Here is a 69901-nt window from a genome sequence, read left to right as displayed (position 1 = left end):
AAGTGGGGCGGCCGGTTCCCGCAGCTGGTCAGTGCTGGGCCCACCATGGGGCGCAGGCCTGCTGGGCGGCTGGTGTCGCTGCACTGACATCCCTCGAGGGCCCTGCATTGTTGGGAGGCGGGAGGTGCAGCCCTGGGTGCTCAGAGGTCCCCGCCCAGCAGGGGTGCCCCAGAGGACCGACTTTGTGGAATTGGACCAGTGTGCTCAGCCACCCCCTCCCTGAAACGGGGTGACCCCGTGAGAAAATGGCTACGTTCCTGGTGGCAAGGCGCTGTGCGATGGGCCTGGATCTTTATAAAGTACTTTGAATGAAAACCAAGGTCCATTTCTGCGGGACCGGTGTGTCCACGGCTGGCACTTCTCTTCCAGGCATCGTTTTCCCCGTGGAGGCGCCCAGCCCTGTCCCTGTGACTTGGAGGAAGGCCACCTCACAAGGCAGGATGGGCTGCCAAAGCCCTGACGCTCGGGTCCGACGTCATCCGCCAGGCCATGCGTCAGCCCCGTGAGTGGCAGCGGAGGAGGACCGGTGACGGGGGAGCATCTGCCCGGCTTATTGGTTTGATTCATCCAGTTACACAGGAGGCTCGTTCAGGAGGGGACGAGGGAATGACTCAGGTGTCACCCGGATGATGTCCGCGGGGCTGCAGCCAGCGTCTGTGTCATGTTTCTGATACCAGAGGAGACGCGTAAAGAATATTAATCGTGACCCAGGGCCGCGCGCGGGGTTGACCGGAGTGCACGGCTCCGTCACCCTTGCGCCCGGGCCAGGGGTCCGAGAGCAGAGCGGCGCTGCGCCGAGCCAGCTGGGGGTGTCACTTAATGACTCTTTCCCGTCTCCCGTCCTTCGGTCCCAGGTGATGGGAGGTCGGGCCACACCCCTCACTTAGTGCTCAGACGTGTAATGCCGGGCGCCTCCTCCGTGACGCACGCTCGATGATTCACAGGCGGGAGCTCGTTCCGTCAGATGCAGCCTCAGGACCGTCTGCGACACCAGCTGGGTGACCTACAACTTAACTTGGTGCCGGCCCCCCGACCTGGAGAGAGTGTCGGATCCCACGGGGCTCAGTCCCACGAGACTGCAGCCCCCCCCAACACTCCCCCCCCCCACTTTAGAGACCAATCGCAAGTCCAGCTTGTCACCTGCGCCACTGACCGATTGGCTATAAACCTGAGATCCCCACGACCCCCTTCTTGGGTTGAATTAATTTGCTAGAACTCAGGGAAACGCTGACTTATGCCACCGGTTTATTAGAGGATATGAAAGATGAAGATACACAGGGCGAGGCCTGGGAGGGTCCCCAGCGCAGGAGCTGCAGTCCCGTGCGTTGGGGTGAGTCACCCCCCGGTAGGTGGATGTGTTCGCCAACCTGGAAGCTCTCCAGACCCCGTACTATTGGGATTCTGTGGAGGCTTCCTCGCGATCAGTCATTAACTCCGTTTCTAGCCGCTCTCCCCTCGCTGGAGAATGGGGGGCGAGGCTGCAAATCCCAACGTTCTAATCACGGCCTGTCCAGTGACCGGCCCCCATCCGGGAGCCACCCACAGTCGCCTTGTTCGAACAGAAGGCGCTTCTCTCACCCAGGAAGTTACAGGGGTCAGGAGCTCTGTGTCTGGGACCGGGACTGAGACCAATATGTATATTTTTCTTATTATAAATCACAATGTCTCATGAAAAACAGGCACATTAACGAAATTAAAATGGTAAACGCTTCCCACCATCAACTGGAGAGACCAACACAACCGCCAGGCCTGGCTTCATTCCTTTCTTTGGTGGGTTTAACGTTCACCTTTCCCTCGTGTGTTTTTGGTCCTCGTAACCCTCTGCTCATGGGGGGGAGTTTCCAGCCCCGCGGTTCATTTTCACGTGGATGGCCCTTCCCCCTGGAATGCAGCAGCTCCAAAAGAGCACTCAGGGGCTCCAGCTGGCTCTGCCTCCATGCCCCTGACCCCTCCCCAACCCATGGGCACCAGCCTCAACCTGAGATGCGTCATCTGTGAGTCACTGCTCTCCGTTCCAGCCAGGGTTCACTCAGGAGCAAGGTCGGTGCGGCATTTCCCGAAAACCCCCTCGTTCGTTCCCTCTCCATTCCCAGTGCAGCCTCTACCCCAAGGTCCCATCATCTGCAGGAGCCAACGCAAGGGTCTGGCTGCTGAAAATCCTCTGGCCATCTCATCCAAGGTATGATGCCTAAGACGAAGGAGGTTAATGTGCTGTGCTCCTGCCTCATCAGACCACATGGAAAGTGTGAGTTGCAGGCAGAACTTTTGACAAACTAAATTTCAGTGTCCAGACCATGGCTGTGTCTGGAGACCGTCTCTTGGGCTGAGGAATCTTTGAGGTGACAGCCAGCTGGTTCTGACAGGGCAGGGATCGCTCTCTGGGGTGAGGGGAAAGTCAGCTTCAGACCTGACCGTCTTACCTCTGGTGAAGTCCTAGAAATCATTTCCATGAACATTATGTCATAAATGCCAAAAAAAAAGGCCTTGGTTGTTCGTGTTGCTTTTGCTCTGTTTTCGTTTCCTGCCTGTGGGCATTGGATCTGTAACAATCATTAGACTAAGTTACCGGGGAGGGTGTCCCTAATAAGGTACCTCCTACTTCGCTCTCTTTAATTGGGGACATGTTAGCCTTCAGGGAGAGCAGACTCTGGCAGGCAGCTACGTGGTCTCAGATGGCCCCCTCCTCCCATCCGGAGAAGGAGAGGCCGGGGCTCGGTGACCTCAGGGTCCCTTCCTGCCGGGGGCGCTCCCTGGTCCCAGCGGGTGAGCAGGACCGAGAGCTCCCTGCTGCCCTCTGGTGGTGGAGGGCGTTTGTTTTTTCCAGTTTATTGTCCGACGTACAAGTTCCTAACGCAACTGAAAGATCCAGTGTTACAATGTAACGTCAGGCCACGATTACAGCAGATTCTCTCCAGGATAGAATGTGTACAACAGTCCTACAGCCCGGCTTTGTCATTGTCAAGGCCATTTTCCCGTACGAAGGCTCTGTGCGTCCTCTGTCTCATAGAGAAGGGGGGGCGGCGAGAGTGGGGGGAAGGAGCACATTCAGCTGACAGCTTCCCTTCGCTGACTCCATTTCCCCCTTGGAGAATTTCAGTGGAGGCTGCAGGCTGTGGGGACCTGTCACCACCCTGTGCGTTCGAGTGGGTTTGGTAACCCCTCCTCAGAGAGATTGAATAGTGCATTAAAATCGCCTTTACAGTAAGTACACAACTCATGTGTCAAGTCTGAACTTTGGATCCTTTTGTTCACTCTTTTGTCAATATCTTCAATTTCCTTGTTCCCCTGACCTTCTGTCACTCCCTCCTGGAAAACCCCGGGGACAGTGCCCTGGGCCCTCGCTGGAACCTCAGCTGCATAGCAGGACCCACCCTTATGGGGTGAAGGGTTCATCTGGAGTGAACTCTCCAAGCCTCCAAAGAAACGAGTTCTTTATTCCCGCCGTCCAGCCTCCCCTCCACCTCCCAGGCACCAGAGGACCCTCGAGAACCTTCCTCTCGGCCCACCAGGCACTGGCTCCCCACGTTCCCCATGCCAGACTCCCCAGAGCCTGCATCTCACCTTGCTCAAGTCCACCCAATTAAAACAGAACCCAAAACTGCCCCTTAACTAGATTTGCCAAATTTAGCAAATAAAAATAGGGTATGCTCAGGTAAATTTGAATTACAGATTTTTTTAAAAAGATAATTGTGAATAAAAAGCACATCCCAAGTACTGCATGGGACCTATTTATATGGAGAAATTATTCATTGGGTGTCCACAGTTCAAATTTAACTGGCATCGATATTTTATCTGGTGACCCTCCACGACCCCACATGGCCCCCAGGTCCCACACCACCTCCTTTCTGCCTCTGTCTGACTTTTGAAAGGTATGAGAACACTCACTGTCACTTCCCGGGCGTTCCCAGGTTCCCGAGGTCTGGTTTCTGCAGTTAACCCTCCCCTGAAAGGGCTCCCGTTAAGGAGACCGCCTTGTTGCTAAACCCAGCGTACATTTTATGGCCATCTCTCCAGCCTCTTGGTGGCCTTTGATGGTCCTGACTCTCATCTGCTGAGTTCGGGAGACCCTGCCCTGGACCTCTTGAGAGGCCACTTTCCACCCATCCATCATCTCCCGCACCATGTGGCCCCTCCGCTGGGGCACCCCAGGGTCCCACACTGACACTGCACTGACTCTTCCTCTTCCAGAGTCTTGGCTCCATGGACGGTCCCGCTGCCCCCAGATGCCCAAGCCAGGAGCTGCCGGAGGCAAAACAGCACCAAGTGTTAGGCCGGTGGAGTCAGAACCGACCGTGGCTCGGCAACCTCGGTACTTGAGTTCTGGCTAGGAAAGAATTCAGAGGCAAGACTCAGACTCTAAGAGACATTTGTTTAGAGGGTCACAAAGATAGAACTGAACTGTAAAAGAAATTGGCTCAGGACACAAGTTACAGGAGCAAAAGAAGGGCCTTTGGAGCTTAGGAGAAAGAGAGAGGCAAGGAAAACGCACCTGGGGGAAGGGTGGGGACGGGGGCGGGTGTGCTCCATGGAGACTGCTGGGCTGGGTCCTCCATCTGGAGGTCTCAGGGCGGATCCCAGTAGAACACGCACCAGCTTCCCAGGTGTGCCCACTGAGGGCCCTGGTCCCTACTGATTGGCCGGCCCCAGGGCAGGGGGTCATTAGCGCAGCTGGTGCTGAGGTCGGCCACGGCGTCTCTGCTTTTCCAGGCCTGGAGCTGAACCTACTGAGGCCTAGCTGTATCTGCCGCAGGTCAGAGCTTCATTGTCCTGGGGGCTCGATGCTTGAGGGCTATTCTCCAGCCCCCTTGCTCGGTCCCCCACTAAGTGGGTCCAACCTGCGTAACTTGCAGCATGCCAGGGTCCAGGGAGGGTCCAAGCCGCGTGGCCAGCAGTATCCTGGGGAGGAAAGGTCACTCCTGGGGAGCAGGGCCATGTTTTCCCAGTTTTGCTCGGGGCTTTCCACCCTGGTGACCTTCTGTACCTGGCCCATGTCCTTGCTCTGCTCACCTCTAACTGCCGACCACAGAGCCAGGGCCCCACCCCATCAGCCCCTGGCCTGGAGGAGCCCAGTCTCTCTCGTCCCTTCTCCCCGTGTAGTCAGGGAGAGGGTCCTAATCCCCAGACCCAGTCAGATCCCTCCCCTGGCTCCCCCAGCAGAGTCTGTAGTTTAAAATGCGAGCTTTTTGGCAAAGCTTATAAAAGCTGGGTGCCTGGGCCCTGCCGACCCCGCAGGGTCCTTATCTCCCCTCCACCCCAGCCCCCCAGGACCTTCCCTCCGGTTTTCCTGGGCCCCTGGCTCCTGGGAAACACACAGCCCGAAACCTGTCTCCTGCGCACCCCCAGGAGGCCCTGGCTCCCCCGCGGTGCGCACCCCGCCCAGCTCGCAGGCACAGCTCTCCCCACCTGCTCGGGACCCCAGGAGGGCCGCGCAGTCGGCTCCTGGCGCCCAGTGAGTCCCACTACCCGTGTGTCTCCTCAGGCGGTGCTCCTCGGGTCCCCTGGACTCCAGGCCCTCCGAGGCTGCGGGTCCTGTGCCTCTGCGTCCTTGCCCGGTGTCCCGCGCCCCACGCCCCGCGCCCTGAAGGGCCCTTTGTGTATCAGAGTCACGCCCGCAGCGGGTCCTCAGAATGTGCCTCTTTGGTGACTTAGTAACAGACGCGTTTGAAGGTTCAGGGACAATTTGAAAAACAGCTGTTGGACTCGATGCCGATATCAAGGCGGGATTCATTTCGCCCTGGCCAGTGTGGCGCAGTGGTTGGAGTGTCCGCCTTTGCACAGAGGGTCTCGCGTTTGGTTCCCCGTCAAGGGCCGGTGCCTGGGTTGCAGGTTCGGTCCCAGCCTGGTTGGAGCACATGCAGGAGGCAACCAGCCGTGTGTCTCACATCGACGGTCCCCCCCCTTCCCTCCCTCCCTTTCACTCTAAAAATCAATGGGAAAAATATCCTTGGGTGAGAATTTAAAAAGCAGGATTCATTTTTAGGTGACTCGTAAGTCGGTTGTTGGGAGCAAAAGAAATCCCGGACTCTAAGCCTTGCCCGCGTCTCGGCGCTCGCGCTGTGTCCAGGGCTCACCAAGGACGCGCCTTAGTTCATCACTAGCCTGACGACTCGACCCCGCAATTGTGTTATAACGTTTTTTTTTAAATAAGCTTATTTTTCTTACTTTGTGTGTGTGTGTGAGAAAGGACAGGCTTGTGTTATTCTAGAGCCCTTTTTGAAAACACAGATAACATCGCTCTCCCAGCCCCGCCACACCGACCACACCAGCCCGCCGAGCGCCGGCCCGGCGCCCCCACCCACAGGTGGAAAGACCTGCCCTGCAGGGCAGGAAGTCACCCACTTTAGTAGCCAGCGCCCCTCATATCAAAAGTTTCCGCGAGAGTGACACCTTCCACCCCCAAGAAAATCACAATCGGCCTCAGACGTAGCCTGCGCTTGTTTGGAAGCCGGCGGAGGACCGTCCCCAGCGAGCCCACCCCAGGGGCGCTCCTTGAGTTCGGCCCCAGAAATGGGCATTCGTTTCGACGAAGCCCGTGACCGGGTTTCCCGGGCTAACCCCACAGAGGACCGTCGGACTCCACCCTGCGTGTCTTTCTCTGTTAACTGTCGTTCAGGGGGAAGCATGACTCAGACTCGGAATTCCTGTTTTTCACTTATGACTGTGGCGCGCTGTGCCGGCCCCGCCGGAGGAAGGGCCCGCGGCCCGTGGTGGAGCCGCGGCCAGAGGAGCAGGAGGCGGGGCCCAGGCGTTGCCTTTTGAGTGTGTGGCTGGAGCCCGGCCGAGAGTTAAACGCCTGGTGCCCCGAGCCCGAGGGGAAGCGCGTTCGCACGTGTAGTGTCGTGATTTGGAAGGGGGGGGGGTGCGCCCAGCGCTGTTCTTGAAGTGGCCCCGCCAACCCCCTAACCTCTGCCCCGCCTCCTGTGTTAAGGCGACCGTGCCCCCGACGGTGTGTCCTTGCCGGAGCCCCAGGTGCGCAGGGTAAAGTCCAGGTGAAGGCACTTTATTTCTCTGGAAACCGCCGTGTTTTCCCAGCACAGCCAACCGTGCGCCAAAGCGTAAGAAAAGACCTTCTTGAAAGAAGGGGGGGGCGCACCCGCTGTTTCTCCCCGGCGGGATTCTCTGGGAACGACGCTGAGGGTTCACCCCGAGGGGACGATGCCAGAGGGTACAGAGGAGGCCGCGGTGAGGGAGGAGGCTTGACCGGGGGCAGCGTGCAGAAGGCCCCCTGTGGGATCCTGCCCCTGAAACCTGTGCAGTTTTGTTAACCGGTGTCACCCCAATGCGTTCAATGAAAAGGGGGGGAATGACAGGCCTGTGCTGCCAGATATCAAGAGCTAGTCTAAAGCTGCCGAAACAAGGACAGTGCAAAGGCGCCAAAGGAACAGAAACCGCCCCTGGGGGATGTGGAAACTGGACGATGGACGGGGCAGGGCAGAGCCGTGGGGAAGAGGGACCACTGGGCAAATGGGCCTGGACTGTGGGTGTCCAAAATTGGATCATTTCCTCCCACCATATACAAAAATCATTCCTGATAGGTCAGACTTAAATACAAAAGACAAAACTTAACCCTTCTAGAATAAAAGGTGAAAAAATATCTTTAGGATATTGGGGCCGGGAAGGGTTTCTTTAAACAGGAAACAAAAAAAAATTGTAACCACGTAAGAAATGAGCTGTAAATTTAACCAAATTAAGAACTTTCTATCTTATTGCCAGAAAGATACAATTAAAAAGAGAAAAAACCAATTACAAACAAAGCAGGTGTTGATAACACGTATATGTGACCAATTGGTTATTAGCTAGAATATATAAAGAGCTTTTAGGAATCAATAAGAGAGAGAAACAAAGGAATTCAAAATATGAGCAAAAAACATACGAAAGCATTTCACAAAAAGAAACACAAACGGCATAACCGGACTTTAATCGTAAGATGCTCATTAGTAATCAAGGAAACGCAAAATAAGACCCCGGGGAGGCGCCTTCTTAAACCCACCAGAATTGGCAAAATTCATAAGAGCCCGATAATACCAGAGGGTGGCGAGGAGGGGGTCCCTGGGACACGTCCATGCCGACAAGAGCATAAGTTAGCGCGACGGCTTTGAAAAGCGTCTGTCACCACAGTAGCCTTTTCACGGTTCAGAGATATTTTCTGCCCCTCCCTGTGCGAAGACGACACCTCCTGCCCCATTGATGCCCAACTGGGCCGTGTGACTTCCTCCAAAAGTCAGAATCTAGCCAACCGTGCGTGAGCGAAGTGTGCCCCTTTGCCAGGAGCGCCCGCGTTCCCAGTAGGAGCCGCTCTCGGCCGAAACCGCCGAGCGCAACGGGCAGAGCCGCAGGGGCCACGGTGGGCCCGGGGGCTGCGAGACACGCGCCTCTGCCGTATAATCCGCAAGGCTTGGGGGGCCCTTTGTTATTTCTGCCTAAGGTAGCAGATCCTTACTGCCGTGGGTACCAGGTCACAAAGCTGGACATTCATATGCCCGAATATCCAGAAATATCGCTCTAAGGAAGTGTCCCTAGACACCCCCTTCCACGGGAAACACACAGAAGAACCTTCACAGCAGGATCATTCATAGTTACAAGGACCTGGAAACAACCCACATGTCCTTTGGTAGAAAGTGGATCGATAAATTATAGTTTTATTTGCAAAATTATACAGCAATCACAATGAAGGCCTAGCTGCACACCACAACATGAATGAGTCTTATAAATATAACTTTGAGCCGTTAAAACAAGTCACAGATGTCTCCACACAGCGAAATGCCACTTTCAGAAATCTCAAAAACACAAATAAAATACCTTAGAGTATATAATTATATAGTAAATGATTTTTTTTTAAGCAAGGGCGATAGGTCCAACATTCCTGAGGCAGGTTGCTTGGGGGGGGCTGGGAAGGTAGGCAGAAGGTGAGGGAGAGAAGCAGCAGATAGGTGGGTGCTCTGACCTTGACTTTGACCTAGGAAGGGTCAGATATTAAATGTTTCAGGCTTTGTGGGCCATAAAGTCCCTGTCACAACTGTCCAACTCCACGGTTGTCATGCAAAGGCTGCCTTGCACAGTAAGTAAATAGCAAGTTTGGCTGAGTATTCCAGGAAAACTGTATTTACAGACTCGGGAAGTTGAGTCTCCTGCAGCTTTACGTGTCACGAGACACTCCCCTTCTTTTGATTTTAAAAGACACATAAAAACTATTCTTAGCTTCTGAGCCGCGCAGACGCACGTGGGTCTGAGATTCGGCCCAGGGGAGCTCGGCAGCCCCGGCTCCAGCTCTCCGGCTGGGCTCGTGGGTCTTCAGTCCACAACTGTGTTTCATCTATTAGTTGATGTGTACAAAATATTATTTTTAACATTTTTAAGACTAAAATAAAATGTAAGCTGTGTCTCAGAGGGGGGTAGGACCAAGGCAGAAGTGAGGATGGAGGGACCACAGGCCATGCCGGGACATTGGAAGGCTTTCCAAAAAACTTGGGCCCTGTCATCCTTTCCCCCGACCATGGAGGCGGTCACTGTGACAAATGACAGAACCAGTGGAAAGCCTGGTTGAGGACATTTCCTGCATCTTATACTGAATGATATTAGCTGGACCGTGCATCTACATCATTAAATTTAAAATATAATTCTTCTTGAATTTAAAAAAAAAACAAAAAACAAACCTAGCCCAAACATGTCAAGGACTATCTAGAAAATGTCCCTTTGCCACCAGCTTGGTCCCATCATCTGTTCTGTCGAAAGGGGTACATTTCTAAAGGCAGACTTTGTTGGGGGTAATCCTGGGCATTATCTGGGATGGTGTTTTTCAGTATAAGAAAATATCGTGGGATCACTCGTATTCTTCCCTCGGTTCCCCTCAAAAGTGCCCCAGCAGCTTCGGGGTTCCCGTCATAGTGTACACGGCTCTCCCTCCTCCTCTTCTGGGAATCCGCAGCTGCAGCCGTCTTCCTCCTGGGCAGTTTGTACGGCCTTCATGAATGCTAAAAAGCAATTTCAAAGACACTTATCTTTGGTTGTCTGTCTGAATAACTTAACATGCATTTTCTAGCAGTCATAGTCATGGAACAAAATCTCTAAGTAGCAAATATTCTGCACTCTAATTCAAGCCAACTCATCAACAAGAGAGGTAATGATTGCAAGTATGAACTTTTTTCTCAGGATTATTTAAGATTTTTTTTCTTATTACCAAATATTTTTATCGGTCCTGAAAAACAATATTTTTTATTTTATACAATGGCTAAAAATACCCTTGAGCATGAATCTCTAGTGCCTAAAATTTGTCATGTGTGGCATCAGGATGTGAAGGATACGCCCCCTTCTTCCATCTGTAGTAAGGAAAGAACTGACTTCTACACTAGCGGCCGGGTTTTCTTTCACATATTAGTGTAAAGTGTTTGTGTTACTGCTGAGCAACTTTTAATCCTAAGCGGGTATTTCTGTGGCCAGACAAAGCAAAAGGTCTTGCCTGAAATTTACATGCTTGTTACTTACAAAAAATAACCAAAACCCAATGACTGCACTATCTCTAAGAACTTAGGGAAAACTGGCAAGACACTGAGAAATACCAGTGAGGTGTCATGTCCCAACTTATTTTGTGAAACCAGTGTTACTCTGATGCCCAAACCAGACAAAGACAATACTAGGAAAGAAAACTACACATTAATATTCCTCAGGAACATATAGCTCCAAACATTCTTAACAAGATATTAGCAAATAGAATTTGGCAACTTAGGAAATGAATTAGATACTCTGAGCAAGCGGAGTTTAGTCCAGGGATGCAAGGCTGGTTCAATAATAAAAAATGAGTCTATGTAAAACCATCATCTTGACAGGATAAAGGAGGAAGTCACACGATCGTATCAGTTGATGGCAGGAAAAGCATGTGACAAGATGCAACACTAGTTCATGATTCTTAAAATCTCAGAACTAGAAATAGAGGAGGAACTTCCTCAGCTTGATAAAGGAGATAAAGGAGATCTACTAAAAGCCTACAGCTCACATCATACTCACTGGTGAAAATTGAATGCTCTCCCCCTAAAATTACAAGCAAGGCAACGGTGTTCACGTGCCACTCTTACCCAACATGGTCCTGGAAGTCCCAGCCAGCACCGTAAGCCAAGAAAAAGAAAGAAAAAGCATACAGATAGAGAAAAAATAAAGCTTCCCTATTTCCAGATGACATTATGGTCTATACAGAAAATCTACAAACTACTCCTGCAGCTAACAGATGAGTTGAGCAAAATCACAGAATACAAAATCAGCCTACACACATCAATTTTATCCCTACATACTAGCGATGAACATGTGGAGACCAAAATTTAGGATAAATACCATTGACAGTTTAAAAAAATTAAATTCCAAGACTTCAATTGAGCAAAACCTGCAGGACTCGCATGCTGAAAACTGTAAAACGATGACGAAATTAATCAAAGGAAATAAAAATAAACAGAGAGGCATACCATGTTCATGGATGGGACCATTTAACACAGTGAAGGCGTCAGTTCTCCCCAAATCGATGTACGGGTTTATCATAATTGTTATCTGAATTCCAGCTGACTTTTTGTACGTATGTAGGAGATTATCCAAAAATTTACAAGGAGATGCAAAGGAACTAGAACAGCTAAAGTGATTTTGAAAAGGAAATATAAAGCGGGAGGGTCACTCTAACCTCTCCCCAACTTTAAGACATTTCATAGCGCCCGTCATCTAGACTGCACGGTGCTGGCTGGAGAATAAACATGCTGATCAGGGGAATGGGCGAGAAACCAGAAGCAGCCCCCACACAAGTACAGCCAGCTGGTTCTGACCCAGGCACCAGCCAAGCCATTCAGTACAGGATGGATAACGTTTTCAACAAACGGTGCTGGAGCCCCTGGACATCCAAATGGCAAAAGAACCTGCATCTAAACCTCTCACACCTTACGCAAAACTTAACCAAAAATGAACCATAGGTTTAAGTGTAAACTCAGAGGACAACGCAGGAGGAAACCGAAATCTTTGCGGCCTGGGCCTTGGTGAAGCGTTCTTAGACTGACTCCAGAAATGAGAAGGGAAACCAGACTTGATCAAGATTAAAGTATTTTTCTCTGCAAAAGACCCTGGGAAGAGAATGGAGAGGCCAAGTCCAGACAGAGAGAAAATACTTACAAACCACCTATCTGAAAGAGGGCCCGCGGCCAGGAGATGGAGAGATTGCTCGGGTGCCTGTAGTCAAATGATGAAATGTTCCAGCTGAAAAATGGGCGAGCATCCCCTAGGGAACGCGTCGCCAAAGAAGCTATGTAGGCGGCAAACAAGTTCGTGGGAAGATGTCCCACCCAGAGGGAAAAGCTAAGTAAGGCCGCAAGGAGCCGGCGCGATGTGCCTGTTAGAAAGCCGGGATCAGAACCCGGGCGATGCAAAGCATGCGAGGGAGCGGAGAGACCGCCCTGCGCGGCTGGACGGCGCGGCCCGCTGGGAAAGAGCTTGCTGGCCTCTCGGGAGACGAAACGTGCGCTCCCCCCACGACTAGCAGTAGCGTTCCTGCATTCATCTCAGAGGCATGAAGACTTACGGCCCCATGAAACCCGCACAAAACCATTCCTGGCAGCCTTGAATGCAAGAGTCAAAAATGAAACCACCTCTTGACAGGTGGATGGTGGAGCAACTGGAACCGGCCAGCGACCCAGAAAGATAGATGGCGGGAAGGGACCCGGCTGGAGCTCAGGGGCATTAGGTTGAGTGAAAAACGCCCAGCTCGAAAGGTTAAATGCTCATGATCCGCTTATATATCATAGGATCCCATTTCTGTGACATTCTTGAAAAGACAAAATTGTAAAGCTGGGACACAGACTCGTGGCTGCCAGGGGTCAGGGAGGGGGGGGGGGAGGGTGCGGGTGCGCCTGGGAAGGACCAGCAGGAGGGAGGTCTTTGCTCACGGGGTCGTTCTGTGTTACACCAATCTACACGTGTGACAAGGTGACAACTATACACACACAGCCTGGCCAGGTGGCCGGAGGGTCGCCCTGTACACCAAAAAGGTAGAGGGTTCGAAACCCAGCCGGGGCATGTACTGGAGGCAACCGATCAGTGTTTCTCTCTCACACCGATGATGTTTCTCTCTCAAAAAAAATTCAGCAACAACATATCCTCAGGTGAATTAAAAAACAAACACAGAGAAACCAACCGGTATACACACAGGTTGCACCAACGTCACTTGCCTGGTTTGGACACTGCTACAGTTACATACAATGTAACCCCGTGAATGGCACTGCAGAAAAGTCTCGTGTGCAACTTCCTGTGAATCTACAATTATTTCAAAATAGAAAGTTTCTAAAAATGACTTAATTTTGTTTAATGGAATACAGTTCCATTGCAACTCACTCGTTGCTCATAAATACTTTTGAAAATCATTTTCGAAAAAACTTTATTGCTGTTTGGGTGAAGGTGGGGAGATTCGTTCTTTATATGAGAGGTTTCAGTGAGAACTTAGAGGTTTAAGTCAGAGGGTTAGACCTCAAAAAGAGAAACAGCGAGCAAACCACAGAATGGAAAAAGGCATCCGCAGTGCATGAACAACAGGCTAAAGGATTCCTGTACATTCATAAGACAACGACAGGCGGCCCAATAGAAAAATGCTCCCAAGATTTTATCAGGCACTGGCGAAAGAGGAAATCCAAATGGCCACTATAACATGAAAAAGTCCCATCTCACCAGAAATCAGGGAAATGTAAATTAAAACCACAATGAGATCTTTATCCACCCACCAGACCGATAAAAATTAACGCCAAGTGTTAGCAAGGATTGGAGCACAAGGAACTCTCCTACGCTGCTGGGCCAGTGTAAGTGGGCTCCTACCATCCTGGAAAACAGTTTGGTATATCTACTAAGGACCCAGCAATTTTATTTCTAGGTTAAGAAACAAATAAAAATTTTAAAAAACCCACAGAAACACATGCTTCTGTGCACTGAGGTAGTAGACAGAAGTATTGGAACACCGTTGTCTGTGATGGCCCCAAACTGGGAATAACCCAAGTGCCCATCAATATTAGAGGGACCAACAGACAGTGATGCGAGTCACTCAATAGAAGAGAGTGGGACGACAGAAATCAACCAAGGTAAATGCAACACATGGACGGATCATGATACAGTGTTGCATGGTAGTGTTGCATGATACAGTGTTGCATGGTACAGTGTTGCATGATACAGTGTTGCGTGATACAGTGTTGCATGGTACAGTGTTGTGTGATACAGTGTTGCGTGGTACAGTGTTGCGTGATACAGTGTTGCGTGGTACAGTGTTGCGTGATACAGTGTTGCACAATACAGTGTTGCATGATACAGTGTTGCGTGATACAGTGTTGCGTGACACAATGTTGCACGACACAGTGTTGCATGAGGGAAGGCAGATACAGAAAGCACACAATAGGTACATGTGATTTCACTTGCGTGAAGTTCACAGACAGCCAAATTAAACTTGTTAGGTAGCAGAACTATAAATAAGAGCAAGGAAGTGACTACGCTAAATTGTAGATGTGGTTAGCGCTGGTGGAAGGCCAGGCAGGGGGGGCAGATAACCTCATTTCTCGGCCGGGCAGGTGCTCATTTTCAACAATGTGTTAAACTTGATTTAAACGGATGCATTTTTCCTGTATGTTATATTGCACGGTGTAGAGAGACTTTCTATCGTTTTCAAAAGACTCTCTGTACAAATTAGTGTGGTGCATCCTTAGGTAAGACTTGACGGAGACGGTCCCTCCTCTACTTTACCGTCTCGGGCCGCAGCGCCGTGCTCTCGGAGCCTGCCGCCCACGGACCAGGCCCTCCTGGCGAGTCCAGCCTGCGACTATGGTCCTGTCCCCCATGAAGACAAAAAGCAGGCTGCCCCATCTATAAACTTTTTCGAATAAAGACTAAGAGCTTCCATTGAGTGAGTGCTGACTCTTGCCAAGGAAATCCATTATTAAAGCCTGTCATTTAATCCAGATTGCTGTCCTAATAACCCACGTCGTAAAACCCACCTCAGACCCCCTCTGGGTGCGCTCTGCCTCCGGTTAAGGTCATTACCCAGCCCGGGGAGCGGGGCTCAATGGGGCAAACGTTATTTTCTGAATCTTCTCTGCCCGTGTCCCGTGTGCCCAGCGGACGGGCCGCACACGGGTGAACATGCACGCACATGTGCGTGCACACGCACAGAGTTATCCAAGACCGCGCATACCTACGCTGTCAATTTTCTAGAACCCTTGGGTTATGTCCAGCCGCCGCCCACTCTCTGCCTCGGCACCATTGCCCTCTGGGGACGGCCTGTGCCTCCCAGGGCGTTTAGCAGCCTCGCTGACCCCTCACTAGATGCCAGAACATCCCTCCCCACCGCATGTCCCCAGGTAGTGACAGCCCAAGCTGTCCCCAGATGTTGCCAAATGTCCCTGGGGGGCAAAATTGTCTGCCTGATAACCACGCCTAGACCAGCCTGGTTTCTCTGGCCCTAAGAGCCGGCGCCTTTCCCCCCGGGCGGCCTGCCCAGGGCGCAGGGCGGCCCCCGGGCCGGGCTTACGTTGCTTGAGCAGGTAGAGCAGCTGCTTCCTGCCCTGCTCCACGGCCGAGATCCTGAGCGTGAGGAAGACCAGCAGGAGCACGACCAGGGTCAACGCCAGCGCCAGGAAGATGATGCTGATCTGGGGGCCGCGACCTCGGGGAGAGAGCAGGAGAAAGGCACGGAGTGTGTTATTCTGCGAGTTTACTGACACTGAGATTCGCATCTGCAAACCCTCAGCGCGAGAAGTGGGCCCTGGGCGTCGTCAACCAGCCAGCTCGGTGAGCTTGCCCGCGCGTCAGGAAAGCTCCTTTTTTAAACCTTAATCATTGCACAGACTTTAAGTGCTTCGGCTTTTCTGTATTTGGCCTTCCTGGGTGTCACACAGAAGATACAGGACGCTCGTCCCCTTGGCTCGGCTTTAGCAAAGGTCAGTGCTGTTTGGGTCAAGTCTCACCTTGCTCTGCTTCCTAACAGGCCTCAGACTAAAATGACAAACACCTAACAGTAGGTCCCTTGAGGGCAGGTAAGAGAAGGAGGCGGGCTGGAGGCGCCTGCGGGGGCCAGAGGCCTAAGACCTCGGGCATTGGGGCCGGTCAGATCCGGGGGGGGGGGGGGGGGGGGGGCAGAGACACAGTCACATTGATTGGACAGCAACAAACCAGCTACCTGGCTCCGGCGCGGGGGGCCGCGTGGTGGTGGAGGTGGTACCTGGAGAGAAGTCGCCCGAAGTTGGCCCACACACCACGTCGCTCGCCTTTGTCCCGTTCACGAGGACAGTCTTCCCATCCAAAGAACAGCTTAGGCCAAGGAAAAGAGTTCGAATACTTCATTTCGATACAGATCATTGCAATGAAAAACACTGATGTTTTTCCACCCAATAAAGCAGCCTTGTCACAAAGACGTGTGGGTCTGGGGTTCATGAAGTGGTGGTGGTGTTTTTAAGATTTTTTTTTTAATACGTTTTTATTGATTTTAGAGAGAGAGGAAGGGAGAGGGAGGGAGAGAGAGACATCAACGTGAAACATCGATCGGCTGCCTCCTGCACGCCCCCCACAGGGGATCGAACTGGAAACCCGGCCGTGCGCCCTGACTAGGAATCGAACCCGTGACCTCTCGGTGCATGGGGCAGTGCTCAACCCAGCGAGCCACACCGGCCAGGACCGTGCTGCGTTTGTGAGGGGAGTGTCATACTGGGATGCCATCCTCAGTGCTGGGCCCTGCACCCCGAAAGATGAGCTGGTAACGAGGGAGGGTAAGAGGCAGCAAAGGGATCGAGGGACACAGGACACCGTCTGGGCAGAGAGTAAGGACGCCTATGGGCTTTACTTCCGCAGAAAACGCCCACTGCGTGTGTCAAGTCACCACTGGCCTGGACTGTTCCCACACTGCCCAGTATACGTTGCCCTGTGTCTACACGCCACAGATTTTCAAAAGCTTCGCTGATAGCGTTCTTTGTCTTTGAGACAACCCAGCCCCTTTATTTTGTAAGCAAAAGGAAATCATACGTACTCCGTCCAGGGTCGACAGGTGCCGCCTTTCTGATCATTAAATGTCCCAACGTTACAGTCTTTGCAACCTGGCATAAAAATTTTTTAAAGAAAACCAAAAAGGAAGGATTTTTGTCATTTCCTAACTCCTCGCCGTGATGAACATAATAAAGTCGTTAATTCAGTCTACACAGGTGGTTTAGCGATTCTCGGAGCCAAACCCTAAGCTGACATAATGTATGGAAGTGATGCTCCTGATCAGTAACGAGTGTGCTTTAAAATTATTTCCATGAATTGAAAAATCGTTCGTGCGCACCGTGGACTTGGCTCAGCCGCTCGCGGCTCTGAAGTTCGGCAAACCTGCGCTTTGCTCTGTGTTCTAAGGACCCAGCCGCACGCCTGCGCCGGCCGCCGGAGCTCGCCTCTGGGTCGCCCTCGCTCCTGAGCACCTTCGAGTGCAAAGGGGATGCCTCACATTGACTTTGGACTTCATTCCTTCATCTCCCCTTGCCTGGAACAATCGCCTGATTAATCTGCTTTTTATTCGGATATGTTATTTCTTTATCTGGCTTATTAAGAGATTTTTTTTAATGTTATTGAATTTATTGGGATAACGGTTAATAAAATCATATAGATTTCAGGGATACAGTTCTCCAGTGCATCATCTGCATATTGCATTGTGTTCACAGCCCCAAGTCAAGTCTCCTTCCGTCACCATTCACGCCCCTCCCCCACCCACCCCCCACCCCCTTTCCCTCTGCTAATCACCCCACTGTCGTCTGTGTCTGTGAGGTTTTGCTTTGTTTTGCTTACGCCCTTCACCTTTTTCACCCGGCCCCCTCCCCCTCCCTTATTAAGAGAGATTATCCTGTAGGCTATTAGCTTGGGAAACTGCCACAGTGACTGAGCTAAGTAAATTTTAAAAAGAAAGAAAAAAAGGGCCAAGACCTAAGCTGATGACACCTTTAGACCACAGACCTCACTAGATTGCGGAGGAGCCCACCTACCGTCCGTGGTTAATTCCTGGCCCTGCGGACAGTCCAGCTCGCACATGGCGCACCGGGCCCCCTGGCAGCGAAACCCGGGGACGCACTCGCACTCCGCGTCGCTGGTGGCCGAGCATGCCCGCTTAGTCCTGAAGACACCTGCAAGGCCCCGAGGCACGTCACACTTGACCTCCAAACCCAGGAAGCAAATGTACGTCCTGCACTAAAAGCCATGTTCGCTCGACTTAAAATGTTCCCCGTGACCTTAGAGTATAATGTTGACTTTTGAATCCCAATAGAAGACATTTCTAGATTTTGCTCATGAAAATCTTCTCCCTTGTCAAGTGAATGTTTCCTCTAATATTTAAAAGGCTCAATCCATACAGAATTGCTGGCACAGGAAATTACTGGACCTGCCTAGTGACAGAGGAGCCAGACCTCTGACCCTTGACTTTCGGGAGAGGTCGGGACACTGGGGAATGAAATCTTGGCTCCCCCCCCCCCCGCCCGGCTCTGGGGAGAGTGCGCCCCTGAGGTCCTACCTTCGCACCTCCGGCATGGGTCACAGGCCTCTTGCCCGCCGGAGCTGGAGAAACTGTCGGAGGGACAGGGGAGGCACGGTGTGCTCCTGTTTTTCCCGCAGAAAGTACCTAAGGAGGGCAGAGCACAGCTGTTGGTGTTTGACAGTGGATTACTGTCGCCTGAAGCGTCGTAACATTCACAAGTCAACTCGAATATGAAACAATAATTAGTTTTCTAGACTTTATTATATTAGTTTTCTAGACTTTATTATATGAAACAATAATTAGTTTTCTAGACTTTATTTTGCTGATGCACTTTTTTGAAGTACGCATTTGCACCCTGGCCGGGTGGCTCAGTGGGTTGGAGCATCGTTCCACACACCAGAAAGGTTGTGGGTTCAATTCCCGGTCAGGGCACGAAAGAGAGGCAACCAGCTGATGTTTCTCTCTCACATCAACGTTTCTCTCCCTCTCCCCCCCCCCCCAAAATCAAGAAAACCTATCCTCTGCTGAGGATTAAAAAACTCTTTTAAAAAGTATACATTTGCAAGATTGACCTCAACACAATCCCAGAAATAAGAAGAACAAAGTATAGATATTGCAATAAATAAGTCAACAGAGAGAAAATAGTTTCTCTATCAACACAGAATGACTACTCTTGATGGACCCAGGAGATCAGTACGATGGGATTCAGGAGGAGATCAGTGTCTTTCATTGGTCCCCGTGCCTGCCTTTCCCACACTGCCCCCCCCCCGCCTCCTGGGGTGTCACAGTTTGAGCACAGGTCCTCACACACGCAGCCAGCAGTCCCTGAGGCCCTGCCATGCGCCTGCACTGTTGTAAGCCCATCGTATGATCCCCCCAGTGACTCTATGAACTAGGTTCTCTCATCCCTAGAAGACAAAGCTGGGGCACAAGAGTTAAGTGACACGGTTTTGTTCACACGGCCGAGATGTCACACCCAGGAAATATTTGTAAGTGAATAGTAACAGGTTACAGAAACAACTCACTGGCCCTGACTGCTAGACTAACCACGTTTTCAACAGAACAGATCAGACACACGTGCTACTTAGGTTCTCACCAGCTGGACAGTTCCTGCAGGAGGCCTGCATTGACCTTGTCCTCTCGACATTCATGACCAGCAGCACTGCAGCCACCAGCTTGTAATACCTATTTCCCATGATGAAGTCTGGCGCGGATATGATACAGCAAAGTAGATCCCAAAAGACTTTTAGCCAAAGTGGCTGTTTCACAGATACTGCTCTGCACAAGGTAGAAATGGACAAGAATGAGGTGGTTTCTCCTTTCAGACTTCATTTACATTTCAGATGCATTCCAGCCATCATGACACATTCAGATACATTCCAGCCATCAGGACACATTCAGATACATTCCAGCCATCAGGACACATTCAGATACATTCCAGCCATCAGGACACATTCAGATACATTCCAGCCATCACGACACATTCAGATACATTCCAGCCATCACGACACATCCTGATACATTTCAGCCATGGCTCCACAATTCCACACCAGAACTCGGGGTGTTTCAGGAGCAATCGGTAAAGGGAAGGTAGCCAGTGCACAGAAACTTCTATGACAGGACGAGCGCACGTAGACATACAGCTGTGTGCATGCCTGGCAAAGCCTGAGGGGCACGCTCCAAAAAGTGTTGCCAAAATACAGAAGTAACAATAGCAAGAACTTTTGGGGACTTTCACGGACACTTAGCATTAGCACCCAGATTTCAACAACACCAGTTGCTTGCTGCCCCTGGAATATGACCCTTAAAAAGAGACTCTGGCAGAGACATCTATCGATTCAGCTCGCTGAGAAGGTATCTCATTATTTCCATTTGTCTGAACACATGGGGAAATTTCAAGAACTAATTGCTACAAAGTTAGAAACCTCTCTGGCTCAGCTCATTGTCACATTAACACTTTTAAAAATGTTTCAATTACAGTTGGCATTCAATGTTATATTAGTTTCAGGTGTACAACATAGTGGTTGGACATTCATGTAAATCACAAAGTGATCCCCCCCCCCCATAAATTTGGTACCCACCTGACACCACACATAGTTATTATAATATTATTGACTATATTCCCTGCGCTGTACACATTTTCTTGATAGACGCATTTGCCCATTTTGAGACTTGAAGCTCATATAGGAACAAATCTGAGGAGTAGAAAGGAAAACCTCTAGAGATTTTTATTTGATCTTTACTTTATGGGCTATAGAAGAGATGTGATTAGCAGTTAGAAGAGAGGAAAGTTAGAAAGGTACAGAGAAAGCCTCCGTTCTCACCCCAGCTGGAGCCCCTCTGTCTGCCCCAAATGGACCAACCTTGAGATGCGGGCTGGTGCGGGTGAGGAACTTTCCACGGCCTGATCTTTGGAGCTGGTGTTCTGCACTGGGGGAAGCCAGCAGGTTCGCAAGCGCACCTCCCCTGAGTGACTCAGCCGGGGGCCGGGCTTCGTGGGAAATCCCCACCGCGGCCTGCGAGGGCGCGCGTTTGATATCTGCTGACCCCAAAACCCAACTTTCTGCACTTCACCAGCATCTCACACACTTCTTGGAAGCAGCTCGCTGCTGTTTGGACATTTCTCAAGATGGCTTTGGGAAAGGGATCTTGTCACTTGGTGTAGCTCTTAAAATATTTGCGGTTGGAGGGATGAAACCACGTTCAGAACGGGCCCTCGTCCGGCCCGCTGCTCGCTCGCTCTAGTAGGGGCGCTGGGGGGCTGGAGCTGAGCGCAGCTGACTGCGGGCATCGGGTCAGCGCTCTGAGGCCCCCCTTCCTCAGAAGGGACCAGAGCCAGCAGTCCTGATGTTGTCGTTGGGACATTACGCAAATGGGAACCCTGAGGCTGTGCGTCTGGCCACACAGTCGGCGGGCTGGGGAGTGGGGATGAGCACCCAGGGGGGCGACTCCTTCACACTGTGCCCCCTGCTGTGTGGGTGAGCGGAGGGCGCAGGGAGACCCCGAGGGACGAGGGACGTGGCGACCGCGGAATTTCTGTGACCTGGTAGGATCTATGGAGGAAGAAGAAGAGGGGACGGAGGAGCAGGTGGCCTCAGAGATGCTCAGCTGAACTGTCCGGTGTCAGGTGTCCCCAGGAAGACAACCAGAACTCATGGCAGGAGTGGTTGAACCAGAACAGATGGGCTTTCCCTTGAATCTAAACAGAAAACAGCCCCGCACCCCCCCCACGGGAGACATGGAGGCTTGGTCTTGAACTGGGGCATGAAGGCAAAGAGCTAATCTTTATTAAGCGCTTGCTGCGTGCTAAGCACTTTACATGTCCCCATGACCCCATCCTGCCACGTCCTTAGAAGCTTCCAGTGGCTCCCTGCTGTCTCCAGTATTCAAGGACCCCTGGATCTGACCTGAAGTTGCCTTTTTGGAAATTAAGATATAGTCAACATAACATAAAAGTTAAAGTGTACGTTTCGATAGACTTTCATATATTCACTAGGTGGCACAGCCATCCTCAGCACACATAATTCCAGGACATAGTCTTTGGTCCAAAAAGAACCCCTACACCCGTTAAAGGTCACTCCCCAGCCCCCCTTCCCCTAGACCCTGACAACCACTAATCTACTCTCTGTCCCTACAGCTGATCCTATTCCGGACACGTCACAGAAATGAAATCATACAATACTTGATCTTTTGTATCGGGGTTTTTTCGCTCGGCACAATGTTTTCAAGGCTCCCACGAGGTAGCCTGTATTGTTCGTTTCTGTTGCCGAGCAACGGTCATTGGATGGATGCACATTTGTGTGCCCGCTCATCAGCTGAGGGACATGGAGCCGCTGCTCTCTAACATCCGTGTGCTCCCAGCTCCCTCAGGAGTGGCGGTGCTGCTCTGCGTGGCATTTCTGCTTCACTTTTTGAGAAGTTGCCAGGCTGTTTTCCACAGGAGCTGCACCATTTTACCTTCCCACCAACAAGGTGTCAGGGCTCCAGTGTCTCCACATCCTTGCTACCCCTTGTTTGTGTTTTGTTTTTTTTAATGAAAAGAAATGTATCATAACCATCCTAGCGGATGTGACGTGCTACATCACTGTGGCTTTGATTTGCTACCCTGACTCCAATTTTACCACCCCGTCCCCACGCAATGGGAGCAGCAGGGTACGGGGCCTGGGTACGCGCCAAGCTCTGCTGTCAGACGGACTTGGATAGAATCGAGGCTCACGACCATCGACGGTCACGTGACCTTGGGCACCTTTCTGAACCTCCTAAGTCTCAGTTTTCCCAGCCAGACCTCACGGATACAGTAACACTGTGCCTCCTCCTCACTCAGGGAGAATGAAACAGTGAAGTGCTTGGCTCAATGCCTGGCCCATAGTTCTCAAGAAAATAGTAACTGTTTCTGAGATTTATTATTTTGAAATTTTTCTTTCCTAGCCTCCCATACTGATCGTCAGCAAAACAACCCAGAGCAAGTAGCAAGAGAAGAAAAAAAAATGCAGGGGCTGTCTACAGAATTCGCTCCCAAAGTCCGTGCCATCCCGTGCAAATTACGCTGCTGCTCACCTCCGAGCACTTTCAAAGTCACGCTCTGACCAAGTGACCTCATTTCCACGCGGCACTCTGTGTTTAACGTGGCAGCGTGACATTTAACTGGACTGTCTTTTCATTTAACTAAATGCTACGTACTAACCTACATTCTGTGGGCAGAGATATTATTACCTCCCCTGAAAATGACATATGTCATTTCCCAGCACAGTAATTAGCTCACTTTTTCAAGTGAGCTAATGACATAAAGGTCTTTACTGAGCTAAGAGATTCTCAAGATTAGTTTTACCAGCCTACGGTTCAACAAAATCACCCACTGCAGGATCATTCTACTGAAGGCCACGCTCAGCTGTCCTCGGGTGTTTACAGAATTTCATTGCTGTCGCGTCACTGCCTTCTTGTTTGATAAAATCGTCACAGGAAACTAAGGCGAGTTCTAGGGGTAAGCAGACGCACATGCTCTCCGAGCTGGCAAAAGGTGTGCTCGTGGTTCACCGTTCGTTTGCTTTAAAATATGCATCACGTTGCTTTATTTATTGTATGGTTCTAGTCTTTCAAATCCAACAAAAATTTCATCTCATCCGTGAAGGGCTCCCCAAACTGAACAGGAGATGGCTCCAAGCAAACGTCAACACTTGAGCAGGTTTAGCAATAACGTTTCACCACATTTTAAACGTCTCATCCTAAGCCAGGGACTAGGTTTTGTTTTATTTTTATCAGCTGTGGGTCTGATGTTGATTAGCATCTCCAGCAAGTACTCCTTGAGGCTTAATAGCAGGAAGGTCCAACTCTCACCACGATGAAGACAACATTTAGAAATTGAAAGACAGCCCCTCAAAATAAGCTTTGAATAAATACACTTCTGTCGTCCCAGGGCCCATCTTAGAGGCAATCTCATTGACGGAATAGTCACTATTTATACTTGTTATTTCCCAAAAGACCGATTCTTTCAAGACTCAGTGTCCCCACCCCGACCCCAAGCATCTGTCCAGCCCAGGCAGTAGTTGCTGTTAGGGACATACGGCACTTGGGATGCCAACCGCAGGCACGGGGAGGGGGACATTCAAAAGGAATTGGAGCCCGGCCGGGCGTGGCTCAGTGGCTTAGCATTGACCTAGGATCCGAGGCGATCAGGGTTCAATTCCCGGTCAGGGCACTTGCCCACAACCTTGCAGGCTTGATCCCCAGTTGGGGGCGTGCAGGAGGCAGCCGATCAATGACTCTCACCATTGATGTTTCTCTCTCTCTCTCCCTCTCCTTTCCTCTCTCTGAAATCAATAGATATATTTTTTTAAAAAGGAATTGGAAAAAGGAAATGAGCAGGAAATGAGAAAGCATGGGGGGGGGGCAGGGGAGTGAAGGAAGCCCACATTGTAAGGCAAGGGGGATGTGAGCAGCCATCGGATTTGCTCCCACCTCCTCTCCACTCACTTTCCCTATGGGCTACCCCCCCCCCCCCCCGTACGTTCACGACTCACAAATACAACTTCAGACCCCTGGACACTGTGCAGCCAGGGCAAAGGTGCACATGGAGGCCCGCGTCCCACAGGTTCCGATATGCGGATGTTACACGTCAGGCTAAGTAGACTGTTAAGTAGAATATGTTCCCTCTGGGGCGGGCCCCGCAAATCGCAAACGCGCACAGTTAACAAGCGGCCGCCTCTGTGGCTGGGGCTCTGGCGCGTGACGCAGGCCTGGAGGGCCCGAGCTCTACGTTGGCTCCATCGCCCTGGGGTGGCAGGGCCCGCCCCACAGCTCCCGCTCTGTGTCTGTGCGGTGCTCCCGCCGAGGAGCCGGCATCTCAGAGCCAGAGCTGCGGTTCAGAGCACGTGCACATGAAGCTCGGGAAGCCTGCGCGGTAGGGAACGGTCCCTGATTCTCGCAGGCGTGCATGCGGGGTGGGCAACGGTAGGTCTGCAGCTGTGAGTTCACGGAACACTTTACTTTGTATCATTATTACTGTATTGCTTATTCGTATCACAGCTGCAAACCTACCTTTGCCCACCCCTGTATATGTGGTAAGTAGCGTAAGAACTGTCCTATGGATTCTTTCCTAGGATCGACTAAACCCCAGAATTGCAGTTTTTAGTTATAGAAATATTTCATAGCATTTCATTAAATCTCTAAAAATACAAAGTCTGATATAAACAATTTTAGATTTTTGATATTTATCAATTATTATTTTTTAATTTTAATAGGTCATTTTGAAACCTTCCAAAGAAAAAATGTTTTTAAAAACAAACATGAAATGTAATTTTAATTTAAAAATTGTGCATTCTTTTTTTAAAAAATATATCTTTATTGATTTCAGAGAGAGGAAGGGAAAGGGAGAGAGAGAGACAAAAACATCAGTGATGAGAGAGTCGTTGATCGGCTGCCTCCTGCACGCCCTACTCTGGGGATTGAGCCCACATCCCGGGCATGTGCCCTGACCAGGAATCGAACCGCGATCTCCTGGATCCTAGGGCGATGCTCAACCGCTGAGCCACACTGGCTGGGCCATACTCACATTTACATTGTACGTTACCTACACGCAAATTCTGTACACTTTGAGATTACAATTATATTAAGCTTTTCAGTTCTGTCAACAAAACACAAATGATGTGTAATTATCAATTATAACAAATGAAATAAAGGCAAAAATGATAAATTTTATTTATTTTTTAAGATATGTAATTTGTGTAATGATTTGTGACTCTTGATAATAAACTATTTTCTAACAATATGTTAAGTAAAGATAATAGGAAGTAGGTGTCCCTTTGTGCCTTCCACTTGTGTTCTGGGAAGGTCGTGCCCGGGTGGCACCGGGCGTTGACTCCTTTGTCGGCAGCAGTGAGCTCGGAAGGGCCTGGCCAGCCTTCCTGGGTGACCGACAGCTGACCCACCGGTGGCATGCATGCATAGGACCACGCAGAGGTGCCCCCTGTGGTTATGGCAACCACACGTAGGCTGCCCCGCTGCTATAGAAACCTCATATATGTCACAGAGCCGTCGAAACTCCATAAATCAAGCACTTATAAGAAATCCTGTAAGAACAGCTTCCCGAGGGCCCTAGTGGGAACTCTCCGATGGGGATGCTCACTGGACACCCCTGAGGCCAAGGCACTGCCTCAGTTCCCCTGCGTCTTGGAAACTCTTCGGGTGGAGAGGACTCGCGTTACTCTGTCTCACTTCGCTTTACTGTTTCACTTAATGCTCCAATACACAGTGTTTTGTTGCCTCAGCTCCGTCTCAAGTGCGCATGGTGAATGCCTATTCGACCTCCAAATTCCGTGGCCACTAACACGTAGCCCCTTGTCGCCACACAATACTAGCTAATGTGGATGGGTTGCTTCCAGCGTTGCAGATGTGCTTCAGCACGAGGATTATTTTACTTAGCCTCATCAGTTCTCCGTTTAAGAACTACTGTTACTCTTCTAATGTTAAAGAAAAGGAAGCTGAGAGAGCTGGAGGAACCGAGCCAAGTATTAACAGCAGCATTTCCGTGTTTCCTACAGGCCCAGTCCTAGCTTTATCTCCATTAGCCCCTCTAATGCTCACAATAACCCTTTGAAGTTATTCCCGTTTTCTAGGCGGAAACTGGAGGCATGAAGCGTAAGTGGTTTGTTCAGGGTCACCTGGCCAATGTGGGGCAGAGCTGGGCTCGAACCCAGGCAGACTGCTCCGCGCGAACATACTCACTGTGCCACATTTAAGGAAAGGAGAAACCAGGGACAGAACCCAGCTCTTCTCATCCCAGGGCTACTTAACATTGGGCCAGGAGTTCTGATTAACACAGGAGCTACTCGTAATGCACCTACTCATTCCTGTGAATGAATCGAAAGATGTGTTGGCTCAGCAAGCACGACCGAGACCGTCAATTCAGTGGTTTGAGAGCTGACTCGGAAACCACATTCAGTCTCATCTACGTGAATGATTGTCAAGTGACTGGCAGTTAATTTAAACTTCAAGAAACGTAATGGAGAGCAGACTCGATAGCCTGTAGTAGCCACCTTTTGGAGGGAGCCAGACAACTAAAAAACAAAAAACAAAATTAAGAGCATGTAAATATGCTATTAAGTAAACAAGTGTTCTGTATTTTTAAGTTCTGCTGCAGAGAGAGAGTTGTGACATGCCACTAACAAGGAAAAATCTTCTTTGGGCTGAAGTGACAGCTGATCAAAGCAATATCACTCTAATTAGTGACGTTACCCTGAATCTCACGACTGTGCCAAAGGCCAGGTTCTGCCTGCCTGGTATTGGTTCCTATTCGTAGCAGTCACCTCAGCCCCAGGGAAGGAAAGTGCTATTACAATTATAAATACACAAATTTATCCAAAAAATTATTTCATAAACTCAGCTTTTGTCAATTAACATTCAAGTATTTTCCCCCAAATAAAAAGCAAGACGACATCAGGAGACGGATTTTGTTTCATTCTGAACTTTTCAATAGTCATCAGTATTATATACCAAATAATTCCACTCGTGTGTCAATCCATTTTTCCCTCCACAAAAGCTGCCTCCTCTTCCTCTGGGTTTACATGTCGATGGGAAAATCACTGCATAAATCATGAGTTTTTCATTAAGGTTTTTTTCAGTTAAATGTTGTCACACTAAGCAAGAGTTCCAATGCACATGTGTGTAAGTTGTGAGAACTTTACATCAGCCTACTGGGTCTATACCAGTCAGTTATTTCCAAGTTTCACTGTTACTATCATTAATCTCTACCCCTATCCAGTCAGTATCAGTTCCACTCAACAAGCATTTACTGCAGGTCTAATGCAAGTGTGCGCAGGATCTGGCCCGGTTACTTCTGCTTTGCGTCCTGCCCCCCCCCCCAGCCCGACTCCCTTGTTTATTGTCCTTGAAGGCACCAAAGGCACACCTACTTCAGGGCCTTTCCGTTGCTGCTCCCTCAACTGAAATGCTCTTCCACTTTCTACACGACTCGTTCTCTCACCTTATTCAGGTTTTCTCCCTGGAAAAAAGCCTTCCTTGAGCACTCTCTGCAAGAACAGCCTCCCCCCGTTAGTCTCCATCTCCTTTCCCTCCTGGACGCTCCTTCATTGGACACATTACCACTTGGCACATAGAGTTTTTTGTACGTTGGTTTATTGTTTTGTGGTTGGCAGTTAGACATGAGCAGAGCAAGAACGATGGGCCAGGTACAGAAGGTCACCAGGGCGGAAAGCCCCAGGCGCCTACCAACAAGCAAAACTGGAACAAGGACCTCACCCCCAAGGTGACCTTGCCTCTCCTAGCATTTCGCTGGCCATGTGGTTCGGACCCTCCCCTGGCCTTTCCTCCCCTGGCATGCTGCAAGTTATGCAGGTTAGGCCCACTTACAGGGGGAAGGAATAAAGGGGCTGGAGATTAGCCCTTAAGCATTAAGACCCAGGACAATGAAGTTCTGACCTGCATCAGATACAGCTAGGCCTTAGCTGTTTCAGCTCCAGGCCCAAAAAAGCAGCAACACCATGGCTGACCTCAGCACCAGCTGCACTAATGACCCCCTGGCCTGGTGCCAACCAATCTATTGCGATCCTTCCCTGAGACCTCCAGATAAAGACCCTCCAGAAGGAGGACCCAACTGAGCAGTTTCTATGGAGCACATCGCCCCTTTCCCACCCCCTTCCCCCAAGCACATCTCCCTTGCCTCTCTCTCTTTCTCCTAAGCTCCAACGGCCCTTCTTTTGCCTCTGGAACTTGTTTCCTGAGCCCATTTCTTCTACAGCTCACTTCTTCTACCGCTGCGACCTTCTAAGTAAACTTTCTCTTATCGTTTGAGTCTTGACTCTGAATTCTTTCTTAGCCAGAACTGATGTCGCTGAACCGAGGTCCACTCTGACTCCGCCCGTCCAACACCTGGTGCCGTTTTCCAGCGCCGTTTGTCTTCTCCCCACAATATAAGCTCCATGAGAGGGGGCATTGTTTTTCCCCCCGGCTGCATCCTTGACATTCAAAGTAGTGCCGGGCATATGACAAGAACTCTGTAAATGCTTCTCGAATGAGGTTTTTTTGTTTTTGTCTTGCGAGGCATATTATACATAAGGCACCATCCCAACAACCTTCAGGGCCTAGAGAGGAATGGAGAAACTTACACAAATAACTACGGTAAGGCCACACAGCCTTACAGACTCCATAGGGGAGGAAGAGCTGTGGGAACAGGGAAGAAGTCTCCTGGAGGGACTAGCACTGCAACCGGGTTTTTCAGCATTGGCGGTAACACGCTGGCAAGCTGCTATGGAAGCAGAGGGCACTGCAGTTGGAGGAAACTGCAGAAGCAGGGAGGAAAAAGCGCAGGGTGTGTGCAAGGAACAGGGAAGATGAGGGAGGGAGAGGAAGAGGTGAGAACGCAGGTAAGGGGGGAGGCGTTGCACCCGAGCCCCCTCCGTGGGAGCGCACTGCCCAAGCCAGCAGGTCCACAGAGCAGGGCGGCGCGCAACACGTTGCCCAAATATTTTGTTCCCACTCTGGGAGCCGACGCGGGTTAACCGCCTGTGCAGAAAGCGAGCCTCAAGGACAGAAAGGGAAACAAGGGGACAAGGCCAAGGCCAAGGCCAAGGGGGGGGCCTAGGGCTGCCCGGCCGGGTGCAAATGCGTCCTGCTGGATGCAGCACCGGTCGCTTTGCCCGGCGTGGCTCCTGGATCGTCACACGACCCCGAGGTTTCCCGAATCCGAGGGCATCACTGAGGCAGCATGAGAATGAAAAAGCCTCGACGGGGAAGGAGGGAGGCGCGACTCGGCATTCCAGCTCCTCTGTGCGACCTCACCAGGTCCTCGCCAAGCCACGGGCAGGCACCGCTATCCACAGTGTACAAAGGAAAAGTGTTTTTAAAGCTCCCGCGAACCCATTATTGAACCCCAGTCAGATCTTTCTCTCCTTTCCGAAAGATGGCGGCGAGAGTTTTACGACAGCTGGGGAACAAGACGCGAAGCCTAAGCCACCGAGGAGGTGATTAAGACACGGAGCGCGGCTGGACTTGGAGTCTCCACACACCCACGGTCCCCCGGGGCCGCGGACGCCCGCGCGGCGCGGCGCCCTCGAGCATCCCCAGGATCCCGGAAGCACGCTGGGATGAGGCGCCGGGAAAGGTCGACTTCCGGCCTCTCGGTCCCAGGCCTCAGGCGCCCCCGGAAGTCCGCCCGGGTTGCCAAGCTGCGGGGGAAATCCTAACGTGATTGGCGGGGGCGTTCACACACTTCTCGCCGCCCACAGGGGAGCCCCGGCCGCTCGCCACTGCGGCGAACGTGACCCCAGACGGAGGGAGGACGAAGGTTCGGCCTCTGGAAACGCAACCCGCTCCGCCCCCTCACGCCCCGCCCACTGCGGCCCGGCTCGGCCAATCGCCGGGGCCCGCGCGCCCGGGCAGACGGAATGGGCCTGACGTCACTGCGGGTGGGCCCGCCCACTTCCGGCGCGCGGCGGGCCGTGGGAGTTGAGCTCCGGAGCCCACGCTGGGGGGCATTCATTTCACACGAGGTGGGAGCAGAGGCGAGGTCGCTCCCCGGGCCCCTCGCAGGCCGCGGCGTCAGAATTTCCCCCTTGCGCCGGCGCTGCCTCAAATGTCAGGGCTCGCCCACTCTTCACCGGTCTCGACGGCCTAACCTTTCGGGGGCTCCGGAGGGGAAATTTCGCCGTTTTTGCCGGACCTCGGTAAATGTCCTGAACGCAGCCGTTAGTGGATGTTGGGAAACACGTTTATTTAATGGCCCAAGGGGCTTCCTTATGCCCAGCAACTGCAGCTTAACCCCTCCCCCACTTGAATAGAAAATAGGTGGGACTGTTAACGCTGCGCATAGTCTGGGGAGAGGAATTTGGGAAATAAGATGAAAATAGGAATAAGAATTTGGTTGAAGTCACATCGTGAACTATAGTGTTCTACACATGTAAAGTATGAATCTATAGCCATAGTCAAAGACAAGAAGGAATGTCATAGGGTGAAATTAGAATATTTAGCAAGCATGTATTGAGCGCCTGTTGTGTGCCAGGGTCTGCAACAGATGCTAGGGGTTCAGCGGTGACCAAGGCAGGACGGTTCACGGGATTGAAGGGACACAGGCAATAAAAAGTAAACAAAAGACAAAAAAATGCCCGAGTAAGTGTGCTCTCAATGAAATAAAAGGATACATTCATAGGAAATAAGTGTGTTATTTAGTAAGATGAGATGCAAGATGTAAGTGACCCGTGGGGGAAAAAAATAATAACCTGGCAGCAGTTTCTTTGCTATTTATTGTTGACCAGGCTAATTCTAGGGGAGATTTGCTTTTGGAACCAGGATCAGAAAGGTCCTCCTGGGTGACTGTTGCTAATGGAGGGGAGGCAAAAACGTTACCTCTGCCTTCTTTGGGTCTCTGGCTGGGCCCGATAATTAAATTTACCTGAAAAGATTAACTGGAGAAAAGCACACACATTTATCCAATACAAGTCTTACCGTGACCTGGGAGCGTTCATGAGGAAGTAACCCAAAGACGTGGCAAAACTTAAATGCTTATATATACTGGGTTGAACAAAGAGTGGTGACTGTGGAAAAGTAACTAAAATAAGTGGGGAGACTAAAGGAACACAAGTTATTTTAACAAGCAAGGTCTCTATGTACAAATTCTGCCAGACTCAACTCCCTCTCTGGTGGTAAGAATGTTTCTTTCCTCCTGGCATAGGGAGGGCTGTTCTCACATGAGTTTCATCTTCTACTTTCAAGATAAAAAAATGGGAAGCAGAGTGCCTTTTCTGCACCTGCTGTTTTCCAAATGTCTTTAACTCAAGTAATATGCTAAGGTGGCATGTTTAAAGATGGCATGTCATAAACTCCTTCACTAACATTGTCAACACCGTTTCTCCATCCTTGGATTGTGAGCTTCACAGGACAGAACAATATTTCTTAATTAAATGTTGCAAGTGCTGCAAGAAACTGGATTCTTTTAGTTTGTGCTTTGCACAATGCATATACACTTGTCAAGTGATAAATTGTTGAATAAAAAAATGTGGTGGATGGGATGGGGTGGTTCTACCTGGAAATAAGAGATTGAACAAGGAAGTGTCTTCATTGTCAGTTCTAGAGCAATGTTTTTTGTTAAATGGCTTTTTTGTCTTTGTCCTGTAAATGTGTGATGAGAAATGGGTATGAACTATAAATTTAAGAAAGTGTCATGAGTGCTGTTGACCTATTAAGTAATACTGGTAGAGTCTGCTGTGGGTAGTGTGAAATTTGGCATCAGGATATCTGAATTTGACCAAGACTCTGCAGGACCTTGTACTGTCATTTCACCCCTCTGGACCTCAATCTCTACATCTGTGAAATGAAAATTAATACCTGCCAGGAAGTCAATATATAAAGTCTAAAAACCAATAAATGAGAAGTAACAGTATTAGTATATTGTTTAAAAATACTGAGATAATTATCAGGTGAAATGAGTTGAAAATATTTGCCTCTGAAGAGCAGGGCTGAGGGGTATGAGGAACTGAGAAGGCTGCTGGTTTTCATTATGAGCCTTTTTTAACTGTATGAATGAGGTATAGCCGTGTAACAAAATCTGAGTACTACAGTCTGCCATTTGGCTGCGGTGATCTGGTCCGGGTACAGGTGTGGGTTAGCGGGAGCAGCTCTGTTCCACGTGTTCATTTTGAAACCCAGGTTGGGAGCGTGGCAGCACCTTCCCTGGGGGAGAGCTCTTCCTACAGCCACGCAAAAGTATGAGGGATCAAGCCTAATCGTCGGGTCAGTGCTTTCCAAGGCTTTGATCTGTTAACATTCCTTTAGCCAAAAGGACAAACCCAGAGCCAAGGGGCAGTACCCTCCACTCCTGCAGATGAAAGAGGAAAGAGTGAAATGTTTCTGAAAAACAACCCTAACTACCACGAGTAATATCTGAGTTTTTAACACTGTGTGCAATGTATTCTTTTGATTAAAATTAATGCTGACTTAGGACCATTTCAGACTTTGATAGTGACGCAGATGTCTCCGGAGTGTCAACTCAGGTTCTTTCTCTCATGGCTGAACCGTCCTGCAATTTTTATTCTCTCGTGGCTATGTCAGGCTGCAGCAGGCCACCAGCAGCATTTTCTCCTTACAACAGTTTACTGTGGGGCCTACAGCAAAACAGCCTGTTTTCTTTTGCTTTCTTTGCATCTACTTAAATCCCTCCTTGGTTCTGGGAGCATGTGCCTGACCACTTGCCTCCTCTCCCTATTTCCCACACTTTTTCAAAGCTAAAAGGGGGTGGCTTTTGCCTGCTTCCTTGGCCAACAGCCAAAGGTGAGGTCATTCCAGAACTCCCAAAACATTTTCTTCTGAAAAGGCAAAATGATTCCAGACACTTAAAATTTTTGCACAAATGCAGAGTACTGCATAAGTGAATCTATTTACAGTTTTAAAAACTGAAAAAAAAAACACTCTCACCACTATCGTAAAGCTCACAAGGTATGTGAAAATGCATTGTAAACCAAGAAAGAAAAATTATTTCTTGAAAGTAAACATGTCTTTAATATCTAAATTGAAACTATAAACACTGACATTTAAAATACTGTTACAGGTGAGTGCTGAGTGATTCAACTTGTATGGAGTTGCTCCAGTGTATTTCCCGTTTCGGGGCATTCACCCTCCAGTTGTACTTGCACAAGTAGGACACATGAGTAAGGTCATTCAGTGCCGTGCTGCATTCCCTGCAGCGCTGTCTGTAGAGAAAAACGATACTTAATAACCTAAGTGTTATCAGCAAGGCCCCAGTAAATACACTGTGGGACATGCCCACAATGGCATACTATCTATGAGGGGTGTGTGGGGCGTGTTTTTTGGCATGGAAAAGATCTCTTAAGATATTCGGTAAGCTGTGGCGGTGGGAGGGGAGTACAGGACAATGTATAGGTCTGCTACATTTTTATGAGAAAGAAGGAAAGCAACAGTACACACCGGCATTTGTTTGTGCCTGCATAAATGCTGGAGATGCCCAGGCCACTGACAACACTGTTACCTGTCAGGGATGGGAATGGAACTGGATGCAACCGGTTTTTGAAACTGGTGAAAGTATCAATATTCAAAACCTTTAAAAAATAAAGTCAGGTTATAATTTCAATAAACTTACGTACTTCTCAGACTAATGTGCTCAGTATTGCTAACTCTGGATGCAAAAGCTGCGCTGAGATCTTTAAAAACAACTTTGAGAAACAAATACACGTGCAATTACCGCGCGTGGGTTAGTCGCCCGGACTGACGACCGAGCATGGGGTGAGGTGCGGGACGACCTGGCCGAGGGTCCTAACGGAGCGGGGGCGACGCGGGAGGGGAGCCTCAGGCGCACAGAGGCGGTCTGAAGGACCAACTCTGCTTCAGGAGAACGCACGTCTGACGTAAGCAGCCGCGGCTCTGCATCTCGGGACCGTGCCCTTCGGGGGCGGGATTTCGTGAGTCCACGGGACTCGCGTGGCGCTGGATGTTCCAACTGGACGCACGCTAAGCGCGTAATCGGGGCGCAGAAGGGCAGCCCACTCCCTGCGGTTCTCTGAGGGGAGCCCGGCCGGCCGGATGTGACATGCGCGATGCGAGGCGAGCGGCGTGCGTCTGCGCAGTGAGGGGGAAATGAGAGGCCGGGCGGCGTGCGTCTGCGCAGTGAGGGGGGAATGAGAGCCCGGCGGGGTGAGTCTGCGCAGTGCGGGGGAAAGGCGAGGCCCGGCGGCGTGCGTCTGCGCAGTGAGGAGCTGAGGACTGGTGCGCGTGCGCGCGCGCTCGCTCGCTCGCTCGCGTCCCGGTTTAGTCCCGTTTTGGTCCCGTTGTCCGGGTGCAGAAGCGCAGCCCAGCGGGCGGAGGAGCCGCGTCTGTGGGAGGAGAGGCGAGGTTCGGGTCGGGGCGTGGGGAGCTCGGCGCGCGCGCAGGCCGTGGCACTGCGGGTGGCGAGAGGGCCCCTGGCCCCCCGGGTGGGCCGTCCCGCGCCGCCGGGGCGGGGCCTCGGGAGGAAGCCCCCCCCCCCCCCCCCCGCCGACGGGGTGCGGATCCCGCGGCGGCCGAGGACCGCGCGGCCTCGTAGGCGGCGCTGCAGCTTCCCAGCTCGTGTGCGTAGCATCCCGCCAGTTCGGAACTAGTTAATCCTGTGTGTGTTGAAGCCGTTTCATTACGATGTGTTTTGCACGGACGACAGATTGTCCAGAAAAAGAACAGGCCCGAGTCGGCCCGGACGCCGGGGTAGCAGCCGTTTACAGTGCGAGATCAGGCGGGTGTGCAGGGAGGGGATTCCCGTCGTCCGCCGCCGCAGAAAACGTGTCTTCAAATATTTAACACTGTTAACGCACCCCTACCCCCGCTCCGAATTTTTAGCAGTTATCAGAACTGGAAGAAAAGAAAATCCCCTCCAAAAATTTACCGGCTAATTTAGTTGTTTTTTTTTTTTGCCCACAAAATGGTGTGAAATCCAAGACCCAGCGGCCTTGTGTTTTAGAAAATTTCGTTTGCAATATATTATTAGAAATTGGATTTAAAAAAAAAAACAACAGGGTAAGAGACATTAATACGAACAGAGGTTAGCAACTGGACTGTGTTTTTATCTCAAAAACACAGCAGTTGAAATTCTGTGTAAACCAGTATTAATCTAAAAGCTTTTTTCCTATTCAGTTGTGTTTGCCTATCAGAACTTTTTCCCAGGGAGGCACTTAGTTACTCTGCTTAAAAATGTTCCTAAACCTTAAAATTTGGGCTATTCCAGGGCGTGAAAGTTTTTTGAAAATCTTTTTTTTCTTCTTTTTTTTAAATTAAGTCTTTAAAAAAATACAGCATAAAAATGGCTTCAAAAAGAGCTCTGGTCATCCTGGCTAAAGGAGCAGAGGAGATGGAGACGGTCATCCCTGTAGATGTCATGAGACGAGCTGGAGTAAGTCCCGCGACGTTTTCTAGCCCTCCCCCTTTTAAAATCCTTGTTTGATTTTTTAAAGTCATTTTGAATAAAATAATATTCAACTTGCTTTATGAAATATTTCAAACATAACAGACTGCATAATAATTACCTGTTTATCCACCATCTGCATTTAACACTTGTTAACATTTTGCCCTGTTTCCTTCAGAGCATTTCTTGAAAAACAGACACTTTAAGGAGATAAAGCATTGCAGAGCCCTCTGTCAGTTTCCCCAACCCTGTTCCCCTTCTGACCCCAGGGATAAAGTAGCAGTAGACTAATTCTCCTCTTGCACGTCTGTATTATTATCTGTGTGTGTAGTATATAACGATAGTGATCACTTAAATAGCATTTACTGAGTGTAGGTATCATTCTGAGCATTTCTAGAAACTTGTGTTTTTTTTAAAAATATATCTTTATTGATTTCAGAGTCAGGAAAGGAGAGGGGGAGAGAGATAGAAACATCAACGATGAGAGAGTCGTTGATTGGCTGCCTCCTGCATGCCCCCAACTGGGGATTGAGCCCACAGCCTGGGCATGTGCCCTGACCGGGAATCGAACCCCGATCGCCTGGATCATAGGTCGATGCTCAAACGCTGATCCACGCCTGATCGGGCTAGAAACTTATTTAAATTGTACAATAATTCTATGAGTTATTGCCATCCTCATTTTACAGTTGAAGAAACTGAGGCGGGGGACACCAAATAAAGTGCCCACACTGTAGAGTTAGCAAGTAGAAGAACTAGTGCTCAGACCCTAGCTGTCTGGCCCCAGAGCCTGTTAACCCTACGCTCCTCTGGTTCTCAGTAGTGAAGATACATGTGGATCTAGGTGGTTTATTTAAAATTGCTGCTTGGTATTAACACTCTGTGAACATGCTGCTGTCTTTCTAATGTCATCCTTCTATTATATTGTTTCATGGCATTACAATACTGTAATATTCTGGTACAGGCTTCCTTGTGCAAATGTGTGGAAGTTTTTCCAATCTCAGTGCCTGAAAGTGAACTTGGTAGGCCAAAGGAGCAGACCCTAGTTGTTGTTACTATATCTTGTTAAATGACTCCAAAGTACCAACATGTTGGGCTCACCAGCAGTGTAGGAAAATTCCCATTTTCCTGGTTCCAGCTCTTGGTGGTGTCAACTTTGTAAATTTTTGCAAGATAAAGTGCCATTTTTCTTTTTGTCTTAAGGGCAACAGTAATTGCAGGGTGGGTTATTATTAGAATGATCATTGAATGTATCTCCCAAACCAGAACACCTGTGGGAGAAAGGACATTAACCAGACTGGATGCTGGGACAGCATCTGAATCAGCACACCACTCCAGGCAAACCAAGACAGACCTAGATATTAAATATATTTTGCCAATTTATTAGCCCAAAGTCAGTGTGGCTTTGTTGCAATATTTCTTGTTGAGTTATTTTTAAATACAGGGCAGCTGCGAAAATGTAACTCTGTGTTTCAGTGTTCTTAAATATGATGACGTCTTTCTCTTAGATTAAGGTCACTGTTGCGGGTTTGGCTGGAAAAGATCCTGTTCAATGCAGCCGAGATGTTGTCATTTGTCCTGACGCCAGTCTGGAAGATGCAAAAAAAGAGGTTTGTTGTCCATACTTGGAATTACTCCTCTCTGTGACTTGTTTTTTGTAAAAAATATATTTTTACTGATTTCAGGGAGAGGGAGAGAGAGAAACATCAGTGATGAGAGAGAATCGTTGACTGGCTGCCTCCTGCACGCCCCCTACTGGGGGATTGATCCTGCAACCCAGGCATCTGCCCTGATCGGAATTGAGTAGTAACCTCCTTGTTTATAGGTTGACGCTCAGCCACTGAGCCGTGCCGGCTGGGCTCCCTGTGGCTTCTTTATCAGTTTCCTGAAATGTCTTTCAAGTACATCTAAAGCTGTTGTTAGCACAGACTTATTTTAGGAAAGTTACTTTGCTTAAATATCTTCCCCACTATAATCCCTATAAATGGAGGACTTTTCCTTTCTCCATCCGGTAGACACGGAACCTGGCAGTTTCCTTGTCCCTCGTGTGCTCAGTAAGTGGCCGGGTGGGAAGGTGAATGGATGGGACACTTGCAGCAGTGTTCTGGCTTACACAGGCAGCTTGCCTCCTGTGACAACATCGTTACTTGATATAAGAGAATCAGTTGCCGCGTTCCCATTCATTTCTGAGTCTTTATTCGAAAGCCACTCTTGACCTTTCCTTTTGCAGTGATACAGAAGCAGCTGTGTGATTGATTTTGTGTGGAACGACTCATACCCAATCAGTGGCTGGGTTAAGGGAGGAATAGGGGTTCCACTTAAATTGTGTCACTTTTTCGGTATCTCCAAAATTGTGGTTCTCACTGTTAGGGCTGACCAACACTTTTGGGAATCTGTCAGAACTTGAGGTCTCTGTTCTCAGAAGCATGCCCGCCCACAGTTGCACAGATACTTGCACACCCATTCATGGGGTGCAGGCTTACCCAGCCGATGTGACAGGCATGTGGGTTGTGCCTTCCTGCATGGAGATCTGGCAGGAAAGGAGGCAGATCCCGCTCGTGATGGCCATGTGTGTCCTTGTGAGGAACCTGGGAGCATGAGTCCCCATACTTAGCAGTCCTCAGATGCATACAAAAAAGTTTATTACTTTGTAGTGAGTTCAGATATTTCAGTGGTAGGTTGTGGAGTATTAGAATATTGGTATTTACATATAAATTGTTGAAACTTTCTAAATAGCATGTTAAAAGTGATAGTCCAAGTAAATATTCCTTCTCTGTTCTTTTTCTTCCTGTTGTTACCTTTTGTGTCTGTGTGCGGGTCAGTTCAGAATCTAAAGGGAGTAAAAGAAGTTCTATAGTTCACACATTTTCTTTTTAGTGTTTAGTTTTGCTTGGTTTTAAAACAACAGTGGGATGTTTATAGTCTTTAAAAATAATCCTAAATCACTCTAAGTATGTATTAAATTTTCATTTTATAATTTGCTTAATGACTAAAATTTTAAAACGTTTTGTAATTTCAGCAAATTTGAAATCATTAGATTTCAAGGATGTTTTGGTATTTGGGACACTAAAATATTACATCGTATTTCTCCCCCAAGTTTCATTCTTCATAAACTTAAAAATATTTTTCTTTGCCTTTTACTTAAAATTTGTTTTTCTTTTGATTACATTTCATTACTATATACATTCTTGTTGCAAAAGAACTCATACGGTGTAGACGTACATAAAATCAAAATGTTAAATGTCTCGCCCAGCTGACATGGCTCAGCGGTTAAGCATCGACCTTGAACCAGGAGGTCATGGTTCGACTCTGGGTCAGGCCACGTGCCCGGGTTCCAGTAGGGGGCATGCAGGAGGCAGCCCATCAAAGACTCTCTCTCATCATTGATGTTTCTATTTCTCTCTCCCTCTCCCTTCCTCTCTCTGAAATCAATAAAAACATATTTTAAAAACAAAAAGTTAAATGTCCCATTCTCTCCCTCCCTCCCCCATCCCACACCATTCCCCATTAGCAGTTGGGGTATCTCCTTTGTCTATGAGCGTCTGTGTACTGTGCACATGTATGTGGGGGTGCATGTATATAATCTATATGCACATCTGCATATGCATATACATGCAGTTGTTTTTATAAGAATGAGAGTATGCTACACCTGCAGTTCTGCAACATGGATGTCCTTTCATGGTACTATATACAGATTTTCTGCATATTTTGCTGGTTACAACAACATTTCATCATAGAGATACACCTTGATTTATTTAACTTTTCAGTTAACAGTTTTTTGCTATGACCCATATTTAAAATACGAAAGTTTTATCGACTGTCACTTTAATGCACATTTCAAATGAAATGTTATTTTTAAACTGTTCCAGGGACCGTACGATGTAGTGGTTCTGCCAGGAGGTAATCTGGGTGCACAGAATTTATGTGAGGTAAGAACTGTATAATGAAAGTGTTTCAACATCTGTTTGTGTTCTGTTGATTTTGTTATTAAAATTTTTCAGGAAGGAGGCTGTGAATAAAATAGGAACAGGTGAATTAACAATTCTAACTTAATTTTACAAAACACACATTTCTAGTGTGACATATACTGCAGAAGTCATTCAGCTGAATTGGTGGACAGTCATTTATGAACACATTTGATGAATACAGTCCAGACGTTAGAGTACATTTTTCCCCCTCAGCAGCAGAAGAGAAAGTTTGTGTTCTGTTGGGTTACACGCAGAAGGATAAGAGCTTAGCTGTCCCCTCAGCAATCGGGGGGTGGGGTGGTGGAGGGAAGGGGCTGCAGGGGCTAGAGCCGCCAGCCTGAATGAGAAAACAGCGTCAAAGAGGCCCCTGCTTCATTGTAAGGCACAGGTGAGCAGTCGGTCTGCAGGAAGAGGGGAGGGAGGGCAGATAAGCTCATGAGGCAGGTGGGATCCTATATTTGGGGCTGTGTGACTTCCCGATGCCACCATCTGCAAACACCCAAACACCCACCTTTCCTCACATCCAGTTCTTTCTCCTTGGAGTGTGGGGGCTGGCGGGCACTGTGCCCAGGGAGAGCTGCTTTTCTCATCTCAGCTTCAGACATCTTTAAGAAAAGGATACCTTTCTCTTATAAGTGCCTTGATTGGGCTTAGGAGGGAATGTAGAAACATCATGAATTTGATAATTTTTATATTGATCATTTAGAAATATTGTTGGAAAACAGATTTAAGATCTTGTGGTTTAAGCTAAAATCAGATTCTACTGAAGTTTCTAGCCAGATACTGGCTTGTGGCTTAGTGAGAACTTGACATGTTCTGCTCTCCTTTGAACAGTCTGCTGCTGTGAAAGAGATCCTGAAGGAACAGGAGAACAGGAAGGGCCTCATAGCCGCCATCTGTGCAGGTAACGCAGAACTGCTTGGGTTTAAGTGTGGTGTTGCTTTTCTCCAAAAACTACGTGACGGGGAACCTTTACTTATAAGACGTTGTTCCCAGGGCTGCTTCCCTTCATAAAGCATGAAGGGCATCTGACTGGCGTTTTTGGTTTGGGTGGCATGAAGTTGGGGTCATTTCAGAAATGAGTGCAGTAGTTGTTTTCTGCTTCTTCGTGCCTTTGGTCGGCATTCTGTGAAACTTAGTGTCTTCTGTGTTTGATTGACCTCGGAGGAAAGTAAGGCCCTCTGGAATTCAGTAAACAGCTGTTACAGCAAATCTCCACGCCAGGAAGTATCTGTGCCAGCACAGTCAGCAAGAATTGTCAGACCTATAAACACAACAGCTCTGCCCTGTGCTCGCCCTGGGGCTCCAGAAGCCTGACCCTCGGTGCTGAGTGCTAGATCCAGGCACCGCATCGCCTGCTACCTACTCAGAATAAGGTCATTCATTGGTGCTTCGTAGAGGTCCCCACAGCTTTGAAACGTAGTATTTTGATTTCTGATACCATTTTAAAATTCACTTTTGCTCTAATATCAGATGATATTCTGCCGTCGCTTGCATTTTTCCCACTGTGTAATTCTGACCAGTGCCTCCCTGTGATAAGTCTTTATTAAACGTTTGTCAAAAGAGTGAAATAAATGAACAAATGGGTGGGTTGGATTACATGGCACAATGATGTTTTGTTGAATACAGTAGACTTTTTAAAAGAAATTATAGGCTAGGGATCCTGGGGACTTTGCGTTAGAGCTGCAGTCTCATCGTTCTTGCAAAGAGTTGGAAAGGTCAGCGCAGGCACTGTGAGGACATCATTTGCCTCATTCTTAGGTGCTCTCACCAAAGGAAGAAAGGAAGGTTGGGGCTGGGCTGTTCCCTTCTGTCTCTGCTAAAAGTCAAAACCACATGTCAGTCTGTCCTGTGTCACTGGATAGCAGATCTGTCAGCCACATCTGGTTTACTGTTTTGTGCTCAGGCAGGCTTGACTGCCTAGACCTTAGCGTCATTTCAGTAGATGTTAAAAATCACAGCACTTTGCCAGCGTGCTTGTATTGCTCAGCGTCCTGCACTGCTCTCCTGGGCACTGCAAAACACAGGACGAAGCGCAGTGGAAAGTAAGATGCTGCTTAGTGTTACCGTTACAAATCAGGAACTGCTTATGGAACGGAAAGAATATTATCTTAGCCCCTAATAGTGAGTGAGAGACAGAAATCGGGAGACTATCTTGAAAGTAAAATAAAGAGATTCACTCTGGGTGGGGAAGGGGAAGGAGAAGGAGAAGGGAAAGGAGAAGGAAGCCTGGAAATGGAGTCAGCAGTCGTCGATAGCTGAGGCTAGATACAATCTCAGGGGGACCCTTGGAGGGCTCAGGGGTGGCTGTGGTGTTCTTTCTATAAATCACCACACGGTGGCGCTCTTGGCTTCCTGTTGGCTGCCCAAGAGGATTCTGTCTACTGTTCCCCCACCTCCTGCTCAGAGCTGGGTCCCTGCAGAATTTGAAGTGATAGTAGTAGTTAAATATCCCTTCCCTCCTTTTCCAAGTAGGATTTTTAAGTCCCTGACAGCAACAGTTAAGAGCTTACCATAATGAGTAAGGCATCAGTAAATTTCTGTGTTCAGTTGTAACATAAACTTATTGACACGTTACTGTAGGCAGTGACTTTACCATCTGAAAGGAGCAGCCTAAGAATTCCTAAGTCGCTGTATGGTCACTCTCCTTACTGCACAGTCATCTCTTGAGGTTTGTTTGAAAATAGAAGATAATGTAGGTAACTATTTCTTATTTCTCAAAGTCTTACAAAATAAGAATAAAGGGTAATTCATGAATTCATTCAAATAAAAATTGAGTGATAATTATGCAGTTTTTATAGACTTTCAAAATTGGCCGCCATACATAGCTGTCTCATACCGAGGATAAAAGTAAAGTGGAGAGAGGCGTCAATATATTTGAGAATTTTGATTTAAGAGCTGTAAGTCAGGACTTGGTCTGAAACTGACCCTGTTGGCAGAAAGGTTATGCAATCACATACTGTTTGTTTGATCTTCTTTCGTAGCAGCTATGGTCTGAGTAGCTGTGAGTTTATTACATAACTGCTTTTTACTTGGAATCATGTTGCAAAATGAGAGGTGAGAGTAAGTGCTGGGTCTGCGGAAGCTCTCGTGCACGGACTGTCCTAGGGCCTTGGCCACGGTGCCCTAGCCATGTAGGAGGTCATGGGGAAGGTGCGGTTCCAAAGCATGTTTTTCTAGGTGTACATGAGGTCTTAGAAAGTCTTTTGTGTGTGTGTGGCTTAGAGAAAAAGGGCAGAATAAGTACTTAAAAAGTTTTAAAGTGATATAACAAAGGTTTAAAACCATTTGGGTTTTAGTTCTTATTTGAGGACCGTGACATACGCAACGTGCTTGTGATTGTCAGTGAATTGACCATGTCAGTGAAGACGTTTTGATAAAAACCTCAAGTTAGCAACTGCATATTTTTTAAAATTTCATTTTAAGAAGGAAGGAAGGCAGAGAGGATCACAAACCGACTTTTGCTCATGGTTTGTCTGGTTTGTCTCTTAAGTGGCTTTAATAAACGCTAGTGCTGTCTTACCTCAGACTTGCAGGCATTTCACAGGGTTTTCCTCCAGGCTGGACAGTTTTAATACTTTAAAATTTATTTCAATAGTTTTACCACCTATATGTTTGGATGGATGGATGAGTGCTTATATTTTTTTCTCAAGTAAAGATATAAAAATGGCCTATAAAATAGCAGTGAAGCCCAGAAGTTTCGGAGGGTACCAGTTGCTTTTCAGTTATTAAGGGTAAGGCAAGAGGTTTGGCCCTCAGTGGTCTCCCCACGCTTGTACCCCTGACACACGCCAGGCCCCAGTTCGCTTATCTGTGTGTTCCTTGGGTATCAAGGTGAATCTTTGTGATCAAGTGGTTTTTTATGTATTTTGAACTTGTGCACTTTTGACAGACGTACTCAGTAGGTCGTTTGTTATAAATATACTTTATCTCTCATTATAAGAAGTGTATAATTTCAGAATCACAAGTATGTTTTTGGTAAGAGCCTCCTGATTTTGAAGAATATTTTTGCTGTTGCAATTTATAAAACATAGGTTTTTCTATACCTGTACTTAAATCTTTTTTATTAATCATCTTTTTAGGTCCTACGGCTCTCTTGGCTCATGAAATAGGTTTTGGAAGCAAAGTTACGACACACCCACTTGCTAAAGACAAAATGATGAATGGAAGTAAGTATTTGCTTATATTTTAACATACAAACAGACCCTCTCAAAAGGTGCAATTGAGCTTTAGTTCCCACCCCGTATAATCTACACATAGAGTTCTTCTGTGGATTGAGGGGTGGTGCGCTCCTTACTTTTTTTGCAAGTGTTTTAACCAGAGAGATGGCGCTGACTGTGCGCAGAGAGGCCTGTGTGGGTGCTGTGTGTGGGGGGGTGATTCCTGATTGTCCCAGGTTGAAGTGATGGTGACATGCCAGTCCAACTAGTGTTTTTACCAAATACTTCGCCAGTGGCCTGAGGCTAAATTTTAAACCTGGAGAGCAATTTCAGAAAGTGCCCTTTTGCCCATAGTCCAAAGTAAAATGAACGTTGCTCTCTTCCGTCTGAGAATGCCTGGGCGGCAGACCCATTTCCTTTGGTGACACGGTGCTTTTATAAACATCAGGTAGACATTTGACTTTTATTAGTTTATGTTTATAAAAGGAATTTCTGTTCATGGTAAGAAATGCAGGCAGGATAGAAGCAGGTGAAGTAAGTGCATATTTTTCCTCTCTCCCTGCCCCACCTCCTCTCTCCTTGTCAGGTGACTTCTGCTCTGAGTTCCTTGTGTAGCTCTAGCACTTTCTCTGCACATACTCATTACTCTTTGTGGTTTAGTATTTTTACTCAAATGAGAGCTACTAAGTATATTGTTTTGCAGCTTGTTTTTTTAACCTAACATTGTCATACCTTTTTTGGTTATTTATCAAATATTTCTTTAATTCTTTGTGTTGCTTGTTATTTGGAGGCTATAAAAGAAGCTTGACATTGTCCACCAGGAGTTAACTGCTCGCAGAGACATCTACATCGGATTTTATTTTTACTATTTTTTAAAAATATATCTTTATTGATTCAGAGAGAGGGAGAGGGAGAGAAGAGAAACATCTGTGATGAGAGAGTCGTTGATCGGTTGCCTCCTGCATGTCCCTGACTGGGGATCGAGCCTGCAACCCAGGCGTGTGCCCTGACCTGGAATCAAACCGCAGTCTCCTGGATCCTAGGTCAATGTGCAACCACTGAGCCATGCCCACTGGGCTACATCAGATTTTAAAACACAAGTAGTATATACTTAACAGGAGCACAATATAACCAGGCCTCTGCATGTCCAACCACCTACTTACTGATCGATGCTTCCGTGGTAACAGCGACTGCTTCTCAGTGTGACATTCAGAGCAGCAGCCAGGTAGTGTCTTTTGTCAGACAGGTGGTGTCTTCCTCTGCCATCTGTGCCTGGAGTGCATGTAACAGAGGCAGAGACCCTGGAATGTGCAAGAAGAAAGAAAAATCACACCTATGTGGAAAATTGCAAGAGAACCAGAAATTTCCAGTTACAAGCCAAATGTGTTTCACCTGGCGTTCAACTAGTGCGGAAACTGGGTTTAAAACACCAGCCAGCCAAAAATCATTGACTAAACAAACAAGACAAAATAGTATCAAAAACTGACTTTGCAACTGATCCATTTTCTCCCCTTCTCAGTACTGCTCTGGGCTTACTCTGAACTAAAACACAAAGGCCCCGGTGGGCATGGTTCAGCAGTCGAGCATCGACCTAGGATCCAGGAGATGGCGGTTTGATTCCTAGTCAAGGCACATGCCTCGGTTGCGGGCTCGATCCTCAGTTGGGGGCGTGCAGGAGGCAGCCAATCAATGGCTCTCTCATCATTGATGTTTCTATCTTCCTCTCTCCCTCTCCCTTCCTCTCTCTGAAATCAAGAGACATACTTAAAAAATAAAATACAAAGGACAGCAACTAACATACCTTACGTTACCTCTTCACAGCAAAGTGATGCGTTGTCATTATACTGCTTTTTATAAAAAATTAATAGACCTTATTTTTTAGAGCAGTTTTAGGTTCACAGCAAAATTAAGCAGAAAGTAGAGTTTCTGTGAAACCCCTGCCCCCACACATGCACAGTCTCTGTCACCAACGACTTCCTTTCCTGCACCAGGTGGTACATTTGTAACAGTCGTGAACTGACATTGACACGTCGTCATCAGCCAAAGCCCGTAGTTTGCTTTAGGTTCACTCTTGGTGTATGTAGTACCTTGTGCATACATTTTTTTTTTTTTAAATCCGTCTTTATTGATTTCAGAGAGAAGGGGGGGGGGAGAGATGGAAACATCAATGATGAGAGAGTCATTGATTGGCTGCCTCCTGCACACCTCCCACTGGAGATTGAGCCCGCAACCCAGGCATGTGCCCCGACTGGGAATTGAACTGCAGTCTCCTGGATCCTAGGTCGATGCTGAAGCGCTGAGCCACACCTGGCTGGGCTGCATATTCTTAAATTCGATCCAAAGTAGTATTTTCTTGAAAACCTATGATTTTATTTTAGTTGCTAGAAGGATACTAAGTTGACATAACTCTCTGTGTGAAAACTGACTTTTAAAAAAGGCTTTCACTTCTGAGCATTTTTTAACAAAGGAGTTTGACTAACTTTGAGCTGATGAGATTTTGGAGGGTTGCAAAGAACCAAACCAGGGTTCCTGTAGTTGTCATGACACCTTAGAAAGAAGACTTGAGTAGAACCTATTCCTCCATGACCTGGAGGTATATCTGTCGTTTCTGTATTCCCGTGATGCCTCGGGAACAAGCAGGTCAGTCGAGTGGGGAAAAATGAGGTTACAGACTCTCAGGTGTTTACAGAGTATGATCCCACATATCTCAACGGAGCCTCACAGTGCCCTGTCCCCAGCAGGCAGGCGTTGTCATCACTTTATCGATGAGGAAATAGGCTCAGAAAGGCCAGGCGACTTGCCCAGAGTCAGGCCAGAACTAAGTTAGCAGACATTGAAGTTAGTAGCCCTATTGTAAGAAAAAAAGTGTTTGAAACCTCTGCCCCTTCAGAACATTCTGAGAAATGGAGGTATGACTACTTCCCAAGTGTCTCTTTGGGCAAGGCCCTTCTGGTCGTCACCATAAACTTAACAGATCAGTATGAGATTTTTTATTCAAATAAGCAATCCTACCTGAGGGACAAAGTCGTTCCATTTCTCACTTTTTAAAATAAGTTTTGACTCGAATTTTTTTTCTGTTTTCACTTGTCCATTGTTTTAGTGAGCACCTGAAAGCCTGGTCACAGCTGTGAGGACCGGGGGTCTCTGGAGCCAGGTGACCACTCACAGTGCCACTGGGCGGGTTCCTTGACCTCGCGGAGCCTCCGTTTCCTTCTCATGTCGTCTGAATATAACAGTAGCACCTGCCTCATAGGGTTGTTGATGGTTCAGTGAGTTTAACCCACTTAGAACACTGCCTGGCCCGAGCCCGTGTGGAGGAGGGCGAGCTGGGACAGCAGTGTACAGGCCACCCTCCCCTGCCACTATCTAGTAATGCCAACCCCACTCTGTACTAGTGATTGGTTTCATCAGGTTCCCACAGTAGTCCTGTTAGGTTGGTATCATCTCAATTTTACAAGAGAGAAAAGTGAGGCTCAGAGAGGTTAGACAGATACTGAATGGCAGGCCTGGGCAGGCTTGTAGTGACTTCTGGTCTGTGGCCGTTCTAAAGGAGCCACAGACCAAATCTTGGGGTGGGTGACTGTAGGAGCCGTGTTAGTGACTGACTCCTTGCCCCTCACCTCCCAGGAGCTTTTACTTTGAAGAGGCTGCTGGCTTTGGGACTTTGCTTACAGTTAAAGGAAATTAATGCCCTGTGCCAGATTGATTATGAGGTGTGAGTTCGCCAAGTACTGAATCGGCACCAGCTGACCTGCCTGCTCGGGAGAGTGGGCGTGCGCTGGTTCCTCCTCGCTGCCACTAGGTGGCGGTAGTGGACAAGAGCCGACCATTGGCTGGCTCTTCCTGGTTGAAATTTTGAGACGCACCATGGAACATCTTTTAACATCTTTAACCAGTTTAAGTGGTGTTTGTAATATTTTACCCACTAAGAGATTGTTGTTAAGTGAACCATTTAGAATTGTGCCTCACGCTGCCCCAGTCCAGCAGTTTGTCCCACAGCCCTGGAAGACCCAGCTCAGCCGGTTTTCTCATTGAGCCTTTGAGATAAAATTGACCTGTTTTAAGTGGGGTTAGGCTATGAAAACCTAAAACCTTTCCCCAGACCAGGGATCCTCTTTAACGCTACAGTGGTGCAGTGAGGAGATTCTGATGTACTGTGTTCAGTTATCTCAGTGGTGACTTGATTTTTAACGAGGAAAGTAAGACAAGTTGTTAGCGGTGGAGTTGGTCCACCTTGAAAGGGCGGGAGTGTCAGTGTGCGGCTTCTGAAGCCCACATAGCAACAGCATCATGCTTCCACGCAAGGGGCGTTGTTAGGTGGCTTTTTCTGTGTGTGCTCATTGAGCAGGCTTTTCCTGCGCCCTCTGTAGGCTGTGGGAGTGGGTTTCCTCAGATGGGTGGGAGAGACTGGCCATGGCTGCACTGCTTTTGGGGGTAGGGAGGAAAGGTGGTCAGAAGTGTGCCTGCCTGTGGGCTTGGCTCTAGCTGCAGAGACAGGATATGGCAAGATTTCACAGAGGACCCTCCTCATCATTAACTCTCCCCAAAATCTCTTGTCCTTCGTGTCCCATGTCTCTACGTGGCACCACCATCCACCCAGTTGCCCGGGACAGACAGCTGGAAGTCATCTTTGACGCCTCTCGTCATGTCCAATCCTTCTCTAAGTTCTGGGCATTTTATCTCTAAGCTACATCTCAAACCTTCATTTTCTCCTCATTGCCACCGTCCCCACCTGGATGGCAGGTTCTTTTCTATCCCCTTCTGGTTCCTTCCAGTCCAGTGTCTGTGTGCACGCCAGACCCTGAGTTTGGGAGGGAGGTCACAGACACCTCTCAGTGTTGACACTGCAACAGGAGCAAGTTGTTATTAGAGTGTTCTGGGTGAGGGAGCAGCCAGTGCAGGTCTCCCTGGGGTAGGAAGATTGGGGCGTGCTCATAATGGGGGTTCCATGTGGGGAGTGATGGGGACAAGTGGGGGACGGGTTTTGTGTGCAGTGGGAGGGTCTGATGACTGTCTGGGCTGGGGAGAAGCCTGGGGTCCGTGCAGAGGAATCCCACCTTTGTGGTCTGAGTCTTGCCCAAATGTAGGAGAAGCACATTTCCTGTTACTGTATTTGCAGAAATGCCACCAAAGGAGGGATGCAATGCAGAAGGAACATGGTCCCTGAGAAATGAGCGGTGCCTCCCTCCAGTCTCCCCCTCCCACCATGTTTGCTGTACTTGTTTGTTTTTGAGAGAGCAGAGAGTTGACACAGGTAGTTTGTCAGCACTGCTCCATCCTCAGTCCCCTTCCCCTCTAGCATCTTGCAGAGAAGGAAAAGCAGTTGTCCCTCTACCCTTCTGAGCTCTTGGCCCAGAGCCCTGTAATAAAAGGCAGATTAACGAGAGAAAAACAAAGAGAAGTTTATTAACATGTCTACCTCGTGTACATGGGAGAGGCCCAGGGAAAAATTAGTAACTTCACCACGTGGCTTAGAGTTCGGGCTTAGATACCATCGGGAGGGGAAGGGGGGCGGGGATGGATGGACCCTGCGGAGAGTAGATGGGAAGTGTGATAGTTTGTGACGAAGTCTGTCTGGGTGTGGTGTTGACTCCTGGCCTCCTCGCCTGTGATAAGAGTCCATCTTCCCTGGTTAATGAAACTCCTGGGAGGGTTTATGACCATGGAGTCCCTTCTGGAGGATCTGTGTTGAGGCAGATAAGGGGAGTTCAGAGAAAGCCTCTCTCGGCATTGGCTGTTTTTCGGGTGCCTACAGCTCCAAATAATAGGTCAAAGCGGCATGTTTGGGGGGGTTGTGTCCTGAACTCCTACAGTCATATTTGGGGGGCATGATCTGCTACCCTTCGGGGTACAGAGTTGACACGTGGGCATTTGTTGTGTAACAGGTACAGAGTAAATAGCATTTACTCTCCCTGGACACTTGCAAGGTCTTATGCAGCTGCAGGTAACTTAGTAGCATGTGTGTTCATGGGCCTGGTTTCACCAGCTGTTTGGTCTCCTGCCCTTTGCGACAGCTTCTCTCACCTTCCTGCTGTGCTCGGAAGGATTTGGAGTAAGTGCCCAATTGTTGAATTTATTTATGTAAGACCAGTGACAGGCTGTAGTAACAAGGAACTGTTGAAACTCATTGTTGTCCACCGTAGCCCATTAGCACGTAACCCTTTTATTTTTACATCCAAGGTCATTACAGCTACTCGGAGAGCCGCGTGGAGAGGGACGGCCAGATCCTCACGAGCCGGGGGCCCGGCACCAGCTTCGAGTTTGCTCTCGCTATTGTCGAGGCGCTGAGCGGCCAGGAGGTGGCTGCGCAGGTGAAGGCTCCGCTTGTGCTCAGAGATTAGACCAGCACTTGGTAGTGGGTTAGGAACAGGCTGCTTGTCACATGTCCTCCCTGTGCCCACGTTACTGTGCAGAGAAGCCGTGGCGCTGTCCTCGTGAAGCGTGTGAAGCCCCTCCACAGACCCCTCCACCCGCAGCTGTGTCCCCACATTTCAGAGCCTGGACGGCAGAATAAAGAGGACCTTTAAAGAACTGCCACTTGTTCCTGCCTGTCTCCCGTTCTTTTGTGAAACTAAATTCAGCATCCACTTCGTGGGCCGCTCTGAGCTGATACAGCTGCTGAAGTTAGCACAGCGGCCACGCGTGATAGTGATTTTTAATAAGAAATGTGTTCTTGGTCTTCACTGCACCTGGCACAGTCCCAAACCCTTGGAATTTCTGTGTTGAGAGTGATCACGGTGTCTGTTGTGTTAATGAGGTTGCTTTTGGATCCCACCCGCGGGTGGGGGCTGGTTGTCCGTGGAGCCAGTGGTGGTGAGAAGACTGGACTTTTCGGTAGCACCTGATTTCTTGGGAGGGAAGGCCGGTGGCCTAGTCTGTTGTGACTGTAATGGAGCCTCCATGAACCCCGGAAGGACAGGTCGTCCCTTTTTTGGGGAGCTTCCATGTTGGGAAACCAGATTCTTCTACACGCCACCACACCGGCCCCAAGCTCCACAAGGACAGACCTCCTGCCTCAAAGCCTCGCCCCTTGTCTCTCTCCATCCGGGTGTTGATTATAGCCTTTAATACCTTTTGTAATAAGTCGGTAATCTGTGACTAACGGGTTTTCTTGAGTCCTGTGACCGTCCTAGCAAATGACTCAAACCCAGGGAGGGGCCTGTTGGACCCTCTAATCTGTAGCTGGTTGGTCAGAAGCATGGGTAACAGCCTGGGCTCGCAGCTGGCCCGTAGTGAGGGTGGTCTGTGAGCTGGGCCCTTTACCTGTGGCCTCCGATTCTCCCTCCGGGTAGTGTCAGAATGGAGAGAGTTCTCAGACACGCCGCTGGCATCCCAGTTTTGTTGGTGTGGGGAGGCGCGCGTACACAGACACACACCCCTTTTAACACATTGTGCACGTAAGGACTAAAGTCATAGGATTGAAGAGGCTGTGGTCACTCTGCTGGGTTAACGCTGCACCTTCAGTGGCTGTTAAAAAGGCCAGCGAAGTCGCTGTCATGGTGAGTTTTTGGAAACCAGCTCCTCTTTCCATTGCAGAAGATTGCAGAAGGGGCCTCAGATGGAGTTGAAAGCTTTATGAGCCCGCTGCAGCCTGTTTTTCCTTCTCAGGTAACGGCTCCTAGCTGTTCCCCCATGAGAACCACCCGGCTGCTACGGCGGTGGGTAAAACACACACCAGGTGGGCGGCTGACCCAGGGCCCGCCAGTCAGTAATCAGAGCCGTATATACCCCTGACCGTGTGGCCCAGCTGAGGCCAGTCAGCCAGTGAGGTTCGATTCTAGGCCTCTGCCTTCGTAACTGCTGGTGTGCCCTGTGCTGGGTGGCCGGGGCAGGCGGCAACCCTGGAGCCACCGCGGGCCACCTTGTCACGTGAGAACGACGCGGGGGTGGAGTGCTGACACGCTGCTGCGCCCGAGGCCCAGCTGTGCCCGAGCAGGACAACTCCTGGACTTGCCGACAGGAGCCGACACATCCCCCTGCTCGTTTGTTCCATTTCTGTTAAGGACGGACACAGTCACACAGGAGTGAAGTAACGGCCAGGCCTCTGGAAACGCCGAGCTCCTGAGACGGCTAAGCCCTTCGAGTGGCGCTTGGCTGTCAGCCTAGCCACCCGCCAGCCTGTCTTGCCTCCTGTGTTTTTTCTCTTCTTCCTCTGATGGTAAAGATGCCAGCAAACTTTCTGAAAAGGCTGGGTTGCTAACATTTCGGACACGTGCGTGGGCCAGAAGGTCTTCGTCAGCTCCTCCCTCCTGATAGCCTCACTGCCGCCACAGGCGTACAGGCAAGGAGCCAGCTGTGCCCCACGGAAGCTTCTTTCCAGAACAGGCAGCGGGAGTCTGGCCCTTCGGCTGTAGTTGCCGACCCCTGGACCAGAGGCGACGCAGGTGGTGACCCTCTAAATTAGAACCTGTGCGTTGCATGTTTTGATCTGCGTGTGAGATCCGAGGTCCCAGGAATACACGGCGGCAGGTGGATGGCAGGGTTGGTGTTTGAGGAAGAGACATCCGAGCTGAGGCCTGAGGTAGGAGTGGGGTTGATCTCATCACCCCAGCAGCGCTCTGTTCTCTACCCTGTGTACCAAGCCTCGTCCCTGGTGCCGGGAGTCAGCCACCGAGACACACAGTCTGCCCTCATAGAGCTTATATCGTAGAGAGGGGGAAAGCAAAAGCACAAATTTAAGAATATCTACATTCTGTGAAGAAAAGGGGTAAGGAGGCAGGGATGGGGATGTTTTCTGCAGGGTGGTCGGGGAGGCCTCTCTGCAAAGGGACCGTAGAGAAAATCTGAAGAGATTTGGGTTGTAAATGAGGCAAGTGTCTAGAATGCTTAAGAGCATTCCGGGCAGAGGAGACAGGAAGTGCAAAGGCCCTGAGGCAGGAGTGTTTGGGTGTGAAGGAACAGCCGGGGCCCAGGCTGAGGAGGGGAAGTTGGAGGTCAGCTGGAGCCCAGACTTTGGAATTGACTCGTGGGAACCACTGGCCGCAGGAGGGCCCTCTTCCTACTTGGTTCAAAGGCTCCCTCTGTAGAGGAGGCCCCAGGGTGGGAGACTGCAGGCGAGGAGGGGATGGCAGCGGTGGGGGCCCATGTGGTGTGAGAGGGGCAATTCCTGAATTTCCAACCTGACCCCAAGGTCAAATGGAGATTCCATGTCCTGAGCTGCGTGGGGGACAGGAGGGGTGGATTTAGAGTTCGGGTGATGAATTTGAGATGTGTATGAAATACACCCTTAATAAAGAAAAACTCCAGACCTGTTGCTGTCAAGGTCCCAAATCACTGACCTTAAAGCAGATGTGTGGTTTAACAGCCAGCATTTTTAAGCTCTCCCAAATAGCAGGCTATTTGCCTGCAGCCCCTACCTCTGAATAAGCTCCCTGGAATTCTAGAGAGATCTACAGGAAGGGAAACTGTTGGAGATTATCTCTGAATTGTCGTGCCTTCGGGGCAGCCGGAAAAGACCATTGGGTAAGGTAGAAGAGCCTTTAGTGAAGACTTTCCAAAGCAGTGTTTGGGGTGGGCTCCAGGACCCTCCTGGGCCCTTTCTTACCAGGTCAAGAATGACCGGCTTCAGGCATGTTGGTAACATTGAAAAGCCTCTCCCCTCTACCTGCTTCTCCGTGCTAAACACACCTGCCCCCTTCCTTCTAGAAATAAGGGGCTGAGGGTGGGGGTTGTACAAACTTGGGAACTGAAGTGGGAGGGGGGCTGTTGGCGTTTGAAAGTGACCTGGACTCGGAGTTTAGGTCTGTGGTCCATCCCGGGTGACTGGGCCTCCTGCTCAGCCAGGGTGGCCGAGGTCAAGGGACGTGGCACACCATTCCTTTTACTCACTGGCACAGCTCTGGCTCTCCAGCATTTGCCCAGGGCCGCTTGCAGAGTTAGGGAGCTCAGCCCCCTTGACCGGAAGGAGAGAGTCCTCTTGCCCCTGACCGGCTCCCGGCCAGGGCTTTCCCAGCGCGGGCAGGAGGCGGCCAGGCGCCGATCCGATCCGGAGGCCCTGGCAGGAGTGCTGCCCAGGGAACTGCCACCTAGCCGCCCTTCTGCAGGGGGCGGCAGACTGGGGCGCAGAGCGGCGTGTCCCGCGTGTCAAACAGGAGACGGGGAGGGCGGGGCTTACGGAGCCCGGCAGGGTACAGATGCCCAGCTGGGCAGTGAGTTTGGTCCGCTTTCCACAGAAGCATCATGTGACGGTCCTGCTGTTCTGACCCTTGCTCCCTCACTTATTAGTACATCTTAGGGAGCTTTTTCTCAGCCAGCATGTGTGGATTCACTTGCTAGCTACACCATTGAATTCACTCCTGACAACCTTACCAAGTGGCATTGTCACCCACTGCAAGAAGGAAACCTCCTCTCCAGCAGTCAAGAACCTGTCTGTCCTGTGCTGTAGGGCTGCCCCAGGGATCAAAGGCTACGGTGCAGGGGGATGTGCTGCCCGTAAACTGAAGCAGTCAATGAAAAGTCCCTTTCCTGTAGCCGTGTGTCATCTCCGCGTCTGGTTACGTGTTCTACATCGCAGGGCCGAGATTGTCCACTGGTGTGCCCTGGCGCACTGCTGTGCCTTGAGAGTTTTTAAAACACGCAGAGCCTGACTACTCAGTCAGGGACACTGACCCCTTTCCTTTACATTGTCAAGTAAAAAAATGACAACAGCCAGCACAGTAGCTGCCCGGTGTGAGTGAATCAAAATCGTACCTCTCTTTTGGGTCAGAGTGGTAAAAAAATACCAATTTTTTGGTGTGCCACAGAATTCTAGTAATTAGTTCACGTGTGCCAGGAGGTGACAACGGTTGAAAATCGCTGCTCTAGGGTGTTGGTTCCCTCCGGAAGGAGAACATTCAATTTTCCTGCAGAATCGTCTCCCAGTTTTTTGGTTTGTTGGGTGTGTGTGTGTGTGTGTGTGTGTGTGTGTGTGTGTGTGTGTGTTTAGAAAATTTCCTTGCCTTTGCCCTTATTAAGGGACCTGCCCGAGGGTCAGGCCTTGCTCACTCACCTGCCTCGCTTTAGCCATGCACGTGGGCTCTGAGTCAGTGCGGTGACAGGAAGGGGCCACAGGAAATCCTTGTTGGATCTGGGCTGGACACACCCTGCTTGCTCCTAGCTCGGATCCTTCTGGGACTGGCCCTTCTCCCCAGACCCCACCTCCAGCCTCTAGGCACCCAGGGCCTGGGTTCTCCTGGGACCACACACCGGGGAAGAATTTACTGTCACCATCACTGTCCCTGGGGAAAAAAAAAAAGTCCAAACCGGTAGAGAATTTTTATGAGTTTATTTGAGCCAAACTGACGACATAGGCTGGGGAGGAAGCTGAATCTCAACGGAACGGATGGAGATAGTGCCCCAGAGAATGGCAGTTTGTACCTTGTTTTATACATTCAATCAAAAGAGGAGACGTAAGGGGGTTACATGAAATCCCTGGTGATAGATTAGGGAGGCGGCAGAAGGCAAAAGGCATTGGGGGGTTGGATAGAAAGTAAAATGACCGACACACTTCTTAGGTGGGTGCAGGATAGTTAACAGTCAGTGATTAAGGGTCTCTGCAGAGGTGTCTGGAAAAAGGAAAATTACTTTGTTTTTGCAGAGGCGTGTTAATCAGGTATGTTATCTCAGATGCAAAAAGACCAGCGGACAGGCTCAGTTAAGGTGAAGATTAACCTTTGTCAGGGAAAAATACTGCCTTAGGACATGACCACCCACCAGGGACTGCTTTTAGTTAAAAAAAGGTTTAATTTCAGACCATCCTTTGCGGTTACTTGAGGTCTCTGAGTTTGCAAGGCCACCATGCAGGCCTCCCCGGAGCCGGTCAGGGTTGGTATGTGGCCCCTTTTCGTCCACAGAGGGAACGTGAGGAAGTTTGTAGGAGGTGGGGGAAGGCGAGGCAGGGTTTGCATTACAGGGTGGTTGACAAGATTCTGTGCTCTCTCCAGGTGGTGATTTTCAAAGGTGTGTTAACCTAGATGCACGGAAACAATGGACAGGGTTGGGTCAGGCGAAGATAAGCCTTTTACTAAAAAGTTACAGCCTGGGGCGTGACTACCCACCGTGACGGCCCAGTTAGGAACTTACGATCGGATCACCCTGCGAGGCTGCTTTCCACAGAACCCCTTTCCCGGCCACGTCACCACCGCTGTTATCATCTAGTCATGGTCATAAAAAAAGTACTGTGTTTTTTAAACTCAGTCTGCTCTTGGAGATTTCTGCTTGGCTTAAAAACAACGTTAGAATGCAAAGTCTGTCGTCTCCAAAAATAAAGAAGAAAAAACAGGCACAGGGGAGGCCTTTGCAGACACAGACCCTGAGGGGCTGCCCTGCCCGAGAGCAACCAGGGTGGGGGACTGGGTGCCTTACAGGCCACGCTGGTTCTTAAAAGCCGGCCGAGGTGACTGGGCCCCAAAGAGTGTGCCTGGTCAGGTTTCTTTTCCAAGGGGGAGGACTGCTTCACAGAGTTTACCGAAGGGAAAGCTGTGCTTTGTTTTTAAATGCAATGTAGCCGTATCATCGTGAATTCAGTCCTGTCCCTCCAGCCGTTCTCCCCCTTAGTGGGGGCCGGGGCCTGGCCTGCCCGGAGCCCCCAGGCCCCCCGAGGGGTGTGGTCAGACTCGGACCAAGGCGGCGTTGTCGCCGCTCACCACGGAAGGCCAGCCCCGCGGATGTGGGGCGGTCGAGGTAGCCTCCTCGGGGCACGTGCCAGGCGAGAGGCTGGCAGAGACCTAGCTCGGGCCCCGGGGCCCCTGCTGCTGGCGGAGCAGTGAGCACTGTGGGAACAAACTGCGCCAGTTCTCCGCCGGGACAGCCCCCTTGTCCCTAATACTCGGCTACGCTTCTCCGTCCCTACTCCAAGAGTGACAGCCACTCGGCGTGCTCATGACACCGTAAATCATTTCCGCGTTGTGCATCATGCTATGTCATTAGTCCAAGAGGCGTCCAGCTCTGTGCCGCCTGGGTCTTAAAATACTTCTAAAAATTTAATGACACAATGGCTACATCGACGCCTGCTCATTGGAAGAGACTCAGGCGTGCATGAACACCTAAAGCAACCCCTGAACGATCCTGCTCCCGCTCCCCCTCTCCCCAGGCCCCTCCCTTTCCCCAAATCCCCACGCCGGGGCCTCGCTTCCAGTCTGCTTTCCATGAACTTACAGATGTGTGATCCTGCGCGCCCCCCCACACACGTGCTGTACCATGCTGCACATGCACATAAACATAATTTTAAATATTACTTTGAAACAGCTAAGTAGGACCCTGTTGTGTATGTACATTGTTTTACAAACTGAATGTTTAAAAAACCTTGATATGTCTTAGAGACATACGACTGGCCTCCAATTTGCCCGTTTCCCCCTGTGCTCAATTCTGATTACTATGCATCTTTTTATATAAAAATCTTTATTGTGAAATAGGCTGCATCCAGAAATCGGGTGAAAGTACAAATGCAGGATTTTAAATGACACCTGTTTGCCCAGCACCCAAGTTAAGGAAAGAAGCTTAGCCAGGGCTTGACGGATGGCCTTCGCCAATCGTCACCCCACCCGGCACCCCGGAGTAGCCCCTCTCCTGAGCTCACTGCGTGGCTCGGCCACAGCTTCTCCACTGCCCTGCTGGCAACATTCAGGTCTTTTCCAGTGTTTGGCACATACCTCTTGACGCCCATGTGTGGCTTCTCCAGGGTGGATACCGGGTTGTGCACCACTCGTGTTTCATTGTAGTAGTGACAGGTTCTTAACCATTTGCGTCATGGACCCCTAGGGAGGCCTTGGACACCTTCTTAGAATAGCATTTTACAATACATTAAATAAGCCCTGGCCAGTGGCTTGGTTGGTTAGAGCATCGTCCCACACACCAAAAGGTTGCAGGTTTGATTCCCAGTCAGGGCACATGCCCAGGTTGTGGTTAGATCCCAGGTTGAGGTGAATACAGGAGGCAGCCAATCAACATTTCCCTCTCCCTTCCTCTCTCTCAAAAAAATATATTTTTAAAATTTCCTCTCCTGTCATTCTTTTTTTTTTAAAATATGTCTTTTATTGATTTCAGAGAGAGGAAAGGAGAGGGAGAGAGAGAGAGAGAAACATCAATGATGAGAGAGTCATTGATCGAGCCCACAACCCGTGTGTGTGCCCCGATCGGGAATCGAACCCTGATCGCCTGGATCCTAGGTCGATGCTCAGCCGCTGAGCCACGCCCGGCCGGGCCGTCTCCCGTCCTTCTTTATAGCCCTCTTTACCTGTAAAATCTTTAACGTATTTATAATAATTTTAGGCGTGTGCTGATTCCAGCATCTGTGACTCTGCTTCTACTGACTGCTTTTCCCTCTGGTTGTGGGCACACGCTCCTGCTGCTTTGCGTGCCTTGGAGACTTTGGTCAGACGCTTGAGTTCTGGATGGCGTGCTGCAGTTCACTGGTTTTTCCCATCTTCCTCTGAAAAGTGATGAGTTTTGTTCTAGAAGGCAGCTCAGTTCCCAGCAGATAACCACGGCCCTGCGGCGGCTTGGCTCCAGGCCTTGTTAGGGCAGGTTTATTTCAGTTTTGCCCTCAATCTGGGATGTGGCCCTTACTCCCCAAACCCGCCCCCTTCCGGGGTGTTAGTAAAAAGCCCAGGAGGTTGCCCAGGCTGGTGTGGTTGGTTGGGCGTCATCCCACGAACGGAAAGATCACCAGTTTGATTCCCGGTCAGGGCACATGCCCAGGGTGTGGGTTTGATCCCCGGTCGGGGTGGGTGTGGGAGGCAACCGATCAATGCCTCTCATTCACCAATGTTCCTCTCTCTCCCTTCCTCTCTCTCCGAAATCAATAAAAACACATATATTTTTAAAAAGCCCAAGAGGTTTACCAAGCGTCTCTAACGTGGCTGGACTTGAATTCCAAACTCTGTGCCCGCAGCTGAGCAGCTGCTGAAATCCCTGCGTGTTTTGTCTTTCCGATGGTCACTTTCCGCCGGGCCCCGTGGAGGTGTGACCTGTGCATGCACAGCTGAGGATTCAGCCCAGGATTTTAGGGGCACTTGTACGCAGGCTTTAGGGCCCCCTCGCCAGGGCCTGCCCTCCCTCATTCCCCGCTACCCTGGCAGCCCTGAAACGCAGCTTCGTCCTTGCAGCCCAACGACACGGCCGCTCCCTGTCCCAGCTCGTTTCTTCGGAGCCAGGGGGAGGGGGGAGGTGCTTGAGGGAAGCGGGTTACGCGCATCTCCACCAGCTCGCTTCCCTTCTCCGCGGGGCTGGCTGCTCTGCGGGCCGTTCACGCGCTTCTCGGTTGTCCCCAGCTGAGCACGGCCGTAGACGGGATGGTCCATCCGATCCACGTTTCTACGCCACTGCCTGACGTGGAACTTACCCTGAATCTTTAACGTTCACTTAACAGCATCCACGCATACCCAGAATTAATCCGGCTGTGCCCCAAAGCGACGACAGCCTTCGCGTGCTCCCCTTCCCCGCTCGTCGCCTCCCTGGACGGCCTGGGACCTTAGCTCCCTATCGTCACTGATTTGTTAATTTTGCATAAACCGTCACGGAACCGGCGTCGAAGCTGCTGACGGCTGCTCTGCTGCCCGCGGCCGTCTGAGGAATCGCGCTCCTCGGTTCTGTCCTGCTGGGTTGCCGTCCTTGGGAAACTCGGGGAGCAGATCTGAGGGGGACAGACATTCTGAGGTTCGCACGCCCCAAATATTTTATCCTGACCTTTCGCCCGAATGCTCGTTTGGCCGGGTTCCAATCCGTCTTTTCTTAGAACCTCGGTGGCATCGCTCTATTTTCCTTCCCTGCCCCGTGTGTCTGCGGTGATTCTTACTCCTCTGTAAGGTAGCTTTCTGCTTGTTACCCCTTGGGAAGCTGTTTTTGTACTTATTTTTTTCAGTATCCGTGGTAGTCTGGAGTTTTGGCAAATGTGCGTGGGGCTGTCTTATTTTCAGGTGATTCATTTGGCATCAGAGGGTCCTTTCCACATGGAGACCTAGATACCTCTCTTCAGACCTGGACAGTTTTCTTCTACTATGTTTTAATTATTTCTTTGACTCTCCAGCTCTGTCTTGTCAGGTTCTAAGTTCCTTTTAACTTTCCTTCACATTTACTATCCTTTGGCTTTTTTCGTAATAGCCTGTGTTTGTCTCATGGATGAAATATTCTGTCTAGTCTCTGAGAATTACTTTAATTTTTTTATATTGATTGATTTAGAGAGAGAATAAGAGAGGGAGAGAGGGAAAGATCGATCTGTGGTTCCACTTACTGATGCTTTCATTGGTCGGGTTTTGTTCGTGCCCTGACCGGGGACTGAACCTGCGACCTTGGCAATCGGGACGATGCTGTAACCAGCTGACCTCCCTCCCCACCCAGGTCTGAGGATCACTTCAACCGTGAAATGTTTGCGTGGGTGCTGGTCTCTTTATTTATTGAGTTTTGTGCTTTTCTTGCTATTTATTTTCCCCAAATGTTTTGCGATTTTAAATTTTATGCTCATATTTGTGTTTCAAAATCCCCAAGAGGTTGGCAGAGGAAGGACCTTGCTTCTGGACAGGGTGCAGCCGGGATGGGTGCTCTGGGTGCGGAGGGCCCTCCACCTCACCTAGAGATTTCTTGCCCCCGGGGGCCTTGTTGAGTCTCTGCCACCAGTGCTGTGGCCTGTGGGCACAGACTCCGGCTTAGCACAGGCAGGGGGTGGGGTGGGGGAGAAGCTGAGCCTCCAAAAGTGGTTCTCCAGGTAGCCACCCTGACTGCCGCCCCGGGCTCCCTCCTGCTCCATTTCCATAAACGCAGGGCTTTCTCAGAATCTTGGAACGCCTTTCGCAGAAGCCATCTCCATGAATATTTTAGCTTTTTCCTTTGATGCTGTTTCTCCACCAGGCCACGCCTGTCTGCTCTGCACCTCTCATGAATTCCTGAGATGGTCCAGTGTGCCCATATTAATTTTTGGTTTTTACCTGTTGACTTACTCCGAATTTCAGGAGCTTTCAGGAGATGCTCAGCAGGGAGGCAGGAGGCCGCGTGCATGAGGCTTCGTAAGGCTGGGCTCTCCGTAGCCCCTCAGTCGCGTTGCTGGCTGTGAACCATGGAACGGGGGTCCGCCCAGCTCTGGAAAGTGCAGCTCGTCCTGGCTGAGGTTCAGGGCTACGGGGAAAGGGCCCGCCACCGTGAAGACTGGTGGCCAGAGGAGGAGCTGGAAACACACTCTCAACATTAGCGAGTGCTAGAAGAAAACCTCTCAGGGACGTTCCCGCCCGGACCCGGGTACAGAGAAGCGAGAGGACAATTCCCAGAAAATATAAACGGGCTTCTCCTAAGGCAGCCGCCACGAGTGTCGGTAGACACTGATGTGTAAATAATATGGCAGTTTTATGTGCAACTCAGGGCGTGGCGTTTATGTATGATTCAGAAAGAATAATATGAGTTTGTATAGATGGAAATGGGCATTTGGGTGGAGATTAAGCAAGGACGGAATTATAATGCATGCCCGGTGGATGGTAACACCTCTTTTGGCCCATCAGGCTGTTCAGAGACAGCTCTGTATCCAGAAAACTGTCTTTTGGGATTAGCGAATGCTCAGGATCCTTAAGAATACAATTTAAGAAAATATTTCCTGGATAGAAGTTGTCTACAGACCGACGCTGCGGGTTTTAGAGGAAAACGCTTTGAATGGGCGTTTCAGTACGATAAACCAGTTTCTTTACGAGGTCCTGTCAGTGACCAGATGGCGCGTGGCGGGCTAACGCGTGTGGGTTCTTGCCAAGGGAACAACTGAACTGATTCAGCATCCACTCAGCTTGGAAGGGAAAAAGAAATGGGCAGCTTCAAAAACAACAACAACAACAACAACAGACTTCTGGCTGCTGTGCTCAGTCCTCCTACACAGCTGATTACCGACAGGATCGGCAGCTGGTGCCGACACTCCCACAGGCCGCTCTCCTCCGCCAGCCTCTGGCCGGCACGTCCCCACCTCGGGTTTGGTCCCAGTGACAGTGACTTTCTCCCTGGGCTCTGTACCGAGCGTCCTTTCCTTTGACCGAGGCCGCTTGGTTCTCGGGGTGATTCCGATGACATCACCAGACAGTATTTCTTTCCGTGGCAAACGGCAAGTTCTTGATAACTGGTGGCTGTTAATAATTAGACACCTGGGAGCAAGTCTAAGTCCACCCGAGTCCCATCACGCCAGGTACCTCGCTGGCCGAAGTGACACTGTGCGCAGGAAACCAGGGCGGCGGCCGGGGGAAAGCAACAGGGCGCGTTTCACTTTTGCACACTAACTGCGCCGAGGGGCCGGGCAGGGACGCCCTCTGCGCTCCTGAGTTCAGAGCAGCTTTTGGAAAGTGGAGATGAAAACTCCGAAAAGGCAGGGTTTGGAACGTGGATGGGAAGAGAGAAGGGTGTCAGCGCCTCGAGAAGAAAGCCCGGCCGGGCTCAGGGGACTCCTGCTGCCTCTGGAATGTGGTTATTATCGTGTGTGTGGCCGTGACGCACGGCTGGGCGCCGCCTCCCCCGGCGCGGGCAGTGAGAACCGGGCCCCAGCTGCCTTCACAGTTCTGGAGCATGTGAGCCGGGCACCTGGGCCCCGGCAGGCCCCAGACGTGTAATTAGAGGCTCCCGGCCGGGCCGATGCGCAGACAAGTCTTATCACGCGTCTGGGCCGCTGTGGGTGCGCGGTGCCCTCCGCGGCGTTGGCGAGCCTGGCTCGGGGCCTGGCAGCTGCTGCTCCGCCGGGGCCATCCATCGATGACTCAATAGAAAACCGCGCGGGAGGGCACTGGCTCTTGCGAGGACACCGGGACAGCCGGGCTTGGCACACGCGGGACGCAGCTTCCTGCGCGGCGCCCCGGGCCAGGGAGACGCTCCTGAGCTTTACGCAAGCGGGGCGCGCAGCCCGGGGCGCCCGCCGGCCCCGCCCGCGGCCGGTGACATACGCGCCAGGCGTGTGATTAAGATGTTTGACGGGGATCCAAGTTATTTCTAAGGAATGAAGGTGGTGCCTTTGTCCGCGAGGACGCAGCGCCAAGGCGACACCACTGGCGCACTCACACACGCACACTCTCTCCCACGGACTGGGCCCTCCCCTGGCCTTCTTAGGGAGCGGAGCAGCTGCAGGTTTAGGCGGCCTCGTGGATGCTGTGGTAGTGAGCTTGCTGCAGGCTCACTTGCTTGGGGCTCCTGGCGGTTTTCTGGAACGGCAGACCCAGCGCCGATGCCGGGGGAGGCAGGCCTCGGCCCAGTGGCCAGGCAGGTCAACACTCGTACTTCCCCGCCGTCCCCAAGCCTCCTCCCGTCCCCGAACCCCATCTGCTCCCCTGCCAGGCCGCGCGGACCCTGAGGAGCAACGGGGCTGTTACAGGGTGGCAGGGTTTCCTCGGGGACAGAAGTACATCCCCGCCAAGTATGTTGGCCGCTGAGCTCTGATAACATGAAGCAGAGCTGGGCTTGTTTAAACACGCTTCCAGAGTGATTCTCAGCGGCTTAGGCAGAAGTACCTTAAAGTTTGATACTTGCAGAGGAAGCATGAAAATTCACGCCCTCCAACTGCATTAGACACGTCTCACTCGTTCACTTAGCGACAAGGAGCGAAAGGGGAGGTAGCCAAGTTCGGACACATTTCAGTCTTTTACCCTGTTCTCGCCTCTCTCACCTTTCTCCAAATAAATCCCCAGGACTTCTCTTAAAAGTTGTGATTCTCGCCCGGCCGGCGTGCCTCAGTGGCTGAGCATCCACCTAGGACCCAGGAGATCAGGGTTCGATTCCCGGTCAGGGTACATGCCCGGGTTGCGGGCTCGATCCCCAGTCGGGGGCGTGCAGGAGGCAGCCGACCAGCGACTCTCTCATCACTGATGTTTCTCTCTCTCCCTCTCCCTTCCTCCCTCTGAAATCAATGAAGACATAAAAAAAAAAAAAAAAAGAGTTCTCTCATGTGGAGGGAAAGGGCCAGAACATCGGTCAGTCATCCAGTCTACAAAGAAAACACGTTGCTGAGTGTCTTAGTTTGAGCCCAACTTACTTTCCTAACGACAAGGATACCTCAAGCTCTAGTCCTGGTTGAGAAACTCGGTTGGCTTCCTGATGAGCTGACACATTTACGACGGGAAACCTCCAGGCTGTGTGTGCCCGAAGGCCTTTAAAGGAAGCACTGCTCACGAACCCGCAGTTGGAAGTCCTCTTTACTCGAGCGAATGCGAATTAATCCTGCAGAAAATCTTGGCAGATCAAAGTTACCATCAGTTTATCTTCTCAGTTACCATCACCGTATCCTGCAAGTAGTTACGTGGCAACGTATTTTGAAAGCTTTATTAGCTTTGCACAAAATGCCTAGCAGAATGCCAATGTTAATTTGTACATTAAAAAGTAGGACCAAAGTCCATTTTGATGGTAACTATTTCTGTATATATTGTGACTGTCAATGGCTTGGTTTTGATAATGGACTGTAAGATGTTATTGGGGGAGTCTGGGGAGTGGGTACAGGGGACCTCTCTGTACTATTTTTGAAGCTTCTTAGGAGTCTATAAATTATTTCAAAAAGTAAAAAAAAACAAAACCAAAAAAACAAACACTATATGTAATAACCATGCTAGGAACTTATTTTTAAGAAAAAGTCTCCGTATACTCAAAAAGTATAAATTATGTGAACTTAAGAACGAAAATAAAATTAACATATTATTTTGATTCTTGAATCAGTAGACAGACATAGTTCTCTTTTCTCCAACTAGGAAACACTCTGGAAGGCTCAGTGGACCTCAACAGGGCCCCTCGCAATGAAGAAACATCCTCTTAAAGATAATACTTTTCATAACATAGTGAAGACATCACTTGAGACCTAGAGAGAAATAACCTATAAACAAGATTAAACTGCCATTAGCATGTGGAATTTAACAAAAATAAGACAGGGAATGTATACTGATTATTGCAGCCTGGGAAGACTTAAATGTAATACCCAAACCTGGAGTTGACTTTCATGGGTCCCCTTGACCGTAGCTTCTGCTTTCTGCCATTCAAGTCCCTAATGACAAATCCCTTGGGTTTGCAGGGTATTGTGTCCTGCTCTGGCATGGTCCCACGTTGATGGGAATGTGAGGCTCAGAGAAGCTAAGGGAATCCTGCCCATGGGATGGGAGGGGTTAAGACTGGAGCCCACCATTTCCTGACTTTAGGCCAGTACTCAGTTCCTAGAGAGTACCTGGCTCTAGGAGAGAACTCAACAGTGCACCAGTGGCAGCTGGCAGGACGAGGCTGAGCAATGAGAATGCTTTAGAGAGCACTTTGCTCAGTGTGCTGGTTGAGGATTGAGCTGGCAAATGGTGCCATGGGCAGAGTTCTAGTTACGTGGCATTAGCATGGCAGCAGAAACTGCCATGGGCCGGAAATAGGAAAATGCACGTTCTCCTAAAATCAAGGGAAATCCCGAAGGAAAGGGAAGCAAACGTGGATCTAATCTTACTACATGAGTTAAAAATTAGGCTATGACTATCTTTATAGTTTCCACCACAATACAAAGAAAGGCAGTGAGGGGGGACAAAAGGCAAAAAAAAAAAAAAAAAAAAAGATGCTGATAAAGTAGCGGAAACACTGCACGCACTTAAGACACCCATGGGGACAGGCTGTGCCTCTGGAGGGCTGGGGGACGCACAGCCCCCCTGTGGAGCCACCCTCTCTGGTCTGTGTCCCACCTGAGGCCGTGAGAGTTTAGGCAAGAAACATTGTTAACAGTATCATAAATAAGTATTATAACTTTATTAAAATGAAAAGACAATATTCAAAATAATGCAACAAAAATGAATAAAATCCTTTGTCCAATACTGTACACATAATGCAGAAATCAGTGCATTTTTCTAAAGCATGTTTTAACCTTCATTTAGTTCAGACTAAAGTATCAGCTTTAAATAGCTCAGATGATCATCCAGCAGTTGAAACTGTAAACAGCTTGTGTGAACTGTTGCGAGCACTGCGGTAATGCACCTGTTAGGAAGCACCTTCTCTTCTGTGCCCAGCTGTGCGCCATAAATACGCGAAGCTGTGGCGGTGTGAGCAGGAGCGGCGCGAGCCGGGGGGCGCAGGCTGGCGGAGCCCAGCGGATGGGCTGCGAGATAAATACGCAGAAGCGGGCGCGGGGAGCGAGCGGGGGGCGGCGGAAAGGGGGAAGCAGCCAGCTGAGGGATTTAAAAAGCAGACGGTGCTGATGTGACCTCTGATATTAAGACGTAGTGCGCTCTTGGTCAGAGTGTTTTACTTAAAAAGGAAATACTGAGTAGGAACCAGCAACACAAGGCCAGCTTGTGTTGTATTTGTTTATTAAGTCTAAAAAAACCCCCCAAAACACACATCCCCACACAGTAACTCTCAATCACATAGCTAAGTGTTTCATTATTGTTTGAAAGTGACATTCTAGACACGGGTGAACAGTTTGCTGAGTCCACTGCGCCCCACTGTTTCTGTAAGGCATGTGCGACAGTGGGCCGTTTTAGTGGGTGGAACAAAGCCGGAATTGTAAGGAAAATGCTCTATCATCTTCTCATTTTTCAAGATGTGAGACATGTACAGGTGGAAATGTGGTTGCCGAATAAACTGCTAGCCCTCCCCTCAGCGAAACAGGGAGTGACGCCTGGAAGTCTTTAGGTCTTGGGATGGTTTTTAAACTAGGCAGGTACAGCCACAGTAAGGACATTCCCCCCCCCGCCCCGTTCCCATGGAAAAGGCTGCAAAATAAATCAAACAAAATATAACAGACCAAAGAGCCAGAAATCTTCAAACTTACTAAGCAAAAATAATTTTTTATGATTCTGATCTAAATACTGTGTTCTCTCCCGCTTGCCCAATTTTCAGTCTCTCAGGAGTCACTGTCCAGCGTGAGTTTCTGTCATTCTGAATACATACCACTCTACGACAGGAGCTAACGGTTAACCTGCCACTCGGGCCACCCCGAGTTTATAGATAGGCATAGGACGGATGCGTGTGTGAAGGCTTCCCCGACTGCCCCCCTCCCCGCCCTCACGTCTTCACAGATTTGGACAGAATTTTCTCCAAGGCGAGCGAAACCCGGGATCCTCAGCATAACAGCACCTCTCAACCTCTCTCTTTACAGAGTTCAACAGTTTTTCTGCACCTGAAACATTTTCCCGTGAGCCTCAGTCAAACTGGGAAATTGCTCGAGAGCCATTTGCTCTCGTGGAACCTCGGCCGAACGGTGACCCCGGAGTCTACGGAGAAACCACGTAGGACAAGTGTTTACGCTTCACGGGGCCACCCGGATCCACTTTGGCTTTTGAGTCCAGCTTTTCCGCGGCTGCGAGGACACTGCCGTCGGCAGGTGACGGCTGCACTTGTGAGCCCGTGTCTGCTTCTTCGGCTTCCGTGAAAAACTTTTCGTACCTGTCCAGGTAGGGCGGCCTCTCAGGTAGGAGGTAATAGTGTGTGGAACTGACCTGCTTCCCATTTTCAATGATGGGCAGGATGCAGGGAACCCTACTGGCAGACCCCTCGCTGTTCTGCCTTTGCAGAGCTTTGCTGCTGACATACTTGGGGTCGGGGGCAAAGCTCTGCGTGGGGGGCATGACCCCGTTGAGGTAAGACGGAAGGCTTTTCGGACTCGGCGTGCGGGAGTTACTCCGTGACAAAGGTTCTCTTGGTGGCACTTTGGGAGGCCTGTCTTCATCGCTGTAGGTGCTGGAGGTAACCTCCGCCGACCACCTTCTGTAATCTGGCTTCAAGGGCCTGGGAGGAATGGGGACCCTGGGGGGGACCTCGGGTTTGTCTTCATCGGAGTTTGGAGAAGCTCTGTGCACGTAGCTGTGTATCTTTATGGCTGGCTTGTGGAAGGACCCGGCTGGGCCCGAATGAGACCTCCGCAGCCTTCGGTGGCTCTGCGGCGGAGGAGGGTCTGCGTGCCGCCCGCCTGCGCTCTGCTCCGGGGCCTGGCTGAGGTCCACCACGGAAACCGTGGGCGTTTCAAAGTAGGCGTAGTTGATCTGCCCGCACCCGCGGAAGCTCCGCCGGCCGGGCCCGCCGTACTTGAACTCAGGAGTTGCGCGGTCTTCCAGAAGGAAGTCCGTGTCGGAGCAGGTGAGGAACTCCACCTCACAGTCCGTGTCGTCCAGAGAGATGGGCAGCGGGGGAAGGGGCCTGGAGCCCCGCTCGCAGAGCGCAGCGCAGGGGAGGGGGGACGGGCCATTCTTCATGGGTGTGAGCGGAGGGGTGGGGGTGCACACCCCATTCACCGAGAGTTTCTTAAGACCACATACAACCTGATCCTCACTGTGGGGTCCCAAGCTTTCACTTGGGGGAAGGATGAGAGGGGGCAGGCTGGGCTTCTTAGAAGGGCCATGCTCGGCAAAGCGGTGGCCATTCGTCGGAGCAGATGTCGAGGCGCGCCCTGGAAAGGACAGAGAGGTTAGTAAAGGGGCAGCAGGGCTCCCCCTGGTGTGGGCACAGCCCCGCCGCCTGCCCTCCCAGGGCTGCCGCCTCAACCCCAGCGACGGGCTGAGAGCACCGCGCCACACCACAGGTGTAATTAGAGCCCAGGAGATTGTTAACGCACATGATCTGGTTCAAAGAACAAACTATCTCTTCTATCTCCCCTGGACATGTGCACGGCACACACCCACACACCCCAGGCAGGTTCTGTGACATGTGCAAAATTTGCAGATGATGAACAGCCTATAATTTCCATGAATACCACACTACAGCAGCCTCGTCACTGGAGAGACGCGACCACACGCGGGGCGCAGGGCACTGGGAGAAGGAGGCCCTCGGCTAGCACCGTAACCCTGCGAGTGAGTGGCCTTGCTGGCAATGTGACAAGTAGCTCTCGACAACAACCTAAGGAACATAATGTCCACGTAATAAGCACTATACGGTGTATCACACACCTTCCTAAGTTTTTATCAACATTTATACTCCTTTATCACTTCAAAAAAAAAAAAGTTTTTATTGATTTTAGGTAGAGAGGAAGGGAAAGGAAGAGACAGAAACATCGGCTGCCTCCTGCACACCCTCTGTGGGGATCGAGCCCGAAACCCCGGCGTGTGCCCTGACCGGGAACCGAACCGGCGACCTCCCAGTGCGCGGGCTGAGGCGCAACACTGAGACACACCTGCCGGGCTATTTTATCCCTTTAAAACAGGCAGTCAGTACTAGTAAGGAAGACGAGAGGTCTTGCCTGAGGTTTCTAAAAGTTAGGTGTGTATCGTGGCTGGGATTAGAACTTAATTCTTGAACTTCCACAAGTAGATCTAGTTGGGAACCAGTGACTTGGGATCAGGGACAATAGTTTAGAAAGATCAAGGTTATCTTCAGAATCTGTTGCCACCAGGGGTCAGACTATTGTTGGAAGTCGTTCAGGTTGTTCCCTCATTTAAAAAGTAAGAATGGAGGACACGCTAACAGCCCGCTGCCACCTTCCTCTCCCAGGCAGACTCCCCGGATTTGCAGGACACATACCAAGAGACATCAGGTGCGCCTGAGCGGTCGACTTCAGATTGTAGGCCATGGTTACTGGGTCAAGGTTTAAAAAGTTACTGAAATACAGCAAAGACATCTTGGTCAGAAACAAGGAGCGACGGCACTGTCCATCTCGTTTTGTTCGCTCACTGAGCGGGTCCGAGCATCACGTCTCACACTTACTTTTCAAACTCCCGGCGACTGCCCCAGCACGTGTTCAGGTTCCCCATGGCCTGGCCATTGTGCAGAAGCCCAGTTTTCAACGGGGTTCGAATCTCCTGGGCAGCAACTCCTGCGGTTGACATTGTGTCTCACACGAGGATCTGAGGGCTTTGTCAGTCAGCCAGCAGCTTTCGGTCCCTGGAGGGATAAAGAAGGGATGAGAGGGTACAGGAAAGTTTCGAAATACCCACAAATAGCTAATCCTAAAGAATCCCGGGGATGCTGAGCAGAGAAACTTGGTTGCAGACTCGCTTAATTCTGACATGTTTGCATTCATTCTTACTCCTCGTGAGGGTAC

The 69901-nt window shown here is 50.0% G+C and overlaps 3 protein-coding genes and 1 long non-coding RNA gene across 7 annotated transcripts in view; 1 reads left to right on the top strand and 3 right to left on the bottom strand.

The window, feature by feature from the left end:
• Positions 1-9879: 9879 nt before the first annotated feature.
• TNFRSF9 (TNF receptor superfamily member 9) lies at positions 9880-19680 on the bottom strand (the record flags this gene model as incomplete). Its single annotated transcript, XM_081144343.1, has 7 exons — positions 9880-9971; positions 15524-15658; positions 16172-16302; positions 17015-17081; positions 18000-18137; positions 18521-18628; positions 19581-19680. 7 exons carry the CDS (start codon positions 19678-19680, stop codon positions 9880-9882), a joined length of 771 nt encoding a protein of 256 aa, XP_081000469.1.
• Positions 19681-33469: 13789 nt separating this feature from the next.
• Positions 33470-34593, bottom strand: LOC308561158. The gene is made up of 3 exons (XR_013999441.1): positions 34188-34593; positions 33914-34044; positions 33470-33678 (listed from the first exon to the last, which is right to left on the bottom strand). It is a non-coding gene; the product is annotated as an uncharacterized lncRNA (long non-coding RNA).
• Positions 34594-34624: 31 nt separating this feature from the next.
• On the top strand, positions 34625-50530 carry PARK7 (Parkinsonism associated deglycase). Its single transcript, XM_081145744.1, has 7 exons — positions 34625-34834; positions 35748-35861; positions 37379-37480; positions 39740-39799; positions 40673-40742; positions 43921-44007; positions 50179-50530. Exons 2-7 carry the CDS (start codon positions 35772-35774, stop codon positions 50337-50339), a joined length of 570 nt encoding a protein of 189 aa, XP_081001870.1. The 5' UTR covers positions 34625-34834; positions 35748-35771; the 3' UTR covers positions 50340-50530.
• A 15129-nt stretch (positions 50531-65659) lies between these two features.
• ERRFI1 (ERBB receptor feedback inhibitor 1) overlaps positions 65660-69901 on the bottom strand; it is a 15435-nt gene continuing 11193 nt past the window's right edge. For all 4 annotated transcript variants that reach the window (XM_081145743.1, XM_081145741.1, XM_081145742.1 and 1 more), the window contains exons 2-4: positions 69565-69741; positions 69382-69458; positions 65660-68314 (exon numbers count right to left, since the gene is read on the bottom strand). In XM_081145743.1, the coding sequence (XP_081001869.1) occupies positions 67143-68314; positions 69382-69458; positions 69565-69686 (1371 nt within the window). In that variant the 5' untranslated portion in view covers positions 69687-69741 and the 3' untranslated portion in view covers positions 65660-67142. The remainder of the gene's footprint in view (positions 68315-69381; positions 69459-69564; positions 69742-69901) is intronic.

The sequence above is a fragment of the Miniopterus schreibersii genome (assembly GCF_964146895.1).
Source record: "Miniopterus schreibersii genome assembly, chromosome: 8".
Lineage (NCBI taxonomy): Eukaryota > Metazoa > Chordata > Mammalia > Chiroptera > Miniopteridae > Miniopterus > Miniopterus schreibersii.
The sequence above is the reverse complement of the archived record's forward strand: the minus strand, read 5'-3'. Positions and strand labels throughout refer to the sequence as shown.

Bases quoted from the DNA above. Each gene is read 5' to 3' on its own strand.
- PARK7 (XM_081145744.1), top strand. From the start codon at position 35,772: ATGGCTTCAAAAAGAGCTCTGGTCATCCTGGCTAAAGGAGCAGAGGAG. The intron at 37,481-39,739 runs GTTTGTTGTCCA...AAACTGTTCCAG, and splicing joins TGGAAGATGCAAAAAAAGAG to GGACCGTACGATGTAGTGGT. The intron at 44,008-50,178 runs GTAAGTATTTGC...TTTACATCCAAG, and splicing joins AGACAAAATGATGAATGGAA to GTCATTACAGCTACTCGGAG.